Below are 70,686 nucleotides of genomic sequence, written 5' to 3' on the forward strand. Positions count from 1 at the left end.
CCCCGGGGCTTAGGGATTTTTTCGATAATATATTTTAAGGCCGGTTAAGTTTTCGAGGGCAGATTTCTTGTCCTGTGATAATAAGCCTTCTGTTTCGACCGCCAAACCTTTCAGGGGAGCATTTGCAACCGCGTAGCACCATTTTGGAGTGTTTTGACAAAAATCAGATTTTTGCTGAAATTGTGACCCCGGACCTTAGGGGTTTTTTCAAAAAAATCTTTTTCCGCCGGTTAAGTTTTCGAGGGCAGATTTCTTGTCCTGTGATAAAAAGCCTTCTGTTTCGACCGCCAAACCTTTCAGGGGAGCATTTGCAACCGCGTAGCACCATTTTGGAGTGTTTTGACAAAAATCAGATTTTTGCTGAAATTGTGACCCCGGACCTTAGGGGTTTTTTCAAAAAAATCTTTTTCCGCCGGTTAAGTTTTCGAGGGCAGATTTCTTGTCCTGTGATAAAAAGCCTTCTGTTTCGACCGCCAAACCTTTCAGGGGAGCATTTGCAACCCCGTGGCACCATTTTGGAGTGTTTTGACAAAAGTCAGATTTTTGCTGAAATTGTGACCCCGGACCTTAGGGATTTTTTCAAAAAAATCTTTTTCCGCCGGTTAAGTTTTCGAGGGCAGATTTCTTGTCCTGTGATAAAAAGCCTTCTGTTTCGACCGCCAAACATTTCAGGGGAGCATTTGCAACCGCGTAGCACCATTTTGGAGTGTTTTGACAAAAGTCAGATTTTTGCTGAAATTGTGACCACAGACCTTAGGGATTTTTTCAAAAAAAACTTTTTCCGCCGGTTAAGTTTTCGAGGGCAGATTTCTTGTCCTGTGAGAAAAAGCCTTCTGTTTCGACCGCCAAACCTTTCAGGGGAGCATTTGCAACCACGTAGCACCATTTTGGAGTGTTTTGACAAAAGTCAGATTTTTGCTGAAATTGTGACCACAGACCTTAGGGATTTTTTCAAAAAAATCTTTTTCCGCCGGTTAAGTTTTCGAGGGCAGATTTTTTGTCCTGTGACAAAAAGCCTTCTGTTTCGACCGCCAAACCTTTCAGGGGAGCATTTGCAACCACGTAGCACCATTTTGGAGTGTTTTGACAAAAGTCAGATTTTTGCTGAAATTCTGACCCCGGACCTTAGGGATTTTTTCAAAAAAATCTTTTTCCGCCGGTTAAGTTTTCGAGGGCAGATTTCTTGTCCTGTGATAAAAAGCCTTCTGTTTCGACCGCCAAACCTTTCAGGGGGGAATATGCAACCACGTAGCACCATTTTGGAGTGTTTTGACAAAAGTCAGATTTTTGCTGAAATTGTGACCCCGGACCTTAGGGATTTTTTCAAAAAAATCATTTTCCGCCGGTTAAGTTTTCGAGGGCAGATTTCTTGTCCTGTGATAAAAAGCCTTCTGTTTCGACCGCCAAACCTTTCAGGGGAGCATTTGCAACCACGTAGCACCATTTTGGAGTGTTTTGACAAAAGTCAGATTTTTGCTGAAATTGTGACCCCGGAGCTTAGGGATTTTTTCAAAAAAATCTTTTTCCGCAGGTTAAGTTTTCGAGGGCAGATTTCTTGTCCTGTGATAAAAAGCCTTCTGTTTCGACCGCCAAACCTTTCAGGGGAGCATTTGCAACCGCGTAGCACCATTTTGGAGTGTTTTGACAAAAGTCAGATTTTTGCTGAAATTGTGACCACAGACCTTAGGGATTTTTTCAAAAAAATCTTTTTCCGCCGGTTAAGTTTTCGAGGGCAGATTTTTTGTCCTGTGACAAAAAGCCTTCTGTTTCGACCGCCAAACCTTTCAGGGGAGCATTTGCAACCACGTAGCACCACTTTGGAGTGTTTTGACAAAAGTCAGATTTTTGCTGAAATTGTGACCCCGGACCTTAGGGGTTTTTTCAAAAAAATCTTTTTCCGCCGGTTAAGTTTTCGAGGGCAGATTTCTTGTCCTGTGATAAAAAGCCTTCTGTTTCGACCGCCAAACCTTTCAGGGGAGCATTTGCAACCGCGTGGCACCATTTTGGAGTGTTTTGACAAAAGTCAGATTTTTGCTGAAATTGTGACCCTGGACCTTAGGGATTTTTTCAAAAAAATCTTTTTCCGCCGGTTAAGTTTTCGAGGGCAGATTTCTTGTCCTGTGATAAAAAGCCTTCTGTTTCGACCGCCAAACCTTTCAGGGGAGCATTTGCAACCGCGTAGCACCATTTTGGAGTGTTTTGACAAAAGTCAGATTTTTGCTGAAATTGTGACCACAGACCTTAGGGATTTTTTCAAAAAAATCTTTTTCCGCCGGTTAAGTTTTCGAGGGCAGATTTCTTGTCCTGTGATAAAAAGCCTTCTGTTTCGACCGCCAAACCTTTCAGGGGAGCATTTCCAACCGCGTGGCACCATTTTGGAGTGTTTTGACAAAAGTCAGATTTTTGCTGAAATTGTGACCCCGGACCTTAGGGATTTTTTCAAAAAAATCTTTTTCCGCCGGTTAAGTTTTCGAGGGCAGATTTCTTGTCCTGTGATAAAAAGCCTTCTGTTTCGACTGCCAAACCTTTCAGGGGAGCATTTGCAACCGCGTAGCACCATTTTGGAGTGTTTTGACAAAAGTCAGATTTTTGCTGAAATTGTGACCCCGGGGCTTAGGGATTTTTTCGATAATATATTTTAAGGCCGGTTAAGTTTTCGAGGGCAGATTTCTTGTCCTGTGATAAAAAGCCTTCTGTTTCGACCGCCAAACCTTTCAGGGGAGCATTTGCAACAGCGTAGCACCATTTTGGAGTGTTTTGACAAAAGTCAGATTTTTGCTGAAATTGTGACCCCGGACCTTAGGGATTTTTTCAAAAAAATCTTTTTCCGCCGGTTAAGTTTTCGAGGGCGGATTTCTTGTCCTGTGATAAAAAGCCTTCTGTTTCGACCGCCAAACCTTTCAGGGGAGCATTTGCAACCGCGTAGCACCATTTTGGAGTGTTTTGACAAAAGTCAGATTTTTGCTGAAATTGTGACCACAGACCTTAGGGATTTTTTCAAAAAAAACTTTTTCCGCCGGTTAAGTTTTCGAGGGCAGATTTCTTGTCCTGTGAGAAAAAGCCTTCTGTTTCGACCGCCAAACCTTTCAGGGGAGCATTTGCAACCACGTAGCACCATTTTGGAGTGTTTTGACAAAAGTCAGATTTTTGCTGAAATTGTGACCACAGACCTTAGGGATTTTTTCAAAAAAATCTTTTTCCGCCAGTTAAGTTTTCGAGGGCAGATTTCTTGTCCTGTGACAAAAAGCCTTCTGTTTCGACTGCCAAACCTTTCAGGGGAGCATTTGCAACCTCTTAGCACCATTTTGGAGTGTTTTGACAAAAGTCAGATTTTTGCTGAAATTGTGACTCCGGGGCTTAGGGATTTTTTTGATAATATATTTTAAGGCCGGTTAAGTTTTCGAGGGCAGATTTCTTGTCCTGTGATAATAAGCCTTCTGTTTCGACCGCCAAACCTTTCAGGGGAGCATTTGCAACCGCGTAGCACCATTTTGGAGTGTTTTGACAAAAATCAGATTTTTGCTGAAATTGTGACCCCGGACCTTAGGGATTTTTTCAAAAAAATCTTTTTCCGCCGGTTAAGTTTTCGAGGGCAGATTTCTTGTCCTGTGATAAAAAGCCTTCTGTTTCGACCGCCAAACCTTTCAGGGGAGCATTTGCAACCGCGTAGCACCATTTTGGAGTGTTTTGACAAAAGTCAGATTTTTGCTGAAATTGTGACCACAGACCTTAGGGATTTTTTCAAAAAAAACTTTTTCCGCCGGTTAAGTTTTCGAGGGCAGATTTCTTGTCCTGTGAGAAAAAGCCTTCTGTTTCGACCGCCAAACCTTTCAGGGGAGCATTTGCAACCACGTAGCACCATTTTGGAGTGTTTTGACAAAAGTCAGATTTTTGCTGAAATTGTGACACCGGACCTTAGGGGTTTTTTCAAAAAAATCTTTTTCCGCCGGTTAAGTTTTCGAGGGCAGATTTCTTGTCCTGTGATAAAAAGCCTTCTGTTTCGACCGCCAAACATTTCAGGGGAGCATTTGCAACCGCGTAGCACCATTTTGGAGTGTTTTGACAAAAGTCAGATTTTTGCTGAAATTGTGACCACAGACCTTAGGGATTTTTTCAAAAAAATCTTTTTCCGCCAGTTAAGTTTTCGAGGGCAGATTTCTTGTCCTGTGACAAAAAGCCTTCTGTTTCGACTGCCAAACCTTTCAGGGGAGCATTTGCAACCACTTAGCACCATTTTGGAGTGTTTTGACAAAAGTCAGATTTTTGCTGAAATTGTGACCCCGGGGCTTAGGGATTTTTTTGATAATATATTTTAAGGCCGGTTAAGTTTTCGAGGGCAGATTTCTTGTCCTGTGATAATAAGCCTTCTGTTTCGACCGCCAAACCTTTCAGGGGAGCATTTGCAACCGCGTAGCACCATTTTGGACTGTTTTGACAAAATTCAGATTTTTGCTGAAATTTTGAGCCCGGACCTTAGAGATATTTTCAAAAAAATCTTTTTCCGCCGGTTAAGTTTTCGAGGGCAGATTTCTTGTCCTGTGATAAAAAGCCTTCTGTTTCGACCGCCAAACCTTTCAGGGGAGCATTTGCAACTGCGTAGCACCATTTTGGAGTGTTTTGACAAAAGTCAGATTTTTGCTGAAATTGTGACCACAGACCTTAGGGATTTTTTAAAAAAAAACTTTTTCCGCCGGTTAAGTTTTCGAGGGCAGATTTCTTGTCCTGTGAGAAAAAGCCTTCTGTTTCGACCGCCAAACCTTTCAGGGGAGCATTTGCAACCACGTAGCACCATTTTGGAGTGTTTTGACAAAAGTCAGATTTTTGCTGAAATTGTGACCCCGGACCTTAGGGGTTTTTTCAAAAAAATCTTTTTCCGCCGGTTAAGTTTTCGAGGGCAGATTTCTTGTCCTGTGATAAAAAGCCTTCTGTTTCGACCGCCAAACCTTTCAGGGGAGCATTTGCAACCGCGTGGCACCATTTTGGAGTGTTTTGACAAAAGTCAGATTTTTGCTGAAATTGTGACCCCGGACCTTAGGGATTTTTTCAAAAAAATATTTTTCCGCCGGTGAAGTTTTCGAGGGCAGATTTCTTGTCCTGTGATAAAAAGCCTTCTGTTTCGACCGCCAAACCTTTCAGGGGAGCATTTCCAACCGCGTAGCACCATTTTGGAGTGTTTTGACAAAAGTCAGATTTTTGCTGAAATTGTGACCACGGACCTTAGGGATTTTTTCAAAAAAATCTTTTTCCGCCGGTTAAGTTTTCGAGGGCAGATTTCTTGTCCTGTGACAAAAAGCCTTCTGTTTCGACCGCCAAACCTTTCAGGGGAGCATTTGCAACCATTTGGCACCATTTTGGAGTGTTTTGACAAAAGTCAGATTTTTGCTGAAATTGTGACCCCGGACCTTAGGGATTTTTTCAAAAAAATCTTTTTCCGCCGGTTAAGTTTTCGAGGGCAGATTTCTTGTCCTGTGATAATAAGCCTTCTGTTTCGACAACCAAACCTTTCAGGGGAGCATTTGCAACCGCGTAGCACAATTTTGGAGTGTTTTGACAAAAATCAGATTTTTGCTGAAATTGTGACCCCGGACCTTAGGGATTTTTTCAAAAAAATCTTTTTCCGCCGGTTAAGTTTTCGAGGGCAGATTTCTTGTCCTGTGATAAAAAGCCTTCTGTTTCGACCGCCAAACCTTTCAGGGGAGCATTTGCAACCGCGTAGCACCATTTTGGAGTGTTTTGACAAAAGTCAGATTTTTGCTGAAATTGTGACCACAGACCTTAGGGATTTTTTCAAAAAAAACTTTTTCCGCCGGTTAAGTTTTCGAGGGCAGATTTCTTGTCCTGTGAGAAAAAGCCTTCTGTTTCGACCGCCAAACCTTTCAGGGGAGCATTTGCAACCACGTAGCACCATTTTGGAGTGTTTTGACAAAAGTCAGATTTTTGCTGAAATTGTGACACCGGACCTTAGGGGTTTTTTCAAAAAAATCTTTTTCCGCCGGTTAAGTTTTCGAGGGCAGATTTCTTGTCCTGTGATAAAAAGCCTTCTGTTTCGACCGCCAAACCTTTCAGGGGAGCATTTGCAACCGCGTAGCACCATTTTGGAGTGTTTTGACAAAAGTCAGATTTTTGCTGAAATTGTGACCACAGACCTTAGGGATTTTTTCAAAAAAATCTTTTTCCGCCAGTTAAGTTTTCGAGGGCAGATTTCTTGTCCTGTGATAAAAAGCCTTCTGTTTCGACCGCCAAACCTTTCAGGGGAGCATTTCCAACCGCGTAGCACCATTTTGGAGTGTTTTGACAAAAGTCAGATTTTTGCTGAAATTGTGACCCCGGACCTTAGGGATTTTTTCAAAAAAATCTTTTTCCGCCGGTTAAGTTTTCGAGGGCAGATTTCTTGTCCTGTGACAAAAAGCCTTCTGTTTCGACCGCCAAACCTTTCAGGGGAGCATTTGCAACCATTTGGCACCATTTTGGAGTGTTTTGACAAAAGTCAGATTTTTGCTGAAATTCTGACCCCGGACCTTAGGGATTTTTTCAAAAAAATCTTTTTCCGCCGGTTAAGTTTTCGAGGGCAGATTTCTTGTCCTGTGATAAAAAGCCTTCTGTTTCGACCGCCAAACCTTTCAGGGGAGCATTTGCAACCGCGTAGCACCATTTTGGAGTGTTTTGACAAAAGTCAGATTTTTGCTGAAATTGTGACCACAGACCTTAGGGATTTTTTCAAAAAAATCTTTTTCCGCCGGTTAAGTTTTCGAGGGCAGATTTCTTGTCCTGTGACAAAAAGCCTTCTGTTTCGACTGCCAAACCTTTCAGGGGAGCATTTGCAACCACTTAGCACCATTTTGGAGTGTTTTGACAAAAGTCAGATTTTTGCTGAAATTGTGACCCCGGGGCTTAGGGATTTTTTTGATAATATATTTTAAGGCCGGTTAAGTTTTCGAGGGCAGATTTCTTGTCCTGTGATAATAAGCCTTCTGTTTCGACCGCCAAACCTTTCAGGGGAGCATTTGCAACCGCGTAGCACCATTTTCGACTGTTTTGACAAAATTCAGATTTTTGCTGAAATTTTGAGCCCGGACCTTAGAGATATTTTCAAAAAAATCTTTTTCCGCCGGTTAAGTTTTCGAGGGCAGATTTCTTGTCCTGTGATAAAAAGCCTTCTGTTTCGACCGCCAAACCTTTCAGGGGAGCATTTGCAACTGCGTAGCACCATTTTGGAGTGTTTTGACAAAAGTCAGATTTTTGCTGAAATTGTGACCACAGACCTTAGGGATTTTTAAAAAAAAAACTTTTTCCGCCGGTTAAGTTTTCGAGGGCAGATTTCTTGTCCTGTGAGAAAAAGCCTTCTGTTTCGACCGCCAAACCTTTCAGGGGAGCATTTGCAACCACGTAGCACCATTTTGGAGTGTTTTGACAAAAGTCAGATTTTTGCTGAAATTGTGACCCCGGACCTTAGGGGTTTTTTCAAAAAAATCTTTTTCCGCCGGTTAAGTTTTCGAGGGCAGATTTCTTGTCCTGTGATAAAAAGCCTTCTGTTTCGACCGCCAAACCTTTCAGGGGAGCATTTGCAACCGCGTGGCACCATTTTGGAGTGTTTTGACAAAAGTCAGATTTTTGCTGAAATTGTGACCCCGGACCTTAGGGATTTTTTCAAAAAAATATTTTTCCGCCGGTGAAGTTTTCGAGGGCAGATTTCTTGTCCTGTGATAAAAAGCCTTCTGTTTCGACCGCCAAACCTTTCAGGGGAGCATTTCCAACCGCGTAGCACCATTTTGGAGTGTTTTGACAAAAGTCAGATTTTTGCTGAAATTGTGACCACGGACCTTAGGGATTTTTTCAAAAAAATCTTTTTCCGCCGGTTAAGTTTTCGAGGGCAGATTTCTTGTCCTGTGACAAAAAGCCTTCTGTTTCGACCGCCAAACCTTTCAGGGGAGCATTTGCAACCATTTGGCACCATTTTGGAGTGTTTTGACAAAAGTCAGATTTTTGCTGAAATTGTGACCCCGGACCTTAGGGATTTTTTCAAAAAAATCTTTTTCCGCCGGTTAAGTTTTCGAGGGCAGATTTCTTGTCCTGTGATAAAAAGCCTTCTGTTTCGACCGCCAAACCTTTCAGGGGAGCATTTGCAACCACGTAGCACCATTTTGGAGTGTTTTGACAAAAGTCAGATTTTTGGTGAAATTGTGACCCCGGGGCTTAGGGATTTTTTCGATAATTTATTTTAAGGCCGGTTAAGTTTTCGAGGGCAGATTTCTTGTCCTGTGATAATAAGCCTTCTGTTTCGACAACCAAACCTTTCAGGGGAGCATTTGCAACCGCGTAGCACAATTTTGGAGTGTTTTGACAAAAATCAGATTTTTGCTGAAATTGTGACCCCGGACCTTAGGGATTTTTTCAAAAAAATCTTTTTCCGCCGGTTAAGTTTTCGAGGGCAGATTTCTTGTCCTGTGATAAAAAGCCTTCTGTTTCGACCGCCAAACCTTTCAGGGGAGCATTTGCAACCGCGTAGCACCATTTTGGAGTGTTTTGACAAAAGTCAGATTTTTGCTGAAATTGTGACCACAGACCTTAGGGATTTTTTCAAAAAAAACTTTTTCCGCCGGTTAAGTTTTCGAGGGCAGATTTCTTGTCCTGTGAGAAAAAGCCTTCTGTTTCGACCGCCAAACCTTTCAGGGGAGCATTTGCAACCACGTAGCACCATTTTGGAGTGTTTTGACAAAAGTCAGATTTTTGCTGAAATTGTGACACCGGACCTTAGGTGTTTTTTCAAAAAAATCTTTTTCCGCCGGTTAAGTTTTCGAGGGCAGATTTCTTGTCCTCTGATAAAAAGCCTTCTGTTTCGACCGCCAAACCTTTCAGGGGAGCATTTGCAACCGCGTGGCACCATTTTGGAGTGTTTTGACAAAAGTCAGATTTTTGCTGAAATTGTGACCCCGGACCTTAGGGATTTTTTCAAAAAAATATTTTTCCGCCGGTGAAGTTTTCGAGGGCAGATTTCTTGTCCTGTGATAAAAAGCCTTCTGTTTCGACCGCCAAACCTTTCAGGGGAGCATTTCCAACCGCGTAGCACCATTTTGGAGTGTTTTGACAAAAGTCAGATTTTTGCTGAAATTGTGACCACGGACCTTAGGGATTTTTTCAAAAAAATCTTTTTCCGCCGGTTAAGTTTTCGAGGGCAGATTTCTTGTCCTGTGACAAAAAGCCTTCTGTTTCGACCGCCAAACCTTTCAGGGGAGCATTTGCAACCATTTGGCACCATTTTGGAGTGTTTTGACAAAAGTCAGATTTTTGCTGAAATTGTGACCCCGGACCTTAGGGATTTTTTCAAAAAAATCTTTTTCCGCCGGTTAAGTTTTCGAGGGCAGATTTCTTGTCCTGTGATAAAAAGCCTTCTGTTTCGACCGCCAAACCTTTCAGGGGAGCATTTGCAACCACGTAGCACCATTTTGGAGTGTTTTGACAAAAGTCAGATTTTTGGTGAAATTGTGACCCCGGGGCTTAGGGATTTTTTCGATAATATATTTTAAGGCCGGTTAAGTTTTCGAGGGCAGATTTCTTGTCCTGTGATAATAAGCCTTCTGTTTCGACAACCAAACCTTTCAGGGGAGCATTTGCAACCGCGTAGCACAATTTTGGAGTGTTTTGACAAAAATCAGATTTTTGCTGAAATTGTGACCCCGGACCTTAGGGATTTTTTCAAAAAAATCTTTTTCCGCCGGTTAAGTTTTCGAGGGCAGATTTCTTGTCCTGTGATAAAAAGCCTTCTGTTTCGACCGCCAAACCTTTCAGGGGAGCATTTGCAACCGCGTAGCACCATTTTGGAGTGTTTTGACAAAAGTCAGATTTTTGCTGAAATTGTGACCACAGACCTTAGGGATTTTTTCAAAAAAAACTTTTTCCGCCGGTTAAGTTTTCGAGGGCAGATTTCTTGTCCTGTGAGAAAAAGCCTTCTGTTTCGACCGCCAAACCTTTCAGGGGAGCATTTGCAACCACGTAGCACCATTTTGGAGTGTTTTGACAAAAGTCAGATTTTTGCTGAAATTGTGACACCGGACCTTAGGTGTTTTTTCAAAAAAATCTTTTTCCGCCGGTTAAGTTTTCGAGGGCAGATTTCTTGTCCTCTGATAAAAAGCCTTCTGTTTCGACCGCCAAACCTTTCAGGGGAGCATTTGCAACCGCGTAGCACCATTTTGGAGTGTTTTGACAAAAGTCAGATTTTTGCTGAAATTGTGACCACAGACCTTAGGGATTTTTTCAAAAAAATCTTTTTCCGCCAGTTAAGTTTTCGAGGGCAGATTTCTTGTCCTGTGATAAAAAGCCTTCTGTTTCGACCGCCAAACCTTTCAGGGGAGCATTTCCAACCGCGTAGCACCATTTTGGAGTGTTTTGACAAAAGTCAGATTTTTGCTGAAATTGTGACCCCGGACCTTAGGGATTTTTTCAAAAAAATCTTTTTCCGCCGGTTAAGTTTTCGAGGGCAGATTTCTTGTCCTGTGACAAAAAGCCTTCTGTTTCGACCGCCAAACCTTTCAGGGGAGCATTTGCAACCATTTGGCACCATTTTGGAGTGTTTTGACAAAAGTCAGATTTTTGCTGAAATTCTGACCCCGGACCTTAGGGATTTTTTCAAAAAAATCTTTTTCCGCCGGTTAAGTTTTCGAGGGCAGATTTCTTGTCCTGTGATAAAAAGCCTTCTGTTTCGACCGCCAAACCTTTCAGGGGAGCATTTGCAACCGCGTAGCACCATTTTGGAGTGTTTTGACAAAAGTCAGATTTTTGCTGAAATTGTGACCACAGACCTTAGGGATTTTTTCAAAAAAAACTTTTTCCGCCGGTTAAGTTTTCGAGGGCAGATTTCTTGTCCTGTGAGAAAAAGCCTTCTGTTTCGACCGCCAAACCTTTCAGGGGAGCATTTGCAACCGCGTGGCACCATTTTGGAGTGTTTTGACAAAAGTCAGATTTTTGCTGAAATTGTGACCCCGGACCTTAGGGATTTTTTCAAAAAAATCTTTTTCCGCCGGTTAAGTTTTCGAGGGCAGATTTCTTGTCCTGTGATAAAAAGCCTTCTGTTTCGACCGCCAAACCTTTCAGGGGAGCATTTCCAACCGCGTAGCACCATTTTGGAGTGTTTTGACAAAAGTCAGATTTTTGCTGAAATTGTGACCACGGACCTTAGGGATTTTTTCAAAAAAATCTTTTTCCGCCGGTTAAGTTTTCGAGGGCAGATTTCTTGTCCTGTGACAAAAAGCCTTCTGTTTCGACCGCCAAACCTTTCAGGGGAGCATTTGCAACCATTTGGCACCATTTTGGAGTGTTTTGACAAAAGTCAGATTTTTGCTGAAATTGTGACCCCGGACCTTAGGGATTTTTTCAAAAAAATCTTTTTCCGCCGGTTAAGTTTTCGAGGGCAGATTTCTTGTCCTGTGATAAAAAGCCTTCTGTTTCGACCGCCAAACCTTTCAGGGGAGCATTTGCAACCGCGTGGCACCATTTTGGAGTGTTTTGACAAAAGTCAGATTTTTGCTGAAATTGTGACCCCGGACCTTAGGGATTTTTTCAAAAAAATATTTTTCCGCCGGTGAAGTTTTCGAGGGCAGATTTCTTGTCCTGTGATAAAAAGCCTTCTGTTTCGACCGCCAAACCTTTCAGGGGAGCATTTGCAACCATTTGGCACCATTTTGGAGTGTTTTGACAAAAGTCAGATTTTTGCTGAAATTCTGACCCCGGACCTTAGGGATTTTTTCAAAAAAATCTTTTTCCGCCGGTTAAGTTTTCGAGGGCAGATTTCTTGTCCTGTGATAAAAAGCCTTCTGTTTCGACCGCCAAACCTTTCAGGGGAGCATTTGCAACCGCGTAGCACCATTTTGGAGTGTTTTGACAAAAGTCAGATTTTTGGTGAAATTGTGACCCCGGGGCTTAGGGATTTTTTCGATAATATATTTTAAGGCCGGTTAAGTTTTCGAGGGCAGATTTCTTGTCCTGTGATAATAAGCCTTCTGTTTCGACCGCCAAACCTTTCAGGGGAGCATTTGCAACCGCGTAGCACCATTTTGGAGTGTTTTGACAAAAATCAGATTTTTGCTGAAATTGTGACCCCGGACCTTAGGGATTTTTTCAAAAAAATCTTTTTCCGCCGTTTAAGTTTTCGAGGGCAGATTTCTTGTCCTGTGATAAAAAGCCTTCTGTTTCGACCGCCAAACCTTTCAGGGGAGCATTTGCAACCGCGTAGCACCATTTTGGAGTGTTTTGACAAAAGTCAGATTTTTGCTGAAATTGTGACCACAGACCTTAGGGATTTTTTCAAAAAAATCTTTTTCCGCCAGTTAAGTTTTCGAGGGCAGATTTCTTGTCCTGTGATAAAAAGCCTTCTGTTTCGACCGCCAAACCTTTCAGGGGAGCATTTCCAACCGCGTAGCACCATTTTGGAGTGTTTTGACAAAAATCAGATTTTTGCTGAAATTGTGACCCCGGACCTTAGGGATTTTTTCAAAAAAATCTTTTTCCGCCGGTTAAGTTTTCGAGGGCAGATTTCTTGTCCTGTGACAAAAAGCCTTCTGTTTCGACCGCCAAACCTTTCAGGGGAGCATTTGCAACCATTTGGCACCATTTTGGAGTGTTTTGACAAAAGTCAGATTTTTGCTGAAATTCTGACCCCGGACCTTAGGGATTTTTTCAAAAAAATCTTTTTCCGCCGGTTAAGTTTTCGAGGGCAGATTTCTTGTCCTGTGATAAAAAGCCTTCTGTTTCGACCGCCAAACCTTTCAGGGGAGCATTTGCAACCGCGTAGCACCATTTTGGAGTGTTTTGACAAAAGTCAGATTTTTGCTGAAATTGTGACCACAGACCTTAGGGATTTTTTCAAAAAAAACTTTTTCCGCCGGTTAAGTTTTCGAGGGCAGATTTCTTGTCCTGTGAGAAAAAGCCTTCTGTTTCGACCGCCAAACCTTTCAGGGGAGCATTTGCAACCGCGTGGCACCATTTTGGAGTGTTTTGACAAAAGTCAGATTTTTGCTGAAATTGTGACCCCGGACCTTAGGGATTTTTTCAAAAAAATCTTTTTCCGCCGGTTAAGTTTTCGAGGGCAGATTTCTTGTCCTGTGATAAAAAGCCTTCTGTTTCGACCGCCAAACCTTTCAGGGGAGCATTTCCAACCGCGTAGCACCATTTTGGAGTGTTTTGACAAAAGTCAGATTTTTGCTGAAATTGTGACCACGGACCTTAGGGATTTTTTCAAAAAAATCTTTTTCCGCCGGTTAAGTTTTCGAGGGCAGATTTCTTGTCCTGTGACAAAAAGCCTTCTGTTTCGACCGCCAAACCTTTCAGGGGAGCATTTGCAACCATTTGGCACCATTTTGGAGTGTTTTGACAAAAGTCAGATTTTTGCTGAAATTGTGACCCCGGACCTTAGGGATTTTTTCAAAAAAATCTTTTTCCGCCGGTTAAGTTTTCGAGGGCAGATTTCTTGTCCTGTGATAAAAAGCCTTCTGTTTCGACCGCCAAACCTTTCAGGGGAGCATTTGCAACCGCGTGGCACCATTTTGGAGTGTTTTGATAAAAGTCAGATTTTTGCTGAAATTGTGACCCCGGACCTTAGGGATTTTTTCAAAAAAATATTTTTCCGCCGGTGAAGTTTTCGAGGGCAGATTTCTTGTCCTGTGATAAAAAGCCTTCTGTTTCGACCGCCAAACCTTTCAGGGGAGCATTTCCAACCGCGTAGCACCATTTTGGAGTGTTTTGACAAAAGTCAGATTTTTGCTGAAATTGTGACCCCGGACCTTAGGGATTTTTTCAAAAAAATCTTTTTCCGCCGGTTAAGTTTTCGAGGGCAGATTTCTTGTCCTGTGACAAAAAGCCTTCTGTTTCGACCGCCAAACCTTTCAGGGGAGCATTTGCAACCATTTGGCACCATTTTGGAGTGTTTTGACAAAAGTCAGATTTTTGCTGAAATTCTGACCCCGGACCTTAGGGATTTTTTCAAAAAAATCTTTTTCCGCCGGTTAAGTTTTCGAGGGCAGATTTCTTGTCCTGTGATAAAAAGCCTTCTGTTTCGACCGCCAAACCTTTCAGGGGAGCATTTGCAACCACGTAGCACCATTTTGGAGTGTTTTGACAAAAGTCAGATTTTTGGTGAAATTGTGACCCCGGGGCTTAGGGATTTTTTCGATAATATATTTTAAGGCCGGTTAAGTTTTCGAGGGCAGATTTCTTGTCCTGTGATAATAAGCCTTCTGTTTCGACCGCCAAACCTTTCAGGGGAGCATTTGCAACCGCGTAGCACCATTTTGGAGTGTTTTGACAAAAGTCAGATTTTTGCTGAAATTCTGACCCCGGACCTTAGGGATTTTTTCAAAAAAATCTTTTTCCGCCGGTTAAGTTTTCGAGGGCAGATTTCTTGTCCTGTGATAAAAAGCCTTCTGTTTCGACCGCCAAACCTTTCAGGGGAGCATTTGCAACCGCGTAGCACCATTTTGGAGTGTTTTGACAAAAGTCAGATTTTTGCTGAAATTGTGACCACAGACCTTAGGGATTTTTTCAAAAAAAACTTTTTCCGCCGGTTAAGTTTTCGAGGGCAGATTTCTTGTCCTGTGAGAAAAAGCCTTCTGTTTCGACCGCCAAACCTTTCAGGGGAGCATTTGCAACCGCGTAGCACCATTTTGGAGTGTTTTGACAAAAGTCAGATTTTTGCTGAAATTGTGACCACAGACCTTAGGGATTTTTTCAAAAAAAACTTTTTCCGCCGGTTAAGTTTTCGAGGGCAGATTTCTTGTCCTGTGAGAAAAAGCCTTCTGTTTCGACCGCCAAACCTTTCAGGGGAGCATTTGCAACCGCGTGGCACCATTTTGGAGTGTTTTGACAAAAGTCAGATTTTTGCTGAAATTGTGACCCCGGACCTTAGGGATTTTTTCAAAAAAATCTTTTTCCGCCGGTTAAGTTTTCGAGGGCAGATTTCTTGTCCTGTGATAAAAAGCCTTCTGTTTCGACCGCCAAACCTTTCAGGGGAGCATTTCCAACCGCGTAGCACCATTTTGGAGTGTTTTGACAAAAGTCAGATTTTTGCTGAAATTGTGACCACGGACCTTAGGGATTTTTTCAAAAAAATCTTTTTCCGCCGGTTAAGTTTTCGAGGGCAGATTTCTTGTCCTGTGACAAAAAGCCTTCTGTTTCGACCGCCAAACCTTTCAGGGGAGCATTTGCAACCATTTGGCACCATTTTGGAGTGTTTTGACAAAAGTCAGATTTTTGCTGAAATTGTGACCCCGGACCTTAGGGATTTTTTCAAAAAAATCTTTTTCCGCCGGTTAAGTTTTCGAGGGCAGATTTCTTGTCCTGTGATAAAAAGCCTTCTGTTTCGACCGCCAAACCTTTCAGGGGAGCATTTGCAACCGCGTGGCACCATTTTGGAGTGTTTTGATAAAAGTCAGATTTTTGCTGAAATTGTGACCCCGGACCTTAGGGATTTTTTCAAAAAAATATTTTTCCGCCGGTGAAGTTTTCGAGGGCAGATTTCTTGTCCTGTGATAAAAAGCCTTCTGTTTCGACCGCCAAACCTTTCAGGGGAGCATTTCCAACCGCGTAGCACCATTTTGGAGTGTTTTGACAAAAGTCAGATTTTTGCTGAAATTGTGACCCCGGACCTTAGGGATTTTTTCAAAAAAATCTTTTTCCGCCGGTTAAGTTTTCGAGGGCAGATTTCTTGTCCTGTGACAAAAAGCCTTCTGTTTCGACCGCCAAACCTTTCAGGGGAGCATTTGCAACCATTTGGCACCATTTTGGAGTGTTTTGACAAAAGTCAGATTTTTGCTGAAATTCTGACCCCGGACCTTAGGGATTTTTTCAAAAAAATCTTTTTCCGCCGGTTAAGTTTTCGAGGGCAGATTTCTTGTCCTGTGATAAAAAGCCTTCTGTTTCGACCGCCAAACCTTTCAGGGGAGCATTTGCAACCACGTAGCACCATTTTGGAGTGTTTTGACAAAAGTCAGATTTTTGGTGAAATTGTGACCCCGGGGCTTAGGGATTTTTTCGATAATATATTTTAAGGCCGGTTAAGTTTTCGAGGGCAGATTTCTTGTCCTGTGATAATAAGCCTTCTGTTTCGACCGCCAAACCTTTCAGGGGAGCATTTGCAACCGCGTAGCACCATTTTGGAGTGTTTTGACAAAAGTCAGATTTTTGCTGAAATTCTGACCCCGGACCTTAGGGATTTTTTCAAAAAAATCTTTTTCCGCCGGTTAAGTTTTCGAGGGCAGATTTCTTGTCCTGTGATAAAAAGCCTTCTGTTTCGACCGCCAAACCTTTCAGGGGAGCATTTGCAACCGCGTAGCACCATTTTGGAGTGTTTTGACAAAAGTCAGATTTTTGCTGAAATTGTGACCACAGACCTTAGGGATTTTTTCAAAAAAAACTTTTTCCGCCGGTTAAGTTTTCGAGGGCAGATTTCTTGTCCTGTGAGAAAAAGCCTTCTGTTTCGACCGCCAAACCTTTCAGGGGAGCATTTGCAACCGCGTGGCACCATTTTGGAGTGTTTTGACAAAAGTCAGATTTTTGCTGAAATTGTGGCCCCGGACCTTAGGGATTTTTTCAAAAAAATCTTTTTCCGCCGGTTAAGTTTTCGAGGGCAGATTTCTTGTCCTGTGATAAAAAGCCTTCTGTTTCGACCGCCAAACCTTTCAGGGGAGCATTTCCAACCGCGTAGCACCATTTTGGAGTGTTTTGACAAAAGTCAGATTTTTGCTGAAATTGTGACCACGGACCTTAGGGATTTTTTCAAAAAAATCTTTTTCCGCCGGTTAAGTTTTCGAGGGCAGATTTCTTGTCCTGTGACAAAAAGCCTTCTGTTTCGACCGCCAAACCTTTCAGGGGAGCATTTGCAACCATTTGGCACCATTTTGGAGTGTTTTGACAAAAGTCAGATTTTTGCTGAAATTGTGACCCCGGACCTTAGGGATTTTTTCAAAAAAATCTTTTTCCGCCGGTTAAGTTTTCGAGGGCAGATTTCTTGTCCTGTGATAAAAAGCCTTCTGTTTCGACCGCCAAACCTTTCAGGGGAGCATTTGCAACCGCGTGGCACCATTTTGGAGTGTTTTGATAAAAGTCAGATTTTTGCTGAAATTGTGACCCCGGACCTTAGGGATTTTTTCAAAAAAATCTTTTTCCGCCGGTGAAGTTTTCGAGGGCAGATTTCTTGTCCTGTGATAAAAAGCCTTCTGTTTCGACCGCCAAACCTTTCAGGGGAGCATTTCCAACCGCGTAGCACCATTTTGGAGTGTTTTGACAAAAGTCAGATTTTTGCTGAAATTGTGACCCCGGACCTTAGGGATTTTTTCAAAAAAATCTTTTTCCGCCGGTTAAGTTTTCGAGGGCAGATTTCTTGTCCTGTGACAAAAAGCCTTCTGTTTCGACCGCCAAACCTTTCAGGGGAGCATTTGCAACCATTTGGCACCATTTTGGAGTGTTTTGACAAAAGTCAGATTTTTGCTGAAATTCTGACCCCGGACCTTAGGGATTTTTTCAAAAAAATCTTTTTCCGCCGGTTAAGTTTTCGAGGGCAGATTTCTTGTCCTGTGATAAAAAGCCTTCTGTTTCGACCGCCAAACCTTTCAGGGGAGCATTTGCAACCACGTAGCACCATTTTGGAGTGTTTTGACAAAAGTCAGATTTTTGGTGAAATTGTGACCCCGGGGCTTAGGGATTTTTTCGATAATATATTTTAAGGCCGGTTAAGTTTTCGAGGGCAGATTTCTTGTCCTGTGATAATAAGCCTTCTGTTTCGACCGCCAAACCTTTCAGGGGAGCATTTGCAACCGCGTAGCACCATTTTGGAGTGTTTTGACAAAAATCAGATTTTTGCTGAAATTGTGACCCCGGACCTTAGGGATTTTTTCAAAAAAATCTTTTTCCGCCGTTTAAGTTTTCGAGGGCAGATTTCTTGTCCTGTGATAAAAAGCCTTCTGTTTCGACCGCCAAACCTTTCAGGGGAGCATTTGCAACCGCGTAGCACCATTTTGGAGTGTTTTGACAAAAGTCAGATTTTTGCTGAAATTGTGACCACAGACCTTAGGGATTTTTTCAAAAAAAACTTTTTCCGCCGGTTAAGTTTTCGAGGGCAGATTTCTTGTCCTGTGAGAAAAAGCCTTCTGTTTCGACCGCCAAACCTTTCAGGGGAGCATTTGCAACCACGTAGCACCATTTTGGAGTGTTTTGACAAAAGTCAGATTTTTGCTGAAATTGTGACACCGGACCTTAGGGGTTTTTTCAAAAAAATCTTTTTCCGCCGGTTAAGATTTCGAGGGCAGATTTCTTGTCCTGTGATAAAAAGCCTTCTGTTTCGACCGCCAAACCTTTCAGGGGAGCATTTGCAACCGCGTAGCACCATTTTGGAGTGTTTTGACAAAAGTCAGATTTTTGCTGAAATTGTGACCACAGACCTTAGGGATTTTTTCAAAAAAATCTTTTTCCGCCAGTTAAGTTTTCGAGGGCAGATTTCTTGTCCTGTGATAAAAAGCCTTCTGTTTCGACCGCCAAACCTTTCAGGGGAGCATTTCCAACCGCGTAGCACCATTTTGGAGTGTTTTGACAAAAGTCAGATTTTTGCTGAAATTGTGACCACGGACCTTAGGGATTTTTTCAAAAAAATCTTTTCCCGCCGGTTAAGTTTTCGAGGGCAGATTTCTTGTCCTGTGACAAAAAGCCTTCTGTTTCGACCGCCAAACCTTTCAGGGGAGCATTTGCAACCATTTGGCACCATTTTGGAGTGTTTTGACAAAAGTCAGATTTTTGCTGAAATTCTGACCCCGGACCTTAGGGATTTTTTCAAAAAAATCTTTTTCCGCCGGTTAAGTTTTCGAGGGCAGATTTCTTGTCCTGTGACAAAAAGCCTTCTGTTTCGACCGCCAAACCTTTCAGGGGAGCATTTGCAACCGCGTAGCACCATTTTGGAGTGTTTTGACAAAAGTCAGATTTTTGCTGAAATTGTGACCACAGACCTTAGGGATTTTTTCAAAAAATTCTTTTTCCGCCAGTTAAGTTTTCGAGGGCAGATTTCTTGTCCTGTGATAAAAAGCCTTCTGTTTCGACCGCCAAACCTTTCAGGGGAGCATTTCCAACCGCGTAGCACCATTTTGGAGTGTTTTGACAAAAGTCAGATTTTTGCTGAAATTGTGACCCCGGACCTTAGGGATTTTTTCAAAAAAATCTTTTTCCGCCGGTTAAGTTTTCGAGGGCAGATTTCTTGTCCTGTGACAAAAAGCCTTCTGTTTCGACCGCCAAACCTTTCAGGGGAGCATTTGCAACCATTTGGCACCATTTTGGAGTGTTTTGACAAAAGTCAGATTTTTGCTGAAATTCTGACCCCGGACCTTAGGGATTTTTTCAAAAAAATCTTTTTCCGCCGGTTAAGTTTTCGAGGGCAGATTTCTTGTCCTGTGATAAAAAGCCTTCTGTTTCGACCGCCAAACCTTTCAGAGGAGCATTTGCAACCGCGTAGCACCATTTTGGAGTGTTTTGACAAAAGTCAGATTTTTGCTGAAATTGTGACCACAGACCTTAGGGATTTTTTCAAAAAAAACTTTTTCCGCCGGTTAAGTTTTCGAGGGCAGATTTCTTGTCCTGTGAGAAAAAGCCTTCTGTTTCGACCACCAAACCTTTCAGGGGAGCATTTGCAACCACGTAGCACCATTTTGGAGTGTTTTGACAAAAGTCAGATTTTTGCTGAAATTGTGACCCCGGACCTTAGGGGTTTTTTCAAAAAAATCTTTTTCCGCCGGTTAAGTTTTCGAGGGCAGATTTCTTGTCCTGTGATAAAAAGCCTTCTGTTTCGACCGCCAAACCTTTCAGGGGAGCATTTCCAACCATTTGGCACCATTTTGGAGTGTTTTGACAAAAGTCAGATTTTTGCTGAAATTGTGACCCCGGGGCTTAGGGATTTTTTCAAAAAAATCTTTTTCCGCCGGTTAAGTTTTTGAGGGCAGATTTCTTGTCCTGTGATAATAAGCCTTCTGTTTCGACCGCCAAACCTTTCAGGGGAGCATTTGCAACCACGTAGCACCATTTTGGAGTGTTTTGACAAAAGTCAGATTTTTGCTGAAATTCTGACCCCGGACCTTAGGGATTTTTTCAAAAAAATCTTTTTCCGCCGGTTAAGTTTTCGAGGGCAGATTTCTTGTCCTGTGACAAAAAGCCTTCTGTTTCGACCGCCAAACCTTTCAGGGGAGCATTTGCAACCATTTGGCACCATTTTGGAGTGTTTTGACAAAAGTCAGATTTTTGCTGAAATTCTGACCCCGGACCTTAGGGATTTTTTCAAAAAAAACTTTTTCCGCCGGTTAAGTTTTCGAGGGCAGATTTCTTGTCCTGTGAGAAAAAGCCTTCTGTTTCGACCGCCAAACCTTTCAGGGGAGCATTTGCAACCACGTAGCACCATTTTGGAGTGTTTTGACAAAAGTCAGATTTTTGCTGAAATTGTGACCCCGGACCTTAGGGGTTTTTTCAAAAAAATCTTTTTCCGCCGGTTAAGTTTTCGAGGGCAGATTTCTTGTCCTGTGATAAAAAGCCTTCTGTTTCGACCGCCAAACCTTTCAGGGGAGCATTTGCAACCGCGTGGCACCATTTTGGAGTGTTTTGACAAAAGTCAGATTTTTGCTGAAATTGTGACCCCGGACCTTAGGGATTTTTTCAAAAAAATCTTTTTCCGCCGGTTAAGTTTTCGAGGGCAGATTTTTGTCCTGTGATAAAAAGCCTTCTGTTTCGACCGCCAAACCTTTCAGGGGAGCATTTCCAACCGCGTAGCACCATTTTGGAGTGTTTTGACAAAAGTCAGATTTTTGCTGAAATTGTGACCACGGACCTTAGGGATTTTTTCAAAAAAATCTTTTTCCGCCGGTTAAGTTTTCGAGGGCAGATTTCTTGTCCTGTGACAAAAAGCCTTCTGTTTCGACCGCCAAACCTTTCAGGGGAGCATTTGCAACCATTTGGCACCATTTTGGAGTGTTTTGACAAAAGTCAGATTTTTGCTGAAATTCTGACCCCGGACCTTAGGGATTTTTTCAAAAAAATCTTTTTCCGCCGGTTAAGTTTTCGAGGGCAGATTTCTTGTCCTGTGATAAAAAGCCTTCTGTTTCGACCGCCAAACCTTTCAGGGGAGCATTTGCAACCGCGTAGCACCATTTTGGAGTGTTTTGACAAAAGTCAGATTTTTGCTGAAATTGTGACCTCAGACCTTAGGGATTTTTTCAAAAAAAACTTTTTCCGCCGGTTAAGTTTTCGAGGGCAGATTTCTTGTCCTGTGAGAAAAAGCCTTCTGTTTCGACCGCCAAACCTTTCAGGGGAGCATTTGCAACCACGTAGCACCATTTTGGAGTGTTTTGACAAAAGTCAGATTTTTGCTGAAATTGTGACCCCGGACCTTAGGGGTTTTTTCAAAAAAATCTTTTTCCGCCGGTTAAGTTTTCGAGGGCAGATTTCTTGTCCTGTGATAAAAAGCCTTCTGTTTCGACCGCCAAATCTTTCAGGGGAGCATTTGCAACCGCGTGGCACCATTTTGGAGTGTTTTGACAAAAGTCAGATTTTTGCTGAAATTGTGACCCCGGACCTTAGGGATTTTTTCAAAAAAATCTTTTTCCGCCGGTTAAGTTTTCGAGGGCAGATTTCTTGTCCTGTGATAAAAAGCCTTCTGTTTCGACCGCCAAACCTTTCAGGGGGGAATATGCAACCACGTAGCACCATTTTGGAGTGTTTTGACAAAAGTCAGATTTTTGCTGAAATTGTGACCCCGGACCTTAGGGATTTTTTCAAAAAAATCATTTTCCGCCGGTTAAGTTTTCGAGGGCAGATTTCTTGTCCTGTGATAAAAAGCCTTCTGTTTCGACCGCCAAACCTTTCAGGGGAGCATTTGCAACCGCGTAGCACCATTTTGGAGTGTTTTGACAAAAGTCAGATTTTTGCTGAAATTGTGACCCGGACCTAGCAGTTCGAAAGCACCTCCGGGTGCAAGTAGATAAATAGGGACCGCTTACCAGCGGGAAGGTAAACGGCGTTTCCGTGTGCGGCTCTGGCTCGCCAGAGCAGCGATGTCACGCTGGCCACGTGACCCGGAAGTGTCTCCGGACAGCGCTGGCCCCTGGCCTCTTAAGTGAGATGGGCGCACAACCCCAGAGTCTGTCAAGACTGGCCCATACGGGCAGGGGTACCTTTACCTTTTTTTAGCACCATTTTGGAGTGTTTTGACAAAAGTCAGATTTTTGCTGAAATTGTGACCCCGGACCTTAGGGATTTTTTCAAAAAAATCTTTTTCCGCCGGTTAAGTTTTCGAGGGCAGATTTCTTGTCCTGTGACAAAAAGCCTTCTGTTTCGACCGCCAAACCTTTCAGGGGAGCATTTGCAACCATTTGGCACCATTTTGGAGTGTTTTGACAAAAGTCAGATTTTTGCTGAAATTCTGACCCCGGACCTTAGGGATTTTTTCAAAAAAATCTTTTTCCGCCGGTTAAGTTTTCGAGGGCAGATTTCTTGTCCTGTGATAAAAAGCCTTCTGTTTCGACCGCCAAACATTTCAGAGGAGCATTTGCAACCGCGTAGCACCATTTTGGAGTGTTTTGACAAAAGTCAGATTTTTGCTGAAATTGTGACCAAAGACCTTAGGGATTTTTTCAAAAAAAACTTTTTCCGCCGGTTAAGTTTTCGAGGGCAGATTTCTTGTCCTGTGAGAAAAAGCCTTCTGTTTCGACCACCAAACCTTTCAGGGGAGCATTTGCAACCACGTAGCACCATTTTGGAGTGTTTTGACAAAAGTCAGATTTTTGCTGAAATTGTGACCCCGGACCTTAGGGGTTTTTTCAAAAAAATCTTTTTCCGCCGGTTAAGTTTTCGAGGGCAGATTTCTTGTCCTGTGACAAAAAGCCTTCTGTTTCGACCGCCAAACCTTTCAGGGGAGCATTTCCAACCATTTGGCACCATTTTGGAGTGTTTTGACAAAAGTCAGATTTTTGCTGAAATTGTGACCCCGGGGCTTAGGGATTTTTTCAAAAAAATCTTTTTCCGCCGGTTAAGTTTTTGAGGGCAGATTTCTTGTCCTGTGATAATAAGCCTTCTGTTTCGACCGCCAAACCTTTCAGGGGAGCATTTGCAACCGTGTGGCACCATTTTGGAGTGTTTTGACAAAAGTCAGATTTTTGCTGAAATTCTGACCCCGGACCTTAGGGATTTTTTCAAAAAAATCTTTTTCCGCCGGTTAAGTTTTCGAGGGCAGATTTCTTGTCCTGTGACAAAAAGCCTTCTGTTTCGACCGCCAAACCTTTCAGGGGAGCATTTGCAACCATTTGGCACCATTTTGGAGTGTTTTGACAAAAGTCAGATTTTTCTGAAATTCTGACCCCGGACCTTAGGGATTTTTTCAAAAAAATCTTTTTCCGCCGGTTAAGTTTTCGAGGGCAGATTTCTTGTCCTGTGATAAAAAGCCTTCTGTTTCGACCGCCAAACCTTTCAGGGGAGCATTTGCAACCGCGTAGCACCATTTTGGAGTGTTTTGACAAAAGTCAGATTTTTGCTGAAATTGTGACCACAGACCTTAGGGATTTTTTCAAAAAAAACTTTTTCCGCCGGTTAAGTTTTCGAGGGCAGATTTCTTGTCCTGTGAGAAAAAGCCTTCTGTTTCGACCGCCAAACCTTTCAGGGGAGCATTTGCAACCACGTAGCACCATTTTGGAGTGTTTTGACAAAAGTCAGATTTTTGCTGAAATTGTGACCTCGGACCTTAGGGGTTTTTTCAAAAAAATCTTTTTCCGCCGGTTAAGTTTTCGAGGGCAGATTTCTTGTCCTGTGATAAAAAGCCTTCTGTTTCGACCGCCAAACCTTTCAGGGGAGCATTTGCAACCGCGTGGCACCATTTTGGAGTGTTTTGACAAAAGTCAGATTTTTGCTGAAATTGTGACCCCGGACCTTAGGGATTTTTTCAAAAAAATCTTTTTCCGCCGGTTAAGTTTTCGAGGGCAGATTTCTTGTCCTGTGATAAAAAGCCTTCTGTTTCGACCGCCAAACCTTTCAGGGGAGCATTTCCAACCGCGTAGCACCATTTTGGAGTGTTTTGACAAAAGTCAGATTTTTGCTGAAATTGTGACCACGGACCTTAGGGATTTTTTCAAAAAAATCTTTTTCCGCCGGTTAAGTTTTCGAGGGCAGATTTCCTGTCCTGTGACAAAAAGCCTTCTGTTTCGACCGCCAAACCTTTCAGGGGAGCATTTGCAACCATTTGGCACCATTTTGGAGTGTTTTGACAAAAGTCAGATTTTTGCTGAAATTGTGACCCCGGACCTTAGGGATTTTTTCAAAAAAATCTTTTTCCGCCGGTTAAGTTTTCGAGGGCAGATTTCTTGTCCTGTGATAAAAAGCCTTCTGTTTCGACCGCCAAACCTTTCAGGGGAGCATTTGCAACCGCGTAGCACCATTTTGGAGTGTTTTGACAAAAGTCAGATTTTTGCTGAAATTGTGACCACAGACCTTAGGGATTTTTTCTAAAAAAACTTTTTCCGCCGGTTAAGTTTTCGAGGGCAGATTTCTTGTCCTGTGAGAAAAAGCCTTCTGTTTCGACCGCCAAACCTTTCAGGGGAGCATTTGCAACCACGTAGCACCATTTTGGAGTGTTTTGACAAAAGTCAGATTTTTGCTGAAATTGTGACCCCGGACCTTAGGGGTTTTTTCAAAAAAATCTTTTTCCGCCGGTTAAGTTTTCGAGGGCAGATTTCTTGTCCTGTGATAAAAAGCCTTCTGTTTCGACCGCCAAATCTTTCAGGGGAGCATTTGCAACCGCGTGGCACCATTTTGGAGTGTTTTGACAAAAGTCAGATTTTTGCTGAAATTGTGACCCCGGACCTTAGGGATTTTTTCAAAAAAATCTTTTTCCGCCGGTTAAGTTTTCGAGGGCAGATTTCTTGTCCTGTGATAAAAAGCCTTCTGTTTCGACCGCCAAACCTTTCAGGGGGGAATATGCAACCACGTAGCACCATTTTGGAGTGTTTTGACAAAAGTCAGATTTTTGCTGAAATTGTGACCCCGGACCTTAGGGATTTTTTCAAAAAAATCATTTTCCGCCGGTTAAGTTTTCGAGGGCAGATTTCTTGTCCTGTGATAAAAAGCCTTCTGTTTCGACCGCCAAACCTTTCAGGGGAGCATTTGCAACCGCGTAGCACCATTTTGGAGTGTTTTGACAAAAGTCAGATTTTTGCTGAAATTGTGACCCGGACCTAGCAGTTCGAAAGCACCTCCGGGTGCAAGTAGATAAATAGGGACCGCTTACCAGCGGGAAGGTAAACGGCGTTTCCGTGTGCGGCTCTGGCTCGCCAGAGCAGCGATGTCACGCTGGCCACGTGACCCGGAAGTGTCTCCGGACAGCGCTGGCCCCTGGCCTCTTAAGTGAGATGGGCGCACAACCCCAGAGTCTGTCAAGACTGGCCCATACGGGCAGGGGTACCTTTACCTTTTTTTAGCACCATTTTGGAGTGTTTTGACAAAAGTCAGATTCTTGCTGAAATTGTGACCCCGGGGCTTAGGGATTTTTTCGGTAATATATTTTAAGGCCGGTTAAGTTTTCGAGGACAGATTTCTTGTCCTGTGATAATAAGCCTTCTGTTTCGACCGCCAAACCTTTCAGGGGAGCATTTCCAACCATTTGTACCATTTTGGAGTGTTTTGACAAAAGTCAGATTTTTGCTGAAATTGTGACCCCGGACCTTAGGAGTTTTTTCAAAAAAATCTTTTTCCGCCGGTTAAGTTTTCGAGGGCAGATTTCTTGTCCTGTGATAAAAAGCCTTCTGTTTCGACCGCCAAACCTTTCAGGGGAGCATTTGCAACCGCGTGGCACCATTTTGGAGTGTTTTGACAAAAGTCAGATTTTTGCTGAAATTGTGACCCCGGACCGTAGGGATTTTTTCAATAAAATCTTTTTCCGCCGGTTAAGTTTTCGAGGGCAGATTTCTTGTCCTGTGATAAAAAGCCTTCTGTTTCGACCGCCAAACCTTTCAGGGGAGCATTTGCAACCGCGTGGCACCATTTTGGAGTGTTTTGACAAAAGTCAGATTTTTGCTGAAATTCTGACCCCGGACCTTAGGGATTTTTTCAAAAAAATCTTTTTCCGCCGGTTAAGTTTTCGAGGGCAGATTTCTTGTCCTGTGATAAAAAGCCTTCTGTTTCGACCGCCAAACCTTTCAGGGGAGCATTTCCAACCATTTGTACCATTTTGGAGTGTTTTGACAAAAGTCAGATTTTTGCTGAAATTGTGACCCCGGACCTTAGGAGTTTTTTCAAAAAAATCTTTTTCCGCCGGTTAAGTTTTCGAGGGCAGATTTCTTGTCCTGTGATAAAAAGCCTTCTGTTTCGACCGCCAAACCTTTCAGGGGAGCATTTGCAACCGCGTGGCACCATTTTGGAGTGTTTTGACAAAAGTCAGATTTTTGCTGAAATTGTGACCCCGGACCGTAGGGATTTTTTCAAAAAAATCTTTTTCCGCCGGTTAAGTTTTCGAGGGCAGATTTCTTGTCCTGTGATAAAAAGCCTTCTGTTTCGACCGCCAAACCTTTCAGGGGAGCATTTGCAACCGCGTGGCACCATTTTGGAGTGTTTTGACAAAAGTCAGATTTTTGCTGAAATTCTGACCCCGGACCTTAGGGATTTTTTCAAAAAAATCTTTTTCCGCCGGTTAAGTTTTCGAGGGCAGATTTCTTGTCCTGTGATAAAAAGCCTTCTGTTTCGACCGCCAAACCTTTCAGGGGGGAATATGCAACCACGTAGCACCATTTTGGAGTGTTTTGACAAAAGTCAGATTTTTGCTCTAATTCTGACCCCGGACCTTAGGGATTTTTTCAACAAAATCTTTTTCCGCCGGTTAAGTTTTCGAGGGCAGATTTCTTGTCCTGTGATAAAAAGCCTTCTGTTTCGACCGCCAAACCTTTCAGGGGAGCATTTGCAACCACGTAGCACCATTTCGGAGTGTTTTGACAAAAGTCAGATTTTTGCTGAAATTCTGACCCCGGACCTTAGGGATTTTTTCAATAATATATTTTAAGGCCGGTTAAGTTTTCGAGGGCAGATTTCTTGTCCTGTGATAATAAGCCTTCTGTTTCGACCGCCAAACCTTTCAGGGGAGCATTTGCAACCGTGTGGCACCATTTTGGAGTGTTTTGACAAAAGTCAGATTTTTGCTGAAATTCTGACCCCGGACCTTAGGGATTTTTTCAAAAAAATCTTTTTCCGCCGGTTAAGTTTTTGAGGGCAGATTTCTTGTCCTGTGATAAAAAGCCTTCTGTTTCGACCGCCAAACATTTCAGGGGAGCATTTGCAACCGCCTAGCACGATTTTTGAGTGTTTTGACAAAAGTTAGATTTTTGCTGAAATTCTGACGCCGGACCTTAGGGATTTTTTCAAAAAAACCTTTTTCCGCCGGTTAAGTATTCGAGGGCAGATTTCTTGTCCTGTGATAAAAAGCCTTCTGTTTCGACGACCAAACCTTTCAGGGGAGCATTTGCAACCGCTTATCACCATTTTGGAGTGTTTTGACAAAAGTCAGATTTTTGCTGAAATTCTGACCCCGGGGCTTAGGGATTTTTTCAATAATATATTTTAAGGCCGGTTAAGTTTTCGAGGGCAGATTTCTTGTCCTGTGATAATAAGCCTTCTGTTTTGACCGCCAAATCTTTCAGGGGAGCATTTGCAACCGCGTGGCACCATTTTGGAGTGTTTTGACAAAAGTCAGATTTTTGCTGAAATTGTGACCCCGGACCTTAGGGATTTTTTCAAAAAAATCTTTTTCCGCCGGTTAAGTTTTCGAGGGCAGATTTCTTGTCCTGTGATAAAAAGCCTTCTGTTTCGACCGCCAAACCTTTCAGGGGAGCATTTGCAACCGCGTGGCACCATTTTGGAGTGTTTTGACAAAAGTCAGATTTTTGCTGAAATTGTGACCCCGGACCGTAGGGATTTTTTCAAAAAAATCTTTTTCCGCCGGTTAAGTTTTCGAGGGCAGATTTCTTGTCCTGTGATAAAAAGCCTTCTGTTTCGACCGCCAAACCTTTCAGGGGAGCATTTGCAACCGCGTGGCACCATTTTGGAGTGTTTTGACAAAAGTCAGATTTTTGCTGAAATTCTGACCCCGGACCTTAGGGATTTTTTCAAAAAAATCTTTTTCCGCCGGTTAAGTTTTCGAGGGCAGATTTCTTGTCCTGTGATAAAAAGCCTTCTGTTTCGACCGCCAAACCTTTCAGGGGAGCATTTCCAACCATTTGTACCATTTTGGAGTGTTTTGACAAAAGTCAGATTTTTGCTGAAATTGTGACCCCGGACCTTAGGAGTTTTTTCAAAAAAATCTTTTTCCGCCGGTTAAGTTTTCGAGGGCAGATTTCTTGTCCTGTGATAAAAAGCCTTCTGTTTCGACCGCCAAACATTTCAGGGGAGCATTTGCAACCGCCTAGCACGATTTTTGAGTGTTTTGACAAAAGTTAGATTTTTGCTGAAATTGTGACCCCGGACCTTAGGGATTTTTTCAAAAAAATCTTTTTCCGCCGGTTAAGTTTTCGAGGGCAGATTTCTTGTCCTGTGATAAAAAGCCTTCTGTTTCGACCGCCAAACCTTTCAGGGGAGCATTTGCAACCGCGTAGCACCATTTTGGAGTGTTTTGACAAAAGTCAGATTTTTGCTGAAATTGTGACCACAGACCTTAGGGATTTTTTCTAAAAAAACTTTTTCCGCCGGTTAAGTTTTCGAGGGCAGATTTCTTGTCCTGTGAGAAAAAGCCTTCTGTTTCGACCGCCAAACCTTTCAGGGGAGCATTTGCAACCACGTAGCACCATTTTGGAGTGTTTTGACAAAAGTCAGATTTTTGCTGAAATTGTGACCCCGGACCTTAGGGGTTTTTTCAAAAAAATCTTTTTCCGCCGGTTAAGTTTTCGAGGGCAGATTTCTTGTCCTGTGATAAAAAGCCTTCTGTTTCGACCGCCAAATCTTTCAGGGGAGCATTTGCAACCGCGTGGCACCATTTTGGAGTGTTTTGACAAAAGTCAGATTTTTGCTGAAATTGTGACCCCGGACCTTAGGGATTTTTTCAAAAAAATCTTTTTCCGCCGGTTAAGTTTTCGAGGGCAGATTTCTTGTCCTGTGATAAAAAGCCTTCTGTTTCGACCGCCAAACCTTTCAGGGGGGAATATGCAACCACGTAGCACCATTTTGGAGTGTTTTGACAAAAGTCAGATTTTTGCTGAAATTGTGACCCCGGACCTTAGGGATTTTTTCAAAAAAATCATTTTCCGCCGGTTAAGTTTTCGAGGGCAGATTTCTTGTCCTGTGATAAAAAGCCTTCTGTTTCGACCGCCAAACCTTTCAGGGGAGCATTTGCAACCGCGTAGCACCATTTTGGAGTGTTTTGACAAAAGTCAGATTTTTGCTGAAATTGTGACCCGGACCTAGCAGTTCGAAAGCACCTCCGGGTGCAAGTAGATAAATAGGGACCGCTTACCAGCGGGAAGGTAAACGGCGTTTCCGTGTGCGGCTCTGGCTCGCCAGAGCAGCGATGTCACGCTGGCCACGTGACCCGGAAGTGTCTCCGGACAGCGCTGGCCCCTGGCCTCTTAAGTGAGATGGGCGCACAACCCCAGAGTCTGTCAAGACTGGCCCATACGGGCAGGGGTACCTTTACCTTTTTTTAGCACCATTTTGGAGTGTTTTGACAAAAGTCAGATTCTTGCTGAAATTGTGACCCCGGGGCTTAGGGATTTTTTCGGTAATATATTTTAAGGCCGGTTAAGTTTTCGAGGACAGATTTCTTGTCCTGTGATAATAAGCCTTCTGTTTCGACCGCCAAACCTTTCAGGGGAGCATTTCCAACCATTTGTACCATTTTGGAGTGTTTTGACAAAAGTCAGATTTTTGCTGAAATTGTGACCCCGGACCTTAGGAGTTTTTTCAAAAAAATCTTTTTCCGCCGGTTAAGTTTTCGAGGGCAGATTTCTTGTCCTGTGATAAAAAGCCTTCTGTTTCGACCGCCAAACCTTTCAGGGGAGCATTTGCAACCGCGTGGCACCATTTTGGAGTGTTTTGACAAAAGTCAGATTTTTGCTGAAATTGTGACCCCGGACCGTAGGGATTTTTTCAATAAAATCTTTTTCCGCCGGTTAAGTTTTCGAGGGCAGATTTCTTGTCCTGTGATAAAAAGCCTTCTGTTTCGACCGCCAAACCTTTCAGGGGAGCATTTGCAACCGCGTGGCACCATTTTGGAGTGTTTTGACAAAAGTCAGATTTTTGCTGAAATTCTGACCCCGGACCTTAGGGATTTTTTCAAAAAAATCTTTTTCCGCCGGTTAAGTTTTCGAGGGCAGATTTCTTGTCCTGTGATAAAAAGCCTTCTGTTTCGACCGCCAAACCTTTCAGGGGAGCATTTCCAACCATTTGTACCATTTTGGAGTGTTTTGACAAAAGTCAGATTTTTGCTGAAATTGTGACCCCGGACCTTAGGAGTTTTTTCAAAAAAATCTTTTTCCGCCGGTTAAGTTTTCGAGGGCAGATTTCTTGTCCTGTGATAAAAAGCCTTCTGTTTCGACCGCCAAACCTTTCAGGGGAGCATTTGCAACCGCGTGGCACCATTTTGGAGTGTTTTGACAAAAGTCAGATTTTTGCTGAAATTGTGACCCCGGACCGTAGGGATTTTTTCAAAAAAATCTTTTTCCGCCGGTTAAGTTTTCGAGGGCAGATTTCTTGTCCTGTGATAAAAAGCCTTCTGTTTCGACCGCCAAACCTTTCAGGGGAGCATTTGCAACCGCGTGGCACCATTTTGGAGTGTTTTGACAAAAGTCAGATTTTTGCTGAAATTCTGACCCCGGACCTTAGGGATTTTTTCAAAAAAATCTTTTTCCGCCGGTTAAGTTTTCGAGGGCAGATTTCTTGTCCTGTGATAAAAAGCCTTCTGTTTCGACCGCCAAACCTTTCAGGGGGGAATATGCAACCACGTAGCACCATTTTGGAGTGTTTTGACAAAAGTCAGATTTTTGCTCTAATTCTGACCCCGGACCTTAGGGATTTTTTCAACAAAATCTTTTTCCGCCGGTTAAGTTTTCGAGGGCAGATTTCTTGTCCTGTGATAAAAAGCCTTCTGTTTCGACCGCCAAACCTTTCAGGGGAGCATTTGCAACCACGTAGCACCATTTCGGAGTGTTTTGACAAAAGTCAGATTTTTGCTGAAATTCTGACCCCGGACCTTAGGGATTTTTTCAATAATATATTTTAAGGCCGGTTAAGTTTTCGAGGGCAGATTTCTTGTCCTGTGATAAAAAGCCTTCTGTTTCGACCGCCAAACCTTTCAGGGGAGCATTTGCAACCGTGTGGCACCATTTTGGAGTGTTTTGACAAAAGTCAGATTTTTGCTGAAATTCTGACCCCGGACCTTAGGGATTTTTTCAAAAAAATCTTTTTCCGCCGGTTAAGTTTTTGAGGGCAGATTTCTTGTCCTGTGATAAAAAGCCTTCTGTTTCGACCGCCAAACATTTCAGGGGAGCATTTGCAACCGCCTAGCACGATTTTTGAGTGTTTTGACAAAAGTTAGATTTTTGCTGAAATTCTGACGCCGGACCTTAGGGATTTTTTCAAAAAAACCTTTTTCCGCCGGTTAAGTATTCGAGGGCAGATTTCTTGTCCTGTGATAAAAAGCCTTCTGTTTCGACGACCAAACCTTTCAGGGGAGCATTTGCAACCGCTTATCACCATTTTGGAGTGTTTTGACAAAAGTCAGATTTTTGCTGAAATTCTGACCCCGGGGCTTAGGGATTTTTTCAATAATATATTTTAAGGCCGGTTAAGTTTTCGAGGGCAGATTTCTTGTCCTGTGATAATAAGCCTTCTGTTTTGACCGCCAAATCTTTCAGGGGAGCATTTGCAACCGCGTGGCACCATTTTGGAGTGTTTTGACAAAAGTCAGATTTTTGCTGAAATTGTGACCCCGGACCTTAGGGATTTTTTCAAAAAAATCTTTTTCCGCCGGTTAAGTTTTCGAGGGCAGATTTCTTGTCCTGTGATAAAAAGCCTTCTGTTTCGACCGCCAAACCTTTCAGGGGAGCATTTGCAACCGCGTGGCACCATTTTGGAGTGTTTTGACAAAAGTCAGATTTTTGCTGAAATTGTGACCCCGGACCGTAGGGATTTTTTCAAAAAAATCTTTTTCCGCCGGTTAAGTTTTCGAGGGCAGATTTCTTGTCCTGTGATAAAAAGCCTTCTGTTTCGACCGCCAAACCTTTCAGGGGAGCATTTGCAACCGCGTGGCACCATTTTGGAGTGTTTTGACAAAAGTCAGATTTTTGCTGAAATTCTGACCCCGGACCTTAGGGATTTTTTCAAAAAAATCTTTTTCCGCCGGTTAAGTTTTCGAGGGCAGATTTCTTGTCCTGTGATAAAAAGCCTTCTGTTTCGACCGCCAAACCTTTCAGGGGAGCATTTCCAACCATTTGTACCATTTTGGAGTGTTTTGACAAAAGTCAGATTTTTGCTGAAATTGTGACCCCGGACCTTAGGAGTTTTTTCAAAAAAATCTTTTTCCGCCGGTTAAGTTTTCGAGGGCAGATTTCTTGTCCTGTGATAAAAAGCCTTCTGTTTCGACCGCCAAACATTTCAGGGGAGCATTTGCAACCGCCTAGCACGATTTTTGAGTGTTTTGACAAAAGTTAGATTTTTGCTGAAATTCTGACGCCGGACCTTAGGGATTTTTTCAAAAAAACCTTTTTCCGCCGGTTAAGTATTCGAGGGCAGATTTCTTGTCCTGTGATAAAAAGCCTTCTGTTTCGACGACCAAACCTTTCAGGGGAGCATTTGCAACCGCTTATCACCATTTTGGAGTGTTTTGACAAAAGTCAGATTTTTGCTGAAATTCTGACCCCGGGGCTTAGGGATTTTTTCAATAATATATTTTAAGGCCGGTTAAGTTTTCGAGGGCAGATTTCTTGTCCTGTGATAATAAGCCTTCTGTTTTGACCGCCAAGCCTTTCAGGGGAGCATTTGCAACAGCGTAGCACCATTTTGGAGTGTTTTGACAAAAGTCAGATTTTTGCTGAAATTCTGACCCCGGACCTTAGGGATTTTTTCAAAAAAATCTTTTTCCGCTGGTTAAGTTTTCGAGGGCAGATTTCTTGTCCTGTGATAAAAAGCCTTCTGTTTCGACCGCCAAACCTTTCAGGGGCGCATTTCCAACCATTTGGCACCATTTTGGAGTGTTTTGACAAAAGTCAGATTTTTGCTGAAATTGTGACCCCGGGGCTTAGGGATTTTTTCAAAAAAATCTTTTTCCGCCGGTTAAGTTTTCGAGGGCAGATTTCTTGTCCTGTGATAATAAGCCTTCTGTTTCGACCGCCAAACCTTTCAGGGGAGCATTTGCAACCGTGTGGCACCATTTTGGAGTGTTTTGACAAAAGTCAGATTTTTGCTGAAATTCTGACCCCGGACCTTAGGGATTTTTTCAAAAAAATCTTTTTCCGCCGGTTAAGTTTTTGAGGGCAGATTTCTTGTCCTGTGATAATAAGCCTTCTGTTTTGACCGCCAAACCTTTCAGGGGAGCATTTGCAACAGCGTAGCACCATTTTGGAGTGTTTTGACAAAAGTCAGATTTTTGCTGAAATTCTGACGCCGGACCTTAGGGATTTTTTCAAAAAAACCTTTTTCCGCCGGTTAAGTTTTCGAGGGCAGATTTCTTGTCCTGTGAAAAAAAGCCTTCTGTTTCGAAAGCCAAACCTTTCAGGGGCGCATTTCCAACCATTTGGAACCATTTTGGAGTGTTTTGACAAAAGTCAGATTTTTGCTGAAATTGTGACCCGGACCTAGCAGTTCGAAAGCACCTCCGGGTGCAAGTAGATAAATAGGGACCGCTTACCAGCGGGAAGGTAAACGGCGTTTCCGTGTGCGGCTCTGGCTCGCCAGAGCAGCGATGTCACGCTGGCCACGTTACCCGGAAGTGTCTCCGGACAGCGCTGGCCCCTGGCCTCTTAAGTGAGATGGGCGCACAACCCCAGAGTCTGTCAAGACTGGCCCATACGGGCAGGGGTACCTTTACCTTTTTTTAGCACCATTTTGGAGTGTTTTGACAAAAGTCAGATTCTTGCTGAAATTGTGACCCCGGGGCTTAGGGATTTTTTCGGTAATATATTTTAAGGCCGGTTAAGTTTTCGAGGACAGATATCTTGTCCTGTGATAATAAGCCTTCTGTTTCGACCGCCAAACCTTTCAGGGGAGCATTTCCAACCATTTGTACCATTTTGGAGTGTTTTGACAAAAGTCAGATTTTTGCTGAAATTGTGACCCCGGACCGTAGGGATTTTTTCAAAAAAATCTTTTTCCGCCGGTTAAGTTTTCGAGGGCAGATTTCTTGTCCTGTGATAAAAAGCCTTCTGTTTCGCCCGCCAAACCTTTCAGGGGAGCATTTCCAACCATTTGGCACCATTTTGGAGTGTTTTGACAAAAGTCAGATTTTTGCTGAAATTCTGACCCCGGACCTTAGGGATTTTTTCAAAAAAATCTTTTTCCGCCGGTTAAGTTTTCGAGGGCAGATTTCTTGTCCTGTGAGAAAAAGCCTTCTGTTTCGACCGCCAAACCTTTCAGGGGAGCATTTGCAACCACGTAGCACCATTTTGGAGTGTTTTGACAAAAGTCAGATTTTTGCTGAAATTGTGACCCCGGACCTTAGGGATTTTTTCAATAATATATTTTAAGGCCGGTTAAGTTTTCGAGGGCAGATTTCTTGTCCTGTGATAATAAGCCTTCTGTTTCGACCGCCAAACCTTTCAGGGGAGCATTTGCAACCGTGTGGCACCATTTTGGAGTGTTTTGACAAAAGTCAGATTTTTGCTGAAATTCTGACCCCGGACCTTAGGGATTTTTTCAAAAAAATCTTTTTCCGCCGGTTAAGTTTTTGAGGGCAGATTTCTTGTCCTGTGATAAAAAGCCTTCTGTTTCGACCGCCAAACATTTCAGGGGAGCATTTGCAACCGCCTAGCACGATTTTTGAGTGTTTTGACAAAAGTTAGATTTTTGCTGAAATTCTGACGCCGGACCTTAGGGATTTTTTCAAAAAAACCTTTTTCCGCCGGTTAAGTTTTCGAGGGCAGATTTCTTGTCCTGTGATAAAAAGCCTTCTGTTTCGACGACCAAACCTTTCAGGGGAGCATTTGCAACCGCTTATCACCATTTTGGAGTGTTTTGACAAAAGTCAGATTTTTGCTGAAATTCTGACCCCGGGGCTTAGGGATTTTTTCAATAATATATTTTAAGGCCGGTTAAGTTTTCGAGGGCAGATTTCTTGTCCTGTGATAATAAGCCTTCTGTTTTGACCGCCAAACCTTTCAGGGGAGCATTTGCAACAGCGTAGCACCATTTTGGAGTGTTTTGACAAAAGTCAGATTTTTGCTGAAATTCTGACCCCGGACCTTAGGGATTTTTTCAAAAAAATCTTTTTCCGCTGGTTAAGTTTTCGAGGGCAGATTTCTTGTCCTGTGATAAAAAGCCTTCTGTTTCGACCGCCAAACCTTTCAGGGGCGCATTTCCAACCATTTGGCACCATTTTGGAGTGTTTTGACAAAAGTCAGATTTTTGCTGAAATTGTGACCCCGGGGCTTAGGGATTTTTTCAAAAAAATCTTTTTCCGCCGGTTAAGTTTTCGAGGGCAGATTTCTTGTCCTGTGATAATAAGCCTTCTGTTTCGACCGCCAAACCTTTCAGGGGAGCATTTGCAACCGTGTGGCACCATTTTGGAGTGTTTTGACAAAAGTCAGATTTTTGCTGAAATTCTGACCCCGGACCTTAGGGATTTTTTCAAAAAAATCTTTTTCCGCCGGTTAAGTTTTTGAGGGCAGATTTCTTGTCCTGTGATAAAAAGCCTTCTGTTTCGACCGCCAAACCTTTCAGGGGAGCATTTGCAACCGCCTAGCACGATTTTGGAGTGTTTTGACAAAAGTCAGATTTTTGCTGAAATTCTGACGCCGGACCTTAGGGGTTTTTTCAAAAAAACCTTTTTCCGCCGGTTAAGTTTTCGAGGGCAGATTTCTTGTCCTGTGAAAAAAAGCCTTCTGTTTCGAAAGCCAAACCTTTCAGGGGCGCATTTCCAACCATTTGGAACCATTTTGGAGTGTTTTGACAAAAGTCAGATTTTTGCTGAAATTGTGACCCGGACCTAGCAGTTCGAAAGCACCTCCGGGTGCAAGTAGATAAATAGGGACCGCTTACCAGCGGGAAGGTAAACGGCGTTTCCGTGTGCGGCTCTGGCTCGCCAGAGCAGCGATGTCACGCTGGCCACGTGACCCGGAAGTGTCTCCGGACAGCGCTGGCCCCTGGCCTCTTAAGTGAGATGGGCGCACAACCCCAGAGTCTGTCAAGACTGGCCCATACGGGCAGGGGTACCTTTACCTTTTTTTAGCACCATTTTGGAGTGTTTTGACAAAAGTCAGATTCTTGCTGAAATTGTGACCCCGGGGCTTAGGGATTTTTTCGGTAATATATTTTAAGGCCGGTTAAGTTTTCGAGGACAGATTTCTTGTCCTGTGATAATAAGCCTTCTGTTTCGACCGCCAAACCTTTCAGGGGAGCATTTCCAACCATTTGTACCATTTTGGAGTGTTTTGACAAAAGTCAGATTTTTGCTGAAATTGTGACCCCGGACCGTAGGGATTTTTTCAAAAAAATCTTTTTCCGCCGGTTAAGTTTTCGAGGGCAGATTTCTTGTCCTGTGATAAAAAGCCTTCTGTTTCGACCGCCAAACCTTTCAGGGGAGCATTTCCAACCATTTGGCACCATTTTGGAGTGTTTTGACAAAAGTCAGATTTTTGCTGAAATTCTGACCCCGGACCTTAGGGATTTTTTCAAAAAAATCTTTTTCCGCCGGTTAAGTTTTCGAGGGCAGATTTCTTGTCCTGTGAGAAAAAGCCTTCTGTTTCGACCGCCAAACCTTTCAGGGGAGCATTTGCAACCACGTAGCACCATTTTGGAGTGTTTTGACAAAAGTCAGATTTTTGCTGAAATTGTGACCCCGGACCTTAGGGGTTTTTTCAAAAAAATCTTTTTCCGCCGGTTAAGTTTTCGAGGGCAGATTTCTTGTCCTGTGATAAAAAGCCTTCTGTTTCGACCGCCAAACCTTTCAGGGGAGCAGTTGCAACCGCGTGGCACCATTTTGGAGTGTTTTGACAAAAGTCAGATTTTTGCTGAAATTCTGACCCCGGACCTTAGGGATTTTTTCAAAAAAATCTTTTTCCGCCGGTTAAGTTTTCGAGGGCAGATTTCTTGTCCTGTGATAAAAAGCCTTCTGTTTCGACCGCCAAACCTTTCAGGGGGGAATATGCAACCACGTAGCACCATTTTGGAGTGTTTTGACAAAAGTCAGATTTTTGCTGAAATTCTGACCCCGGACCTTAGGGATTTTTTCAACAAAATCTTTTTCCGCCGGTTAAGTTTTGGAGGGCAGATTTCTTGTCCTGTGATAAAAAGCCTTCTGTTTCGACCGCCAAACCTTTCAGGGGAGCATTTGCAACCACGTAGCACCATTTCGGAGTGTTTTGACAAAAGTCAGATTTTTGCTGAAATTCTGACCCCGGACCTTAGGGATTTTTTCAATAATATATTTTAAGGCCGGTTAAGTTTTCGAGGGCAGATTTCTTGTCCTGTGATAATAAGCCTTCTGTTTCGACCGCCAAACCTTTCAGGGGAGCATTTGCAACCGTGTGGCACCATTTTGGAGTGTTTTGACAAAAGTCAGATTTTTGCTGAAATTCTGACCCCGGACCTTAGGGATTTTTTCAAAAAAATCTTTTTCCGCTGGTTAAGTTTTCGAGGGCAGATTTCTTGTCCTGTGATAAAAAGCCTTCTGTTTCGACCGCCAAACCTTTCAGGGGCGCATTTCCAACCATTTGGCACCATTTTGGAGTGTTTTGACAAAAGTCAGATTTTTGCTGAAATTGTGACCCCGGGGCTTAGGGATTTTTTCAAAAAAATCTTTTTCCGCCGGTTAAGTTTTTGAGGGCAGATTTCTTGTCCTGTGATAATAAGCCTTCTGTTTCGACCGCCAAACCTTTCAGGGGAGCATTTGCAACCGTGTGGCACCATTTTGGAGTGTTTTGACAAAAGTCAGATTTTTGCTGAAATTGTGACCCCGGACCTTAGGGATTTTTTCAAAAAAATCTTTTTCCGCCGGTTAAGTTTTTGAGGGCAGATTTCTTGTCCTGTGATAAAAAGCCTTCTGTTTCGACCGCCAAACCTTTCAGGGGAGCATTTGCAACCGCCTAGCACGATTTTGGAGTGTTTTGACAAAAGTCAGATTTTTGCTGAAATTCTGACGCCGGACCTTAGGGATTTTTTCAAAAAAACCTTTTTCCGCCGGTTAAGTTTTCGAGGGCAGATTTCTTGTCCTGTGAAAAAAAGCCTTCTGTTTCGAAAGCCAAACCTTTCAGGGGCGCATTTCCAACCATTTGGAACCATTTTGGAGTGTTTTGACAAAAGTCAGATTTTTGCTGAAATTGTGACCCGGACCTAGCAGTTCGAAAGCACCTCCGGGTGCAAGTAGATAAATAGGGACCGCTTACCAGCGGGAAGGTAAACGGCGTTTCCGTGTGCGGCTCTGGCTCGCCAGAGCAGCGATGTCACGCTGGCCACGTGACCCGGAAGTGTCTCCGGACAGCGCTGGCCCCTGGCCTCTTAAGTGAGATGGGCGCACAACCCCAGAGTCTGTCAAGACTGGCCCATACGGGCAGGGGTACCTTTACCTTTTTTTAGCACCATTTTGGAGTGTTTTGACAAAAGTCAGATTCTTGCTGAAATTGTGACCCCGGGGCTTAGGGATTTTTTCGGTAATATATTTTAAGGCCGGTTAAGTTTTCGAGGACAGATTTCTTGTCCTGTGATAATAAGCCTTCTGTTTCGACCGCCAAACCTTTCAGGGGAGCATTTCCAACCATTTGTACCATTTTGGAGTGTTTTGACAAAAGTCAGATTTTTGCTGAAATTGTGACCCCGGACCGTAGGGATTTTTTCAAAAAAATCTTTTTCCGCCGGTTAAGTTTTCGAGGGCAGATTTCTTGTCCTGTGATAAAAAGCCTTCTGTTTCGACCGCCAAACCTTTCAGGGGAGCATTTCCAACCATTTGGCACCATTTTGGAGTGTTTTGACAAAAGTCAGATTTTTGCTGAAATTCTGACCCCGGACCTTAGGGATTTTTTCAAAAAAATCTTTTTCCGCCGGTTAAGTTTTCGAGGGCAGATTTCTTGTCCTGTGAGAAAAAGCCTTCTGTTTCGACCGCCAAACCTTTCAGGGGAGCATTTGCAACCACGTAGCACCATTTTGGAGTGTTTTGACAAAAGTCAGATTTTTGCTGAAATTGTGACCCCGGACCTTAGGGGTTTTTTCAAAAAAATCTTTTCCCGCCGGTTAAGTTTTCGAGGGCAGATTTCTTGTCCTGTGATAAAAAGCCTTCTGTTTCGACCGCCAAACCTTTCAGGGGAGCATTTGCAACCGCGTGGCACCATTTTGGAGTGTTTTGACAAAAGTCAGATTTTTGCTGAAATTCTGACCCCGGACCTTAGGGATTTTTTCAAAAAAATCTTTTTCCGCCGGTTAAGTTTTCGAGGGCAGATTTCTTGTCCTGTGATAAAAAGCCTTCTGTTTCGACCGCCAAACCTTTCAGGGGGGAATATGCAACCACGTAGCACCATTTTGGAGTGTTTTGACAAAAGTCAGATTTTTGCTGAAATTCTGACCCCGGACCTTAGGGATTTTTTCAACAAAATCTTTTTCCGCCGGTTAAGTTTTCGAGGGCAGATTTCTTGTCCTGTGATAAAAAGCCTTCTGTTTCGACCGCCAAACCTTTCAGGGGAGCATTTGCAACCACGTAGCACCATTTTGGAGTGTTTTGACAAAAGTCAGATTTTTGCTGAAATTCTGACCCCGGACCTTAGGGATTTTTTCAATAATATATTTTAAGGCCGGTTAAGTTTTCGAGGGCAGATTTCTTGTCCTGTGATAATAAGCCTTCTGTTTCGACCGCCAAACCTTTCAGGGGAGCATTTGCAACCGTGTGGCACCATTTTGGAGTGTTTTGACAAAAGTCAGATTTTTGCTGAAATTCTGACCCCGGACCTTAGGGATTTTTTCAAAAAAATCTTTTTCCGCCGGTTAAGTTTTTGAGGGCAGATTTCTTGTCCTGTGATAAAAAGCCTTCTGTTTCGACCGCCAAACATTTCAGGGGAGCATTTGCAACCGCCTAGCACGATTTTTGAGTGTTTTGACAAAAGTTAGATTTTTGCTGAAATTCTGACGCCGGACCTTAGGGATTTTTTCAAAAAAACCTTTTTCCGCCGGTTAAGTTTTCGAGGGCAGATTTCTTGTCCTGTGATAAAAAGCCTTCTGTTTCAACGATCAAACCTTTCAGGGGAGCATTTGCAACCGCTTATCACCATTTTGGAGTGTTTTGACAAAAGTCAGATTTTTGCTGAAATTCTGACCCCGGGGCTTAGGGATTTTTTCAATAATATATTTTAAGGCCGGTTAAGTTTTCGAGGGCAGATTTCTTGTCCTGTGATAATAAGCCTTCTGTTTTGACCGCCAAACCTTTCAGGGGAGCATTTGCAACAGCGTAGCACCATTTTGGAGTGTTTTGACAAAAGTCAGATTTTTGCTGAAATTCTGACCCCGGACCTTAGGGATTTTTTCAAAAAAATCTTTTTCCGCTGGTTAAGTTTTCGAGGGCAGATTTCTTGTCCTGTGATAAAAAAGCCTTCTGTTTCGACCGCCAAACCTTTCAGGGGCGCATTTCCAACCATTTGGCACCATTTTGGAGTGTTTTGACAAAAGTCAGATTTTTGCTGAAATTGTGACCCCGGGGCTTAGGGATTTTTTCAAAAAAATCTTTTTCCGCCGGTTAAGTTTTCGAGGGCAGATTTCTTGTCCTGTGATAATAAGCCTTCTGTTTCGACCGCCAAACCTTTCAGGGGAGCATTTGCAACCGTGTGGCACCATTTTGGAGTGTTTTGACAAAAGTCAGATTTTTGCTGAAATTCTGACCCCGGACCTTAGGGATTTTTTTCAAAAAAATCTTTTTCCGCCGGTTAAGTTTTTGAGGGCAGATTTCTTGTCCTGTGATAAAAAGCCTTCTGTTTCGACCGCCAAACCTTTCAGGGGAGCATTTGCAACCGCCTAGCACGATTTTGGAGTGTTTTGACAAAAGTCAGATTTTTGCTGAAATTCTGACGCCGGACCTTAGGGATTTTTTCAAAAAAACTTTTTCCGCCGGTTAAGTTTTCGAGGGCAGATTTCTTGTCCTGTGATAAAAAGCCTTCTGTTTCGAAAGCCAAACCTTTCAGGGGTGCATTTCCAACCATTTGGCACCATTTTGGAGTGTTTTGACAAAAGTCAGATTTTTGCTGAAATTGTGACCCCGGACCTTAGGGATTTTTTCAAAAAAATCTTTTTCCGCCGGTTAAGTTTTCGAGGGCAGATTTCTTGTCCTGTGATAAAAAGCCTTCTGTTTCGACCGCCAAACCTTTCAGGGGAGCATTTGCAACCGTGTGGCACCATTTTGGAGTGTTTTGACAAAAGTCAGATTTTTGCTGAAATTCTGACCCCGGACCTTAGGGATTTTTTCAAAAAAATCTTTTTCCGCCGGTTAAGTTTTTGAGGGCAGATTTCTTGTCCTGTGATAAAAAGCCTTCTGTTTCGACCGCCAAACATTTCAGGGGAGCATTTGCAACCGCCTAGCACGATTTTTGAGTGTTTTGACAAAAGTTAGATTTTTGCTGAAATTCTGACGCCGGACCTTAGGGATTTTTTCAAAAAAACCTTTTTCCGCCGGTTAAGTTTTCGAGGGCAGATTTCTTGTCCTGTGATAAAAAGCCTTCTGTTTCAACGATCAAACCTTTCAGGGGAGCATTTGCAACCGCTTATCACCATTTTGGAGTGTTTTGACAAAAGTCAGATTTTTGCTGAAATTCTGACCCCGGGGCTTAGGGATTTTTTCAATAATATATTTTAAGGCCGGTTAAGTTTTCGAGGGCAGATTTCTTGTCCTGTGATAATAAGCCTTCTGTTTTGACCGCCAAACCTTTCAGGGGAGCATTTGCAACAGCGTAGCACCATTTTGGAGTGTTTTGACAAAAGTCAGATTTTTGCTGAAATTCTGACCCCGGACCTTAGGGATTTTTTCAAAAAAATCTTTTTCCGCTGGTTAAGTTTTTGAGGGCAGATTTCTTGTCCTGTGATAAAAAGCCTTCTGTTTCGACCGCCAAACCTTTCAGGGGCGCATTTCCAACCATTTGGCACCATTTTGGAGTGTTTTGACAAAAGTCAGATTTTTGCTGAAATTGTGACCCCGGGGCTTAGGGATTTTTTCAAAAAAATCTTTTTCCGCCGGTTAAGTTTTCGAGGGCAGATTTCTTGTCCTGTGATAATAAGCCTTCTGTTTCGACCGCCAAACCTTTCAGGGGAGCATTTGCAACCGTGTGGCACCATTTTGGAGTGTTTTGACAAAAGTCAGATTTTTGCTGAAATTCTGACCCCGGACCTTAGGGATTTTTTTCAAAAAAATCTTTTTCCGCCGGTTAAGTTTTTGAGGGCAGATTTCTTGTCCTGTGATAAAAAGCCTTCTGTTTCGACCGCCAAACCTTTCAGGGGAGCATTTGCAACCGCCTAGCACGATTTTGGAGTGTTTTGACAAAAGTCAGATTTTTGCTGAAATTCTGACGCCGGACCTTAGGGATTTTTTCAAAAAAACCTTTTTCCGCCGGTTAAGTTTTCGAGGGCAGATTTCTTGTCCTGTGATAAAAAGCCTTCTGTTTCGAAAGCCAAACCTTTCAGGGGTGCATTTCCAACCATTTGGCACCATTTTGGAGTGTTTTGACAAAAGTCAGATTTTTGCTGAAATTGTGACCCCGGACCTTAGGGATTTTTTCAAAAAAATCTTTTTCCGCCGGTTAAGTTTTCGAGGGCAGATTTCTTGTCCTGTGATAAAAAGCCTTCTGTTTCGACCGCCAAACCTTTCAGGGGAGCATTTGCAACCACGTAGCACCATTTCGGAGTGTTTTGACAAAAGTCAGATTTTTGCTGAAATTCTGACCCCGGACCTTAGGGATTTTTTCAATAATATATTTTAAGGCCGGTTAAGTTTTCGAGGGCAGATTTCTTGTCCTGTGATAATAAGCCTTCTGTTTCGACCGCCAAACCTTTCAGGGGAGCATTTGCAACCGTGTGGCACCATTTTGGAGTGTTTTGACAAAAGTCAGATTTTTGCTGAAATTCTGACCCCGGACCTTAGGGATTTTTTCAACAAAATCTTTTTCCGCCGGTTAAGTTTTCGAGGGCAGATTTCTTGTCCTGTGATAAAAAGCCTTCTGTTTCGACCGCCAAACCTTTCAGGGGAGCATTTGCAACCACGTAGCACCATTTCGGAGTGTTTTGACAAAAGTCAGATTTTTGCTGAAATTCTGACCCCGGACCTTAGGGATTTTTTCAATAATATATTTTAAGGCCGGTTAAGTTTTCGAGGGCAGATTTCTTGTCCTGTGATAATAAGCCTTCTGTTTCGACCGCCAAACCTTTCAGGGGAGCATTTGCAACCGTGTGGCACCATTTTGGAGTGTTTTGACAAAAGTCAGATTTTTGCTGAAATTCTGACCCCGGACCTTAGGGATTTTTTCAAAAAAATCTTTTTCCGCTGGTTAAGTTTTCGAGGGCAGATTTCTTGTCCTGTGATAAAAAGCCTTCTGTTTCGACCGCCAAACCTTTCAGGGGCGCATTTCCAACCATTTGGCACCATTTTGGAGTGTTTTGACAAAAGTCAGATTTTTGCTGAAATTGTGACCCCGGGGCTTAGGGATTTTTTCAAAAAAATCTTTTTCCGCCGGTTAAGTTTTTGAGGGCAGATTTCTTGTCCTGTGATAATAAGCCTTCTGTTTCGACCGCCAAACCTTTCAGGGGAGCATTTGCAACCGTGTGGCACCATTTTGGAGTGTTTTGACAAAAGTCAGATTTTTGCTGAAATTCTGACCCCGGACCTTAGGGATTTTTTCAAAAAAATCTTTTTCCGCCGGTTAAGTTTTTGAGGGCAGATTTCTTGTCCTGTGATAAAAAGCCTTCTGTTTCGACCGCCAAACCTTTCAGGGGAGCATTTGCAACCGCCTAGCACGATTTTGGAGTGTTTTGACAAAAGTCAGATTTTTGCTGAAATTCTGACGCCGGACCTTAGGGATTTTTTCAAAAAAAACCTTTTTCCGCCGGTTAAGTTTTCGAGGGCAGATTTCTTGTCCTGTGAAAAAAAGCCTTCTGTTTCGAAAGCCAAACCTTTCAGGGGCGCATTTCCAACCATTTGGAACCATTTTGGAGTGTTTTGACAAAAGTCAGATTTTTGCTGAAATTGTGACCCGGACCTAGCAGTTCGAAAGCACCTCCGGGTGCAAGTAGATAAATAGGGACCGCTTACCAGCGGGAAGGTAAACGGCGTTTCCGTGTGCGGCTCTGGCTCGCCAGAGCAGCGATGTCACGCTGGCCACGTGACCCGGAAGTGTCTCCGGACAGCGCTGGCCCCTGGCCTCTTAAGTGAGATGGGCGCACAACCCCAGAGTCTGTCAACACTGGCCCATACGGGCAGGGGTACCTTTACCTTTTTTTAGCACCATTTTGGAGTGTTTTGACAAAAGTCAGATTCTTGCTGAAATTGTGACCCCGGGGCTTAGGGATTTTTTCGGTAATATATTTTAAGGCCGGTTAAGTTTTCGAGGACAGATTTCTTGTCCTGTGATAATAAGCCTTCTGTTTCGACCGCCAAACCTTTCAGGGGAGCATTTCCAACCATTTGTACCATTTTGGAGTGTTTTGACAAAAGTCAGATTTTTGCTGAAATTGTGACCCCGGACCGTAGGGATTTTTTCAAAAAAATCTTTTTCCGCCGGTTAAGTTTTCGAGGGCAGATTTCTTGTCCTGTGATAAAAAGCCTTCTGTTTCGACCGCCAAACCTTTCAGGGGAGCATTTCCAACCATTTGGCACCATTTTGGAGTGTTTTGACAAAAGTCAGATTTTTGCTGAAATTCTGACCCCGGACCTTAGGGATTTTTTCAAAAAAATCTTTTTCCGCCGGTTAAGTTTTCGAGGGCAGATTTCTTGTCCTGTGAGAAAAAGCCTTCTGTTTCGACCGCCAAACCTTTCAGGGGAGCATTTGCAACCACGTAGCACCATTTTGGAGTGTTTTGACAAAAGTCAGATTTTTGCTGAAATTGTGACCCCGGACCTTAGGGGTTTTTTCAAAAAAATCTTTTTCCGCCGGTTAAGTTTTCGAGGGCAGATTTCTTGTCCTGTGATAAAAAGCCTTCTGTTTCGACCGCCAAACCTTTCAGGGGAGCATTTGCAACCGCGTGGCACCATTTTGGAGTGTTTTGACAAAAGTCAGATTTTTGCTGAAATTCTGACCCCGGACCTTAGGGATTTTTTCAAAAAAATCTTTTTCCGCCGGTTAAGTTTTCGAGGGCAGATTTCTTGTCCTGTGATAAAAAGCCTTCTGTTTCGACCGCCAAACCTTTCAGGGGGGAATATGCAACCACGTAGCACCATTTTGGAGTGTTTTGACAAAAGTCAGATTTTTGCTGAAATTCTGACCCCGGACCTTAGGGATTTTTTCAACAAAATCTTTTTCCGCCGGTTAAGTTTTCGAGGGCAGATTTCTTGTCCTGTGATAAAAAGCCTTCTCTTTCGACCGCCAAACCTTTCAGGGGAGCATTTGCAACCGTGTGGCACCATTTCGGAGTGTTTTGACAAAAGTCAGATTTTTGCTGAAATTCTGACCCCGGACCTTAGGGATTTTTTCAATAATATATTTTAAGGCCGGTTAAGTTTTCGAGGGCAGATTTCTTGTCCTGTGATAATAAGCCTTCTGTTTCGACCGCCAAACCTTTCAGGGGAGCATTTGCAACCGTGTGGCACCATTTTGGAGTGTTTTGACAAAAGTCAGATTTTTGCTGAAATTCTGACCCCGGACCTTAGGGATTTTTTCAAAAAAATCTTTTTCCGCTGGTTAAGTTTTCGAGGGCAGATTTCTTGTCCTGTGATAAAAAGCCTTCTGTTTCGACCGCCAAACCTTTCAGGGGCGCATTTCCAACCATTTGGCACCATTTTGGAGTGTTTTGACAAAAGTCAGATTTTTGCTGAAATTGTGACCCCGGGGCTTAGGGATTTTTTCAAAAAAATCTTTTTCCGCCGGTTAAGTTTTTGAGGGCAGATTTCTTGTCCTGTGATAATAAGCCTTCTGTTTCGACCGCCAAACCTTTCAGGGGAGCATTTGCAACCGTGTGGCACCATTTTGGAGTGTTTTGACAAAAGTCAGATTTTTGCTGAAATTCTGACCCCGGACCTTAGGGATTTTTTCAAAAAAATCTTTTTCCGCCGGTTAAGTTTTTGAGGGCAGATTTCTTGTCCTGTGATAAAAAGCCTTCTGTTTCGACCGCCAAACCTTTCAGGGGAGCATTTGCAACCGCCTAGCACGATTTTGGAGTGTTTTGACAAAAGTCAGATTTTTGCTGAAATTCTGACGCCGGACCTTAGGGATTTTTTCAAAAAAACCTTTTTCCGCCGGTTAAGTTTTCGAGGGCAGATTTCTTGTCCTGTGAAAAAAAGCCTTCTGTTTCGAAAGCCAAACCTTTCAGGGGCGCATTTCCAACCATTTGGAACCATTTTGGAGTGTTTTGACAAAAGTCAGATTTTTGCTGAAATTGTGACCCGGACCTAGCAGTTCGAAAGCACCTCCGGGTGCAAGTAGATAAATAGGGACCGCTTACCAGCGGGAAGGTAAACGGCGTTTCCGTGTGCGGCTCTGGCTCGCCAGAGCAGCGATGTCACGCTGGCCACGTGACCCGGAAGTGTCTCCGGACAGCGCTGGCCCCTGGCCTCTTAAGTGAGATGGGCGCACAACCCCAGAGTCTGTCAAGACTGGCCCATACGGGCAGGGGTACCTTTACCTTTTTTTAGCACCATTTTGGAGTGTTTTGACAAAAGTCAGATTCTTGCTGAAATTGTGACCCCGGGGCTTAGGGATTTTTTCGGTAATATATTTTAAGGCCGGTTAAGTTTTCGAGGACAGATTTCTTGTCCTGTGATAATAAGCCTTCTGTTTCGACCGCCAAACCTTTCAGGGGAGCATTTCCAACCATTTGTACCATTTTGGAGTGTTTTGACAAAAGTCAGATTTTTGCTGAAATTGTGACCCCGGACCGTAGGGATTTTTTCAAAAAAATCTTTTTCCGCCGGTTAAGTTTTCGAGGGCAGATTTCTTGTCCTGTGATAAAAAGCCTTCTGTTTCGACCGCCAAACCTTTCAGGGGAGCATTTCCAACCATTTGGCACCATTTTGGAGTGTTTTGACAAAAGTCAGATTTTTGCTGAAATTCTGACCCCGGACCTTAGGGATTTTTTCAAAAAAATCTTTTTCCGCCGGTTAAGTTTTCGAGGGCAGATTTCTTGTCCTGTGAGAAAAAGCCTTCTGTTTCGACCGCCAAACCTTTCAGGGGAGCATTTGCAACCACGTAGCACCATTTTGGAGTGTTTTGACAAAAGTCAGATTTTTGCTGAAATTGTGACCCCGGACCTTAGGGGTTTTTTCAAAAAAATCTTTTTCCGCCGGTTAAGTTTTCGAGGGCAGATTTCTTGTCCTGTGATAAAAAGCCTTCTGTTTCGACCGCCAAACCTTTCAGGGGAGCATTTGCAACCGCGTGGCACCATTTTGGAGTGTTTTGACAAAAGTCAGATTTTTGCTGAAATTCTGACCCCGGACCTTAGGGATTTTTTCAAAAAAATCTTTTTCCGCCGGTTAAGTTTTCGAGGGCAGATTTCTTGTCCTGTGATAAAAAGCCTTCTGTTTCGACCGCCAAACCTTTCAGGGGGGAATATGCAACCACGTAGCACCATTTTGGAGTGTTTTGACAAAAGTCAGATTTTTGCTGAAATTCTGACCCCGGACCTTAGGGATTTTTTCAACAAAATCTTTTTCCGCCGGTTAGGTTTTCGAGGGCAGATTTCTTGTCCTGTGATAAAAAGCCTTCTGTTTCGACCGCCAAACCTTTCAGGGGAGCATTTGCAACCACGTAGCACCATTTTGGAGTGTTTTGACAAAAGTCAGATTTTTGCTGAAATTCTGACCCCGGACCTTAGGGATTTTTTCAAAAAAATCTTTTTCCGCCGGTTAAGTTTTTGAGGGCAGATTTCTTGTCCTGTGATAAAAAGCCTTCTGTTTCGACCGCCAAACATTTCAGGGGAGCATTTGCAACCGCCTAGCACGATTTTTGAGTGTTTTGACAAAAGTTAGATTTTTGCTGAAATTCTGACGCCGGATCTTAGGGATTTTTTCAAAAAAACCTTTTTCCGCCGGTTAAGTTTTCGAGGGCAGATTTCTTGTCCTGTGATAAAAAGCCTTCTGTTTCAACGATCAAACCTTTCAGGGGAGCATTTGCAACCGCTTATCACCATTTTGGAGTGTTTTGACAAAAGTCAGATTTTTGCTGAAATTCTGACCCCGGGGCTTAGGGATTTTTTCAATAATATATTTTAAGGCCGGTTAAGTTTTCGAGGGCAGATTTCTTGTCCTGTGATAATAAGCCTTCTGTTTCGACCGCCAAACCTTTCAGGGGAGCATTTGCAACCGTGTGGCACCATTTTGGAGTGTTTTGACAAAAGTCAGATTTTTGCTGAAATTCTGACCCCGGACCTTAGGGATTTTTTCAAAAAAATCTTTTTCCGCCGGTTAAGTTTTTGAGGGCAGATTTCTTGTCCTGTGATAAAAAGCCTTCTGTTTCGACCGCCAAACATTTCAGGGGAGCATTTGCAACCGCCTAGCACGATTTTTGAGTGTTTTGACAAAAGTTAGATTTTTGCTGAAATTCTGACGCCGGATCTTAGGGATTTTTTCAAAAAAACCTTTTTTCGCCGGTTAAGTTTTCGAGGGCAGATTTCTTGTCCTGTGATAAAAAGCCTTCTGTTTCAACGATCAAACCTTTCAGGGGAGCATTTGCAACCGCTTATCACCATTTTGGAGTGTTTTGACAAAAGTCAGATTTTTGCTGAAATTCTGACCCCGGGGCTTAGGGATTTTTTCAATAATATATTTTAAGGCCGGTTAAGTTTTCGAGGGCAGATTTCTTGTCCTGTGATAATAAGCCTTCTGTTTCGACCGCCAAACCTTTCAGGGGAGCATTTGCAACAGCGTAGCACCATTTTGGAGTGTTTTGACAAAAGTCAGATTTTTGCTGAAATTCTGACCCCGGACCTTAGGGATTTTTTCAAAAAAATCTTTTTCCGCTGGTTAAGTTTTCGAGGGCAGATTTCTTGTCCTGTGATAAAAAGCCTTCTGTTTCGACCGCCAAACCTTTCAGGGGCGCATTTCCAACCATTTGGCACCATTTTGGAGTGTTTTGACAAAAGTCAGATTTTTGCTGAAATTGTGACCCCGGGGCTTAGGGATTTTTTCAAAAAAATCTTTTTCCGCCGGTTAAGTTTTCGAGGGCAGATTTCTTGTCCTGTGATAATAAGCCTTCTGTTTCGACCGCCAAACCTTTCAGGGGAGCATTTGCAACCGTGTGGCACCATTTTGGAGTGTTTTGACAAAAGTCAGATTTTTGCTGAAATTCTGACCCCGGACCTTAGGGATTTTTTTCAAAAAAATCTTTTTCCGCCGGTTAAGTTTTTGAGGGCAGATTTCTTGTCCTGTGATAAAAAGCCTTCTGTTTCGACCGCCAAACCTTTCAGGGGAGCATTTGCAACCGCCTAGCACGATTTTGGAGTGTTTTGACAAAAGTCAGATTTTTGCTGAAATTCTGACGCCGGACCTTAGGGATTTTTTCAAAAAAACCTTTTTCCGCCGGTTAAGTTTTCGAGGGCAGATTTCTTGTCCTGTGATAAAAAGCCTTCTGTTTCGAAAGCCAAACCTTTCAGGGGTGCATTTCCAACCATTTGGCACCATTTTGGAGTGTTTTGACAAAAGTCAGATTTTTGCTGAAATTGTGACCCCGGACCTTAGGGATTTTTTCAAAAAAATCTTTTTCCGCCGGTTAAGTTTTCGAGGGCAGATTTCTTGTCCTGTGATAAAAAGCCTTCTGTTTCGACCGCCAAACCTTTCAGGGGAGCATTTGCAACCACGTAGCACCATTTCGGAGTGTTTTGACAAAAGTCAGATTTTTGCTGAAATTCTGACCCCGGACCTTAGGGATTTTTTCAATAATATATTTTAAGGCCGGTTAAGTTTTCGAGGGCAGATTTCTTGTCATGTGATAATAAGCCTTCTGTTTCGACCGCCAAACCTTTCAGGGGAGCATTTGCAACCGTGTGGCACCATTTTGGAGTGTTTTGAGAAAAGTCAGATTTTTGCTGAAATTCTGACCCCGGACCTTAGGGATTTTTTCAAAAAAATCTTTTTCCGCCGGTTAAGTTTTTGAGGGCAGATTTCTTGTCCTGTGATAAAAAGCCTTCTATTTCGACCGCCAAACCTTTCAGGGGAGCATTTGCAACCGCCTAGCACGATTTTGGAGTGTTTTGACAAAAGTTAGATTTTTGCTGAAATTCTGACGCCGGACATTAGGGATTTTTTCAAAAAAACCTTTTTCCGCCGGTTAAGTTTTCGAGGGCAGATTTCTTGTCCTGTGATAAAAAGCCTTCTGTTTCGACGACCAAACCTTTCAGGGGAGCATTTGCAACCGCTTATCACCATTTTGGAGTGTTTTGACAAAAGTCAGATTTTTGCTGAAATTCTGACCCCGGGGCTTAGGGATTTTTTCAATAATATATTTTAAGGCCGGTTAAGTTTTCGAGGGCAGATTTCTTGTCCTGTGATAAAAAGCCTTCTGTTTCGACGACCAAACCTTTCAGGGGAGCATTTGCAACCGCTTATCACCATTTTGGAGTGTTTTGACAAAAGTCAGATTTTTGCTGAAATTCTGACCCCGGGGCTTAGGGATTTTTTCAATAATATATTTTAAGGCCGGTTAAGTTTTCGAGGGCAGATTTCTTGTCCTGTGATAATAAGCCTTCTGTTTTGACCGCCAAACCTTTCAGGGGAGCATTTGCAACAGCGTAGCACGATTTTGGAGTGTTTTGACAAAAGTCAGATTTTTGCTGAAATTGTGACCCCGGACCTTAGGGATTTTTTCAAAAAAATCTTTTTCCGCCGGTTAAGTTTTTGAGGGCAGATTTCTTGTCCTGTGATAAAAAGCCTTCTGTTTCGACCGCCAAACCTTTCAGGGGAGCATTTGCAACCGCCTAGCACGATTTTGGAGTGTTTTGACAAAAGTCAGATTTTTGCTGAAATTCTGACGCCGGACCTTAGGGATTTTTTCAAAAAAATCTTTTTCCGCCGGTTAAGTGTTCGAGGGCAGATTTCTTGTCCTGTGATAAAAAGCCTTCTGTTTCGACCGCCAAACCTTTCAGGGGAGCATTTCCAACCGCGTAGCACCATTTTGGAGTGTTTTGACAAAAGTCAGATTTTTGCTGAAATTGTGACCACGGACCTTAGGGATTTTTTCAAAAAAATCTTTTTCCGCCGGTTAAGTTTTCGAGGGCAGATTTCTTGTCCTGTGACAAAAAGCCTTCTGTTTCGACCGCCAAACCTTTCAGGGGAGCATTTGCAACCATTTGGCACCATTTTGGAGTGTTTTGACAAAAGTCAGATTTTTGCTGAAATTCTGACCCCGGACCTTAGGGATTTTTTCAAAAAAATCTTTTTCCGCCGGTTAAGTTTTCGAGGGCAGATTTCTTGTCCTGTGATAAAAAGCCTTCTGTTTCGACCGCCAAACCTTTCAGGGGAGCATTTGCAACCGCGTAGCACCATTTTGGAGTGTTTTGACAAAAGTCAGATTTTTGCTGAAATTGTGACCACAGACCTTAGGGATTTTTTCAAAAAAAACTTTTTCCGCCGGTTAAGTTTTTGAGGGCAGATTTCTTGTCCTGTGATAAAAAGCCTTCTGTTTCGACCGCCAAACCTTTCAGGGGAGCATTTGCAACCACGTAGCACCATTTTGGAGTGTTTTGACAAAAGTCAGATTTTTGCTGAAATTGTGACCCCGGACCTTAGGGGTTTTTTCAAAAAAATCTTTTTCCGCCGGTTAAGTTTTCGAGGGCAGATTTCTTGTCCTGTGATAAAAAGCCTTCTGTTTCGACCGCCAAACCTTTCAGGGGAGCATTTGCAACCGCGTGGCACCATTTTGGAGTGTTTTGACAAAAGTCAGATTTTTGCTGAAATTGTGACCCCGGACCTTAGGGATTTTTTCAAAAAAATCTTTTTCCGCCGGTTAAGTTTTCGAGGGCAGATTTCTTGTCCTGTGATAAAAAGCCTTCTGTTTCGACCGCCAAACCTTTCAGGGGGGAATATGCAACCACGTAGCACCATTTTGGAGTGTTTTGACAAAAGTCAGATTTTTGCTGAAATTGTGACCCCGGACCTTAGGGATTTTTTCAAAAAAATCATTTTCCGCCGGTTAAGTTTTCGAGGGGAGATTTCTTGTCCTGTGATAAAAAGCCTTCTGTTTCGACCGCCAAACCTTTCAGGGGAGCATTTGCAACCGCGTAGCACCATTTTGGAGTGTTTTGACAAAAGTCAGATTTTTGCTGAAATTGTGACCCGGACCTAGCAGTTCGAAAGCACCTCCGGGTGCAAGTAGATAAATAGGGACCGCTTACCAGCGGGAAGGTAAACGGCGTTTCCGTGTGCGGCTCTGGCTCGCCAGAGCAGCGATGTCACGCTGGCCACGTGACCCGGAAGTGTCTCCGGACAGCGCTGGCCCCTGGCCTCTTAAGTGAGATGGGCGCACAACCCCAGAGTCTGTCAAGACTGGCCCATACGGGCAGGGGTACCTTTACCTTTTTTTAGCACCATTTTGGAGTGTTTTGACAAAAGTCAGATTCTTGCTGAAATTGTGACCCCGGGGCTTAGGGATTTTTTCGGTAATATATTTTAAGGCCGGTTAAGTTTTCGAGGACAGATTTCTTGTCCTGTGATAATAAGCCTTCTGTTTCGACCGCCAAACCTTTCAGGGGAGCATTTCCATCCATTTGTACCATTTTGGAGTGTTTTGACAAAAGTCAGATTTTTGCTGAAATTGTGACCCCGGACCTTAGGAGTTTTTTCAAAAAAATCTTTTTCCGCCGGTTAAGTTTTCGAGGGCAGATTTCTTGTCCTGTGATAAAAAGCCTTCTGTTTCGACCGCCAAACCTTTCAGGGGAGCATTTGCAACCGCGTGGCACCATTTTGGAGTGTTTTGACAAAAGTCAGATTTTTGCTGAAATTGTGACCCCGGACCGTAGGGATTTTTTCAAAAAAATCTTTTTCCGCCGGTTAAGTTTTCGAGGGCAGATTTCTTGTCCTGTGATAAAAACCCTTCTGTTTCGACCGCCAAACCTTTCAGGGGAGCATTTGCAACCGCGTGGCACCATTTTGGAGTGTTTTGACAAAAGTCAGATTTTTGCTGAAATTCTGACCCCGGACCTTAGGGATTTTTTCAAAAAAATCTTTTTCCGCCGGTTAAGTTTTCGAGGGCAGATTTCTTGTCCTGTGAGAAAAAGCCTTCTGTTTCGACCGCCAAACCTTTCAGGGGAGCATTTGCAACCACGTAGCACCATTTTGGAGTGTTTTGACAAAAGTCAGATTTTTGCTGAAATTGTGACCCCGGACCTTAGGGGTTTTTTCAAAAAAATCTTTTTCCGCCGGTTAAGTTTTCGAGGGCAGATTTCTTGTCCTGTGATAAAAAGCTTTCTGTTTCGACCGCCAAACCTTTCAGGGGAGCATTTGCAACCGCGTGGCACCATTTTGGAGTGTTTTGACAAAAGTCAGATTTTTGCTGAAATTGTGATCCCGGACCTTAGGGATTTTTTCAAAAAAATCTTTTTCCGCCGGTTAAGTTTTCGAGGGCAGATTTCTTGTCCTGTGATAAAAAGCCTTCTGTTTCGACCGCCAAACCTTTCAGGGGAGCATTTGCAACCGCGTGGCACCATTTTGGAGTGTTTTGACAAAAGTCAGATTTTTGCTGAAATTCTGACCCCGGACCTTAGGGATTTTTTCAAAAAAATCTTTTTCCGCCGGTTAAGTTTTCGAGGGCAGATTTCTTGTCCTGTGATAAAAAGCCTTCTGTTTCGACCGCCAAACCTTTCAGGGGGGAATATGCAACCACGTAGCACCATTTTGGAGTGTTTTGACAAAAGTCAGATTTTTGCTGAAATTCTGACCCCGGACCTTAGGGATTTTTGCAAAAAAATCTTTTTCCGCCGGTTAAGTTTTCGAGGGCAGATTTCTTGTCCTGTGATAAAAAGCCTTCTGTTTCGACCGCCAAACCTTTCAGGGGAGCATTTGCAACCACGTAGCACCATTTCGGAGTGTTTTGACAAAAGTCAGATTTTTGCTGAAATTCTGACCCCGGACCTTAGGGATTTTTTCAATAATATATTTTAAGGCCGGTTAAGTTTTCGAGGGCAGATTTCTTGTCCTGTGATAATAAGCCTTCTGTTTCGACCGCCAAACCTTTCAGGGGAGCATTTGCAACCGTGTGGCACCATTTTGGAGTGTTTTGACAAAAGTCAGATTTTTGCTGAAATTCTGACCCCGGACCTTAGGGATTTTTTCAAAAAAATCTTTTTCCGCCGGTTAAGTTTTTGAGGGCAGATTTCTTGTCCTGTGATAAAAAGCCTTCTGTTTCGACCGCCAAACATTTCAGGGGAGCATTTGCAACCGCCTAGCACGATTTTTGAGTGTTTTGACAAAAGTTAGATTTTTGCTGAAATTCTGACGCCGGACCTTAGGGATTTTTTCAAAAAAACCTTTTTCCGCCGGTTAAGTTTTCGAGGGCAGATTTCTTGTCCTGTGATAAAAAGCCTTCTGTTTCGACGACCAAACGTTTCAGGGGAGCATTTGCAACCGCTTATCACCATTTTGGAGTGTTTTGACAAAAGTCAGATTTTTGCTGAAATTCTGACCCCGGGGCTTAGGGATTTTTTCAATAATATATTTTAAGGCCGGTTAAGTTTTCGAGGGCAGATTTCTTGTCCTGTGATAATAAGCCTTCTGTTTTGACCGCCAAACCTTTCAGGGGAGCATTTGCAACAGCGTAGCACCATTTTGGAGTGTTTTGACAAAAGTCAGATTTTTGCTGAAATTCTGACCCCGGACCTTAGGGATTTTTTCAAAAAAATCTTTTTCCGCTGGTTAAGTTTTCGAGGGCAGATTTCTTGTCCTGTGATAAAAAGCCTTCTGTTTCGACCGCCAAACCTTTCAGGGGCGCATTTCCAACCATTTGGCACCATTTTGGAGTGTTTTGACAAAAGTCAGATTTTTGCTGAAATTGTGACCCCGGGGCTTAGGGATTTTTTCAAAAAAATCTTTTTCCGCCGGTTAAGTTTTCGAGGGCAGATTTCTTGTCCTGTGATAATAAGCCTTCTGTTTCGACCGCCAAACCATTCAGGGGAGCATTTCCAACCATTTGGCACCATTTTGGAGTGTTTTGACAAAAGTCAGATTTTTGCTGAAATTCTGACCCCGGACCTTAGGGATTTTTTCAAAAAAATCTTTTTCCGCCGGTTAAGTTTTTGAGGGCAGATTTCTTGTCCTGTGATAAAAAGCCTTCTGTTTCGACCGCCAAACCTTTCAGGGGAGCATTTGCAACCGCCTAGCACGATTTTGGAGTGTTTTGACAAAAGTCAGATTTTTGCTGAAATTCTGACGCCGGACCTTAGGGATTTTTTCAAAAAAAGCTTTTTCCGCCGCTTAAGTTTTCGAGGGCAGATTTCTTGTCCTGTGATAAAAAGCCTTCTGTTTCGAAAGCCAAACCTTTCAGGGGCGCATTTCCAACCATTTGGCACCATTTTGGAGTGTTTTGACAAAAGTCAGATTTTTGCTGAAATTGTGACCCCGGACCTTAGGGATTTTTTCAAAAAAATCTTTTTCCGCCGGTTAAGTTTTCGAGGGCAGATTTCTTGTCCTGTGATAAAAAGCCTTCTGTTTTGACCGCCAAACCTTTCAGGGGAGCATTTGCAACAGCGTAGCACCATTTTGGAGTGTTTTGACAAAAGTCAATTTTTTGCTGAAATTCTGACCTTAGGGATTTTTTCAAAAAAATCTTTTTCCGCCGGTTAAGTTTTCGAGGGCAGATTTCTTGTCCTGTGATAAAAAGCCTTCTGTTTCGACGACCAAACCTTTCAGGGGAGCATTTGCAACCGCGTATCACCATTTTGGAGTGTTTTGACAAAAGTCAGATTTTTGCTGAAATTCTGACCCCGGACCTTAGGGATTTTTTCAAAAAAATCTTTTTCCGCCGGTTAAGTTTTCGAGGGCAGATTTCTTGTCCTGTGAAAAAAAGCCTTCTGTTTCGACCGCCAAACCTTTCAGGGGAGCATTTCCAACCACGTAGCACCATTTCGGAGTGTTTTGACAAAAGTCAGATGTTTGCTGAAATTGTGACCACAGGGCTTAGGGATTTTTTGAAAAAAATCTTTTTCCGCCGGTTAAGTTTTCGAGGGCAGATTTCTTGTCCTGTGATAAAAAGCCTTCTGTTTTGACCGCCAAACCTTTCAGGGGAGCATTTGCAACCACGTGGCACCATTTTGGAGTATTTTGACAAAAGTCAGATTTTTGCTGAAATTCTGACCCCGGGGCCTGGGGATTTTTTCAAAAATATATTTTTCCGCCGGTTAGGTTTTCGAGGGCAGATTTCTTGTCCTGTGATAAAAAGCCTTCTGTTTCGACCGCCAAACCTTTCAGGGGAGCATTTGCAACCACGTAGCACCATTTTGGAGTGTTTTGACAAAAGTCAGATTTTTGCTGAAATTCTGATCCCGGACCTTAGGGGTTTTTTCAAAAAAATCTTTTTCCGCCAGTTAAGTTTCCGAGGGCAGATTTCTTGTCTTGTGATAAAAAGCCTTCTGTTTCGACCGCCAAACCTTTCAGGGGAGCATTTGCAACTACGTAGCACCATTTTGGAGTGTTTTGACAAAAGTCAGATTTTTGCTGAAATTCTGACCCCGGACCTCAGGGATTTTTTCAACAAAATCTTTTTCCGCCGGTTAAGTTTTCGAGGGCAGATTTCTTGTCCTGTGATAAAAAGCCTTCTGTTTCGACCGCCAAACCTTTCAGGGGAGCATTTCCAACCACGTAGCACCATTTTGGAGTGTTTTGACAAAAGTCAGATTTTTGCTGAAATTGTGACCCCGGACCTTAGGGATTTTTTCAAAAAAATCTTTTTCCCCCGGTTAAGTTTTCGAGGGCAGATTTCTTGTCCTGTGATAAAAAGCCTTCTGTTTCGACCGCCAAACCTTTCAGGGGAGCATTTGCAACCACGTAGCACCATTTCGGAGTGTTTTGACAAAAGTCAGATTTTTGCTGAAATTGTGACCCCGGGGCTTAGGGATTTTTTCAATAATATATTTTAAGGCCGGTTAAGTTTTCGAGGGCAGATTTCTTGTCCTGTGATAAAAAGCCTTCTGTTTCGACCGCCAAACCTTTCAGGGGAGCATTTCCAACCGCGTATCACCATTTTGGAGTGTTTTGACAAAAGTCAGATTTTTGCTGAAATTCTGACCCCGGACCTTAGGGATTTTTTCAAAAAAATCTTTTTCCGCCGGTTAAGTTTTCGAGGGCAGATTTCTTGTCCTGTGATAAAAAGCCTTCTGTTTCGACGACCAAACCTTTCAGGGGAGCATTTGCAACCGCGTATCACCATTTTGGAGTGTTTTGACAAAAGTCAGATTTTTGCTGAAATTCTGACCCCGGGGCATAGGGATTTTTTCAAAAAAATCTTTTTCCGCCGGTTAAGTTTTCGAGGGCAGATTTCTTGTCCTGTGATAAAAAGCCTTCTGTTTCGACCACCAAACCTTTCAGGGGTGCATTTGCAACCACGTAGCACCATTTTGGAGTGTTTTGACAAAAGTCAGATTTTTGCTGAAATTCTGACCCCGGATCTTAGGGATTTTTTCAAAAATATATTTTTCAGCCAGTTAAGTTTTCGAGGGCAGATTTCTTATCCTGTGATAAAAAGCCTTCTGTTTTGACCGCCAAACCTTTCAGGGGAGCATTTGCAACCACGTAGCACCATTTTGGAGTGTTTTGACAAAAGTCAGATTTTTGCTGAAATTCTGATCCCGGACCTTAGGGGTTTTTTCAAAAAAATCTTTTTCCGCCAGTTAAGTTTCCGAGGGCAGATTTCTTGTCTTGTGATAAAAAGCCTTCTGTTTCGACCGCCAAACCTTTCAGGGGAGCATTTGCAACTACGTAGCACCATTTTGGAGTGTTTTGACAAAAGTCAGATTTTTGCTGAAATTCTGACCCCAGACCTTAGGGATTTTTTCAAAAAAATCTTTTTCCGCCGGTTAAGTTTTCGAGGGCAGATTTCTTGTCCTGTGATAAAAAGCCTTCTGTTTCGACCGCCAAACCTTTCAGGGGAGCATTTGCAACCACGTAGCACCATTTTGGAGTGTTTTGACATAAGTCAGATTTTTGCTGAAATTGTGACCCCGGACCTTAGGGATTTTTTCAAAAAAATCTTTTTCTGCCGGTTAAGTTTTCGAGGGCAGATTTCTTGTCCTGTGATAAAAAGCCTTCTGTTTCGACCGCCAAACCTTTCAGGGGAGCATTTGCAACCACGTAGCACCATTTCGGAGTGTTTTGACAAAAGTCAGATTTTTGCTGAAATTGTGACCCCGGGGCTTAGGGATTTTTTCAATAATATATTTTAAGGCCGGTTAAGTTTTCGAGGGCAGATTTCTTGTCCTGTGATAAAAAGCCTTCTGTTTCGACGACCAAACGTTTCAGGGGAGCATTTGCAACCGCGTATCACCATTTTGGAGTGTTTTGACAAAAGTCAGATTTTTGCTGAAATTCTGACCCCGGGGCATAGGGATTTTTTCAAAAAAATCTTTTTCCGCCGGTTAAGTTTTCGAGGGCAGATTTCTTGTCCTGTGATAAAAAGCCTTCTGTTTCGACCACCAAACCTTTCAGGGGTGCATTTGCAACCACGTAGCACCATTTTGGAGTGTTTTGACAAAAGTCAGATTTTTGCTGAAATTCTGACCCCGGGGCCGGGGGATTTTTTCAAAAATATATTTTTCCGCCGGTTAAGTTTTCGAGGGCAGATTTCTTGTCCTGTGATAAAAAGCCTTCTGTTTCGACCGCCAAACCTTTCAGGGGAGCATTTGCAACCACGTAGCACCATTTTGGAGTGTTTTGACAAAAGTCAGATTTTTGCTGAAATTCTGATCCCGGACCTTAGGGATTTTTTCAAAAAAATCTTTTTCCGCCAGTTAAGTTTCCGAGGGCAGATTTCTTGTCTTGTCATAAAAAGCCTTCTGTTTCGACCGCCAAACCTTTCAGGGGAGCATTTGCAACTACGTAGCACCATTTTGGAGTGTTTTGACAAAAGTCAGATTTTTGCTGAAATTCTGACCCCAGACCTTAGGGATTTTTTCAAAAAAATCTTTTTCCGCCGGTTAAGTTTTCGAGGGCAGATTTCTTGTCCTGTGATAAAAAGCCTTCTGTTTCGACCGCCAAACCTTTCAGGGGAGCATTTCCAACCACGTAGCACCATTTTGGAGTGTTTTGACAAAAGTCAGATTTTTGCTGAAATTGTGACCCCGGACCTTAGGGATTTTTTCAACAAAATCTTTTTCCGCCGGTTAAGTTTTCGAGGGCAGATTTCTTGTCCTGTGATAAAAAGCCTTCTGTTTCGACCGCCAAACCTTTCAGGGGAGCATTTGCAACCACGTAGCACCATTTCGGAGTGTTTTGACAAAAGTCAGATTTTTGCTGAAATTCTGACCCCGGGGCTTAGGGATTTTTTCAATAATATATTTTAAGGCCGGTTAAGTTTTCGAGGGCAGATTTCTTGTCCTGTGATAAAAAGCCTTCTGTTTCGACCGCCAAACCTTTCAGGGGAGCATTTCCAACCATTTGGCAGCATTTTGGAGTGTTTTGACAAAAGTCAGATTTTTGCTGAAATTGTGACCCCGGACCTTAGGGGTTTTTTCAAAAAAATCTTTTTCCGCCGGTTAAGTTTTCGAGGGCAGATTTCTTGTCCTGTGATAAAAAGCCTTCTGTTTCGACCGCCAAACCTTTCAGGGGAGCATTTGCAACCGCCTAGCACCATTTTGGAGTGTTTTGACAAAAGTCAGATTTTTGCTGAAATTCTGACCCCGGACCTTAGGGATTTTTTCAAAAAAATCTTTTTCCGCCGGTTAAGTTTTCGAGGGCAGATTTCTTGTCCTGTGATAAAAAGCCTTCTGTTTCGACCGCCAAACCTTTCAGGGGAGCATTTCCAACCACGTAGCACCATTTTGGAGTGTTTTGACAAAAGTCAGATTTTTGCTGAAATTGTGACCCCGGACCTTAGGGATTTTTTCAACAAAATCTTTTTCCGCCGGTTAAGTTTTCGAGGGCAGATTTCTTGTCCTGTGATAAAAAGCCTTCTGTTTCGACCGCCAAACCTTTCAGGGGAGCATTTGCAACCACGTAGCACCATTTCGGAGAGTTTTGACAAAAGTCAGATTTTTGCTGAAATTGTGACCCCGGGGCTTAGGGATTTTTTCAATAATATATTTTAAGGCCGGTTAAGTTTTCGAGGGCAGATTTCTTGTCCTGTGATAAAAAGCCTTCTGTTTCGACCGCCAAACCTTTAAGGGGAGCATTTCCAACCGCCTAGCACCATTTTGGAGTGTTTTGACAAAAGTCAGATTTTTGCTGAAATTCTGACCCCGGACCTTAGGGATTTTTTCAAAAAAATCTTTTTCCGCCGGTTAAGTTTTCGAGGGCAGATTTTTTGTCCTGTGATAAAAAGCCTTCTGTTTCGACCGCCAAACCTTTCAGGGGAGCATTTGCAACCGCCTAGCACCATTTTGGAGTGTTTTGACAAAAGTCAGATTTTTGCTGAAATTCTGACCCCGGACCTTAGGGATTTTTTCAAAAAAATCTTTTTCCGCCGGTTAAGTTTTCGAGGGCAGATTTCTTGTCCTGTGATAAAAAGCCATCTGTTTCGACGACCAAACCTTTCAGGGGAGCATTTGCAACCGCGTGGCACCATTTTGGAGTGTTTTGACAAAAGTCAGATTTTTGCTGAAATTGTGATCCCGGACCTTAGGGATTTTTTCAAAAAAATCTTTTTCCGCCGGTTAAGTTTTCGAGGGCAGATTTCTTGTCCTGTGATAAAAAGCCTTCTGTTTCGACCGCCAAACCTTTCAGGGGAGCATTTGCAACCGCGTAGCACCATTTTGGAGTGTTTTGACAAAAGTCAGATTTTTGCTGAAATTCTGACCCCGGACCTTAGGGATTTTTTCAAAAAAATCTTTTTCCGCCGGTTAAGTTTTCGAGGGCAGATTTCTTGTCCTGTGATAAAAAGCCTTCTGTTTCGACCGCCAAACCTTTCAGGGGGGAATATGCAACCACGTAGCACCATTTTGGAGTGTTTTGACAAAAGTCAGATTTTTGCTGAAATTCTGACCCCGGACCTTAGGGATTTTTGCAAAAAAATCTTTTTCCGCCGGTTAAGTTTTCGAGGGCAGATTTCTTGTCCTGTGATAAAAAGCCTTCTGTTTCGACCGCCAAACCTTTCAGGGGAGCATTTGCAACCACGTAGCACCATTTCGGAGTGTTTTGACAAAAGTCAGATTTTTGCTGAAATTCTGACCCCGGACCTTAGGGATTTTTTCAATAATATATTTTAAGGCCGGTTAAGTTTTCGAGGGCAGATTTCTTGTCCTGTGATAATAAGCCTTCTGTTTCGACCGCCAAACCTTTCAGGGGAGCATTTGCAACCGTGTGGCACCATTTTGGAGTGTTTTGACAAAAGTCAGATTTTTGCTGAAATTCTGACCCCGGACCTTAGGGATTTTTTCAAAAAAATCTTTTTCCGCCGGTTAAGTTTTTGAGGGCAGATTTCTTGTCCTGTGATAAAAAGCCTTCTGTTTCGACCGCCAAACATTTCAGGGGAGCATTTGCAACCGCCTAGCACGATTTTTGAGTGTTTTGACAAAAGTTAGATTTTTGCTGAAATTCTGACGCCGGACCTTAGGGATTTTTTCAAAAAAACCTTTTTCCGCCGGTTAAGTTTTCGAGGGCAGATTTCTTGTCCTGTGATAAAAAGCCTTCTGTTTCGACGACCAAACGTTTCAGGGGAGCATTTGCAACCGCTTATCACCATTTTGGAGTGTTTTGACAAAAGTCAGATTTTTGCTGAAATTCTGACCCCGGGGCTTAGGGATTTTTTCAATAATATATTTTAAGGCCGGTTAAGTTTTCGAGGGCAGATTTCTTGTCCTGTGATAATAAGCCTTCTGTTTTGACCGCCAAACCTTTCAGGGGAGCATTTGCAACAGCGTAGCACCATTTTGGAGTGTTTTGACAAAAGTCAGATTTTTGCTGAAATTCTGACCCCGGACCTTAGGGATTTTTTCAAAAAAATCTTTTTCCGCTGGTTAAGTTTTCGAGGGCAGATTTCTTGTCCTGTGATAAAAAGCCTTCTGTTTCGACCGCCAAACCTTTCAGGGGCGCATTTCCAACCATTTGGCACCATTTTGGAGTGTTTTGACAAAAGTCAGATTTTTGCTGAAATTGTGACCCCGGGGCTTAGGGATTTTTTCAAAAAAATCTTTTTCCGCCGGTTAAGTTTTCGAGGGCAGATTTCTTGTCCTGTGATAATAAGCCTTCTGTTTCGACCGCCAAACCATTCAGGGGAGCATTTCCAACCATTTGGCACCATTTTGGAGTGTTTTGACAAAAGTCAGATTTTTGCTGAAATTCTGACCCCGGACCTTAGGGATTTTTTCAAAAAAATCTTTTTCCGCCGGTTAAGTTTTTGAGGGCAGATTTCTTGTCCTGTGATAAAAAGCCTTCTGTTTCGACCGCCAAACCTTTCAGGGGAGCATTTGCAACCGCCTAGCACGATTTTGGAGTGTTTTGACAAAAGTCAGATTTTTGCTGAAATTCTGACGCCGGACCTTAGGGATTTTTTCAAAAAAAGCTTTTTCCGCCGCTTAAGTTTTCGAGGGCAGATTTCTTGTCCTGTGATAAAAAGCCTTCTGTTTCGAAAGCCAAACCTTTCAGGGGCGCATTTCCAACCATTTGGCACCATTTTGGAGTGTTTTGACAAAAGTCAAATTTTTGCTGAAATTGTGACCCCGGACCTTAGGGATTTTTTCAAAAAAATCTTTTTCCGCCGGTTAAGTTTTCGAGGGCAGATTTCTTGTCCTGTGATAAAAAGCCTTCTGTTTTGACCGCCAAACCTTTCAGGGGAGCATTTGCAACAGCGTAGCACCATTTTGGAGTGTTTTGACAAAAGTCAATTTTTTGCTGAAATTCTGACCCCAGACCTTAGGGATTTTTTCAAAAAAATCTTTTTCCGCCGGTTAAGTTTTCGAGGGCAGATTTCTTGTCCTGTGATAAAAAGCCTTCTGTTTCGACGACCAAACCTTTCAGGGGAGCATTTGCAACCGCGTATCACCATTTTGGAGTGTTTTGACAAAAGTCAGATTTTTGCTGAAATTCTGACCCCGGACCTTAGGGATTTTTTCAAAAAAATCTTTTTCCGCCGGTTAAGTTTTCGAGGGCAGATTTCTTGTCCTGTGATAAAAAGCCTTCTGTTTTGACCGCCAAACCTTTCAGGGGAGCATTTGCAACCACGTGGCACCATTTTGGAGTATTTTGACAAAAGTCAGATTTTTGCTGAAATTCTGACCCCGGGGCCTGGGGATTTTTTCAAAAATATATTTTTCCGCCGGTTAGGTTTTCGAGGGCAGATTTCTTGTCCTGTGATAAAAAGCCTTCTGTTTCGACCGCCAAACCTTTCAGGGGAGCATTTGCAACCACGTAGCACCATTTTGGAGTGTTTTGACAAAAGTCAGATTTTTGCTGAAATTCTGATCCCGGACCTTAGGGGTTTTTTCAAAAAAATCTTTTTCCGCCAGTTAAGTTTCCGAGGGCAGATTTCTTGTCTTGTGATAAAAAGCCTTCTGTTTCGACCGCCAAACCTTTCAGGGGAGCATTTGCAACTACGTAGCACCATTTTGGAGTGTTTTGACAAAAGTCAGATTTTTGCTGAAATTCTGACCCCGGACCTCAGGGATTTTTTCAACAAAATCTTTTTCCGCCGGTTAAGTTTTCGAGGGCAGATTTCTTGTCCTGTGATAAAAAGCCTTCTGTTTCGACCGCCAAACCTTTCAGGGGAGCATTTCCAACCACGTAGCACCATTTTGGAGTGTTTTGACAAAAGTCAGATTTTTGCTGAAATTGTGACCCCGGACCTTAGGGATTTTTTCAAAAAAATCTTTTTCCCCCGGTTAAGTTTTCGAGGGCAGATTTCTTGTCCTGTGATAAAAAGCCTTCTGTTTCGACCGCCAAACCTTTCAGGGGAGCATTTGCAACCACGTAGCACCATTTCGGAGTGTTTTGACAAAAGTCAGATTTTTGCTGAAATTGTGACCCCGGGGCTTAGGGATTTTTTCAATAATATATTTTAAGGCCGGTTAAGTTTTCGAGGGCAGATTTCTTGTCCTGTGATAAAAAGCCTTCTGTTTCGACCGCCAAACCTTTCAGGGGAGCATTTCCAACCGCGTATCACCATTTTGGAGTGTTTTGACAAAAGTCAGATTTTTGCTGAAATTCTGACCCCGGACCTTAGGGATTTTTTCAAAAAAATCTTTTTCCGCCGGTTAAGTTTTCGAGGGCAGATTTCTTGTCCTGTGATAAAAAGCCTTCTGTTTCGACGACCAAACCTTTCAGGGGAGCATTTGCAACCGCGTATCACCATTTTGGAGTGTTTTGACAAAAGTCAGATTTTTGCTGAAATTCTGACCCCGGGGCATAGGGATTTTTTCAAAAAAATCTTTTTCCGCCGGTTAAGTTTTCGAGGGCAGATTTCTTGTCCTGTGATAAAAAGCCTTCTGTTTCGACCACCAAACCTTTCAGGGGTGCATTTGCAACCACGTAGCACCATTTTGGAGTGTTTTGACAAAAGTCAGATTTTTGCTGAAATTCTGACCCCGGATCTTAGGGATTTTTTCAAAAATATATTTTTCAGCCAGTTAAGTTTTCGAGGGCAGATTTCTTATCCTGTGATAAAAAGCCTTCTGTTTTGACCGCCAAACCTTTCAGGGGAGCATTTGCAACCACGTAGCACCATTTTGGAGTGTTTTGACAAAAGTCAGATTTTTGCTGAAATTCTGATCCCGGACCTTAGGGGTTTTTTCAAAAAAATCTTTTTCCGCCAGTTAAGTTTCCGAGGGCAGATTTCTTGTCTTGTGATAAAAAGCCTTCTGTTTCGACCGCCAAACCTTTCAGGGGAGCATTTGCAACTACGTAGCACCATTTTGGAGTGTTTTGACAAAAGTCAGATTTTTGCTGAAATTCTGACCCCAGACCTTAGGGATTTTTTCAAAAAAATCTTTTTCCGCCGGTTAAGTTTTCGAGGGCAGATTTCTTGTCCTGTGATAAAAAGCCTTCTGTTTCGACCGCCAAACCTTTCAGGGGAGCATTTGCAACCACGTAGCACCATTTTGGAGTGTTTTGACATAAGTCAGATTTTTGCTGAAATTGTGACCCCGGACCTTAGGGATTTTTTCAAAAAAATCTTTTTCTGCCGGTTAAGTTTTCGAGGGCAGATTTCTTGTCCTGTGATAAAAAGCCTTCTGTTTCGACCGCCAAACCTTTCAGGGGAGCATTTGCAACCACGTAGCACCATTTCGGAGTGTTTTGACAAAAGTCAGATTTTTGCTGAAATTGTGACCCCGGGGCTTAGGGATTTTTTCAATAATATATTTTAAGGCCGGTTAAGTTTTCGAGGGCAGATTTCTTGTCCTGTGATAAAAAGCCTTCTGTTTCGACGACCAAACCTTTCAGGGGAGCATTTGCAACCGCGTATCACCATTTTGGAGTGTTTTGACAAAAGTCAGATTTTTGCTGAAATTCTGACCCCGGGGCATAGGGATTTTTTCAAAAAAATCTTTTTCCGCCGGTTAAGTTTTCGAGGGCAGATTTCTTGTCCTGTGATAAAAGGCCTTCTGTTTCGACCACCAAACCTTTCAGGGGTGCATTTGCAACCACGTAGCACCATTTTGGAGTGTTTTGACAAAAGTCAGATTTTTGCTGAAATTCTGACCCCGGGGCCGGGGGATTTTTTCAAAAATATATTTTTCCGCCGGTTAAGTTTTCGAGGGCAGATTTCTTGTCCTGTGATAAAAAGCCTTCTGTTTCGACCGCCAAACCTTTCAGGGGAGCATTTGCAACCACGTAGCACCATTTTGGAGTGTTTTGACAAAAGTCAGATTTTTGCTGAAATTCTGATCCCGGACCTTAGGGGTTTTTTCAAAAAAATCTTTTTCCGCCAGTTAAGTTTCCGAGGGCAGATTTCTTGTCTTGTCATAAAAAGCCTTCTGTTTCGACCGCCAAACCTTTCAGGGGAGCATTTGCAACTACGTAGCACCATTTTGGAGTGTTTTGACAAAAGTCAGATTTTTGCTGAAATTCTGACCCCAGACCTTAGGGATTTTTTCAAAAAAATCTTTTTCCGCCGGTTAAGTTTTCGAGGGCAGATTTCTTGTCCTGTGATAAAAAGCCTTCTGTTTCGACCGCCAAACCTTTCAGGGGAGCATTTCCAACCACGTAGCACCATTTTGGAGTGTTTTGACAAAAGTCAGATTTTTGCTGAAATTGTGACCCCGGACCTTAGGGATTTTTTCAACAAAATCTTTTTCCGCCGGTTAAGTTTTCGAGGGCAGATTTCTTGTCCTGTGATAAAAAGCCTTCTGTTTCGACCGCCAAACCTTTCAGGGGAGCATTTGCAACCACGTAGCACCATTTCGGAGTGTTTTGACAAAAGTCAGATTTTTGCTGAAATTCTGACCCCGGGGCTTAGGGATTTTTTCAATAATATATTTTAAGGCCGGTTAAGTTTTCGAGGGCAGATTTCTTGTCCTGTGATAAAAAGCCTTCTGTTTCGACCGCCAAACCTTTCAGGGGAGCATTTCCAACCATTTGGCAGCATTTTGGAGTGTTTTGACAAAAGTCAGATTTTTGCTGAAATTGTGACCCCGGACCTTAGGGGTTTTTTCAAAAAAATCTTTTTCCGCCGGTTAAGTTTTCGAGGGCAGATTTCTTGTCCTGTGATAAAAAGCCTTCTGTTTCGACCGCCAAACCTTTCAGGGGAGCATTTGCAACCGCCTAGCACCATTTTGGAGTGTTTTGACAAAAGTCAGATTTTTGCTGAAATTCTGACCCCGGACCTTAGGGATTTTTTCAAAAAAATCTTTTTCCGCCGGTTAAGTTTTCGAGGGCAGATTTCTTGTCCTGTGATAAAAAGCCTTCTGTTTCGACCGCCAAACCTTTCAGGGGAGCATTTCCAACCACGTAGCACCATTTTGGAGTGTTTTGACAAAAGTCAGATTTTTGCTGAAATTGTGACCCCGGACCTTAGGGATTTTTTCAACAAAATCTTTTTCCGCCGGTTAAGTTTTCGAGGGCAGATTTCTTGTCCTGTGATAAAAAGCCTTCTGTTTCGACCGCCAAACCTTTCAGGGGAGCATTTGCAACCACGTAGCACCATTTCGGAGAGTTTTGACAAAAGTCAGATTTTTGCTGAAATTGTGACCCCGGGGCTTAGGGATTTTTTCAATAATATATTTTAAGGCCGGTTAAGTTTTCGAGGGCAGATTTCTTGTCCTGTGATAAAAAGCCTTCTGTTTCGACCGCCAAACCTTTAAGGGGAGCATTTCCAACCGCCTAGCACCATTTTGGAGTGTTTTGACAAAAGTCAGATTTTTGCTGAAATTCTGACCCCGGACCTTAGGGATTTTTTCAAAAAAATCTTTTTCCGCCGGTTAAGTTTTCGAGGGCAGATTTTTTGTCCTGTGATAAAAAGCCTTCTGTTTCGACCGCCAAACCTTTCAGGGGAGCATTTGCAACCGCCTAGCACCATTTTGGAGTGTTTTGACAAAAGTCAGATTTTTGCTGAAATTCTGACCCCGGACCTTAGGGATTTTTTCAAAAAAATCTTTTTCCGCCGGTTAAGTTTTCGAGGGCAGATTTCTTGTCCTGTGATAAAAAGCCATCTGTTTCGACGACCAAACCTTTCAGGGGAGCATTTGCAACCGCGTGGCACCATTTTGGAGTGTTTTGACAAAAGTCAGATTTTTGCTGAAATTGTGATCCCGGACCTTAGGGATTTTTTCAAAAAAATCTTTTTCCGCCGGTTAAGTTTTCGAGGGCAGATTTCTTGTCCTGTGATAAAAAGCCTTCTGTTTCGACCGCCAAACCTTTCAGGGGAGCATTTGCAACCGCGTGGCACCATTTTGGAGTGTTTTGACAAAAGTCAGATTTTTGCTGAAATTCTGACCCCGGACCTTAGGGATTTTTTCAATAATATATTTTAAGGCCGGTTAAGTTTTCGAGGGCAGATTTCTTGTCCTGTGATAATAAGCCTTCTGTTTCGACCGCCAAACCTTTCAGGGGAGCATTTGCAACAGTGTGGCACCATTTTGGAGTGTTTTGACAAAAGTCAGATTTTTGCTGAAATTCTGACCCCGGACCTTAGGGATTTTTTCAAAAAAATCTTTTTCCGCCGGTTAAGTTTTTGAGGGCAGATTTCTTGTCCTGTGATAAAAAGCCTTCTGTTTCGACCGCCAAACATTTCAGGGGAGCATTTGCAACCGCCTAGCACGATTTTTGAGTGTTTTGACAAAAGTTAGATTTTTGCTGAAATTCTGACGCCGGACCTTAGGGATTTTTTCAAAAAAACCTTTTTCCGCCGGTTAAGTTTTCGAGGGCAGATTTCTTGTCCTGTGATAAAAAGCCTTCTGTTTCGACGACCAAACCTTTCAGGGGAGCATTTGCAACCGCTTATCACCATTTTGGAGTGTTTTGACAAAAGTCAGATTTTTGCTGAAATTCTGACCCCGGACCTTAGGGATTTTTTCAATAATATATTTTAAGGCCGGTTAAGTTTTCGAGGGCAGATTTCTTGTCCTGTGATAATAAGCCTTCTGTTTTGACCGCCAAACCTTTCAGGGGAGCATTTGCAACAGCGTAGCACCATTTTGGAGTGTTTTGACAAAAGTCAGATTTTTGCTGAAATTCTGACCCCGGACCTTAGGGATTTTTTCAAAAAAATCTTTTTCCGCTGGTTAAGTTTTCGAGGGCAGATTTCTTGTCCTGTGATAAAAAGCCTTCTGTTTCGACCGCCAAACCTTTCAGGGGCGCATTTCCAACCATTTGGCACCATTTTGGAGTGTTTTGACAAAAGTCAGATTTTTGCTGAAATTGTGACCCCGGGGCTTAGGGATTTTTTCAAAAAAATCTTTTTCCGCCGGTTAAGTTTTCGAGGGCAGATTTCTTGTCCTGTGATAATAAGCCTTCTGTTTCGACCGCCAAACCTTTCAGGGGAGCATTTGCAACCGTGTGGCACCATTTTGGAGTGTTTTGACAAAAGTCAGATTTTTGCTGAAATTCTGACCCCGGACCTTAGGGATTTTTTCAAAAAAATCTTTTTCCGCCGGTTAAGTTTTTGAGGGCAGATTTCTTGTCCTGTGATAAAAAGCCTTCTGTTTCGACCGCCAAACCTTTCAGGTGAGCATTTGCAACCGCCTAGCACGATTTTGGAGTGTTTTGACAAAAGTCAGATTTTTGCTGAAATTCTGACGCCGGACCTTAGGGATTTTTTCAAAAAAACCTTTTTCCGCCGGTTAAGTTTTCGAGGGCAGATTTCTTGTCCTGTGATAAAAAGCCTTCTGTTTCGAAAGCCAAACCTTTCAGGGGCGCATTTCCAACCATTTGGCACCATTTTGGAGTGTTTTGACAAAAGTCAGATTTTTGCTGAAATTGTGACCCCGGACCTTAGGGATTTTTTCAAAAAAATCTTTTTCCGCCGGTTAAGTTTTCGAGGGCAGATTTCTTGTCCTGTGATAAAAAGCCTTCTGTTTTGACCGCCAAACCTTTCAGGGGAGCATTTGCAACCGCGTAGCACCATTTTGGAGTGTTTTGACAAAAGTCAGATTTTTGCTGAAATTGTGACCACAGACCTTAGGGATTTTTTCAAAAAAAACTTTTTCCGCCGGTTAAGTTTTCGAGGGCAGATTTCTTGTCCTGTGAGAAAAAGCCTTCTGTTTCGACCGCCAAACCTTTCAGGGGAGCATTTGCAACCACGTAGCACCATTTTGGAGTGTTTTGACAAAAGTCAGATTTTTGCTGAAATTGTGACCCCGGACCTTAGGGGTTTTTTCAAAAAAATCTTTTTCCGCCGGTTAACTTTTCGAGGGCAGATTTCTTGTCCTGTGATAAAAAGCCTTCTGTTTCGACCGCCAAACCTTTCAGGGGAGCATTTGCAACCGCGTGGCACCATTTTGGAGTGTTTTGACAAAAGTCAGATTTTTGCTGAAATTGTGACCCCGGACCTTAGGGATTTTTTCAAAAAAATCTTTTTCCGCCGGTTAAGTGTTCGAGGGCAGATTTCTTGTCCTGTGATAAAAAGCCTTCTGTTTCGACCGCCAAACCTTTCAGGGGAGCATTTCCAACCGCGTAGCACCATTTTGGAGTGTTTTGACAAAAGTCAGATTTTTGCTGAAATTGTGACCACGGACCTTAGGGATTTTTTCAAAAAAATCTTTTTCCGCCGGTTAAGTTTTCGAGGGCAGATTTTTTGTCCTGTGATAAAAAGCCTTCTGTTTCGACCGCCAAACCTTTCA

The sequence above is a fragment of the Podarcis gaigeae genome (assembly GCF_964106915.1).
Source record: "Podarcis gaigeae genome assembly, chromosome: 11".
Lineage (NCBI taxonomy): Eukaryota > Metazoa > Chordata > Lepidosauria > Squamata > Lacertidae > Podarcis > Podarcis gaigeae.